The sequence below is a fragment of the Polypterus senegalus genome, chromosome 4, assembly GCF_016835505.1.
Source record: "Polypterus senegalus isolate Bchr_013 chromosome 4, ASM1683550v1, whole genome shotgun sequence".
In the NCBI taxonomy this organism is placed as follows: domain Eukaryota; kingdom Metazoa; phylum Chordata; class Cladistia; order Polypteriformes; family Polypteridae; genus Polypterus; species Polypterus senegalus.
This window is the reverse complement of record NC_053157.1, coordinates 222789879-222861967: the sequence shown is the minus strand read 5'-3', so window position 1 is coordinate 222861967 and position 72089 is coordinate 222789879. Positions and strand designations below refer to the sequence as shown.

Sequence of the window (72089 nt, the reverse complement as noted above, 5' to 3'; positions counted from 1 at the left end):
GTGATAGAAGAAATATCCGGGGGCAGTTCCTCTGAGCAGGTTGGCCCAATTATCAGAAGCCCTTTTGTTAAAGGTGGGTAATGGCACTTGCTGTGGTTTGTGCATGGACTGTCGTTAAATTAACAAGACTTTTTTTTCCCCTCCTTTTCCAGCTCCTTCACTGTCCATAGCACTTGTAGACCCGCTTCTTGCAGTTGAGTGTCTGGAGGAACATTCAAGTGATGTAAGTTTTATATTGATAAAGTGTGAAGAGCTATGGAGAAATATTTTTATGTTGTCTTGCATCTTATCACTTAAAATACCAAGTTTGCACAGCCTTAAAGTGATTGTTTTTAATGTCCAATTCTTTCTCTTAGACAGATGATGATGATGATGATGAAGATGCCTCAACCATGTCTTCACTTCCTATAGAGGTAATATCTGCAAAAAGTGTTAAATAGCCCAAACTGAAAGACCGTATTCTCTGTCATTTTTAATGGCAACTGAATTTTCAGTAATCCATGGAAGATTCAAATCCACACTGTCCTTTCCCCTAGTTTGGCTTAGGCTTAGTTTATCTCAGTTGCATTAGAATGTTTTTAGGGATGCTCCAACCAGATTTGTTTTTTTTTTTTTTTGTTTTTTCTTTTAGGGCCAATACTGATTACTAAGGTCATGTTACTGGATCAGCCAATTTCATTTTTTTTCTTTAAAAAACTTTTCACTCTAAGCTATTGTGTAACCAGGTGTGGAGAAGCTTTATTTTCTTTATTAAATAGTTAACTTTGGTATTTTTTATATATCTACTCTATAGACCACAGTGGTACCTGTTAATTTTTTATTAAACAATTAAATTCAGTAGGATCATTGTTCAGTGATCATAAAAATACTAAAATAAATACACACCTTAAAGTACATACTTTTTTAAGTGATCTAAAATATATGGAGAAAATATTTGTCCAATATTCATATGGCATTAAAGAAAATCGAAATGCTTCTCATAACTACAAGCTATCATATTGTTTAATTTCCTCTGTGGTGCACTTATCTGAAAAAAAGTTTAAGTAAAAAAACATTTTAATATATTCTGATACATTAATTCAGTGAATTGATATTGACAGTTAAACATTGCTTAAATTTAAATATACATGCACTTATAGGCTTTAATCATTAATTGCACTTTAGTTCTTTTTGCTGTTATACATTAACTATATTTATACAGGAGTTTATTTTTTCCAGTGTACTATTTGCAGTTTTGAGGTGTAATTGTAAATATGGATTACCATTTTAATTTATGCTTAGCCTGTTTCTTACAAAAGCATATACAGTATGATATAGACCAACAATGTCAAGTTATTTATAGAGGACATTTAAAACAGCCTTGGCAGTGCTGTAGCCAAAGTGCTTAACATTAAAAAAAAATAATAATAATAAAATCGGAAGTAAATTGAAAACCAAGAAATTACTAAGAGGAGGGCATCATCAGTATCACTGAAGGTCACAGAAAGCTAGAGAATTGAATTGCATCTTCAGTCTAATCAGTTCAGTTGAATGTGACTTCTGAATGTAATAAGGTAAAGAATTCTCCAGATGAGGTACAGCAACTGCAAAAGTCCTGTCCCCCCTTAAGTTTTGCACTTCGTATGAGCTAACTGGTAGATCTAAGCTCTCTGGATGGCTGGTGTATAATACACCATTCAGATAAATAGGCGTGAGCATACCTATGTAGTGATTTAAAAACCAGCAGTAAAATTTTTAAAACCAATTCTACAACTAACAGGCAGCCAGTGTGAGGCTAAAATTGGAGCTATAGAGGTAAACGTTTTTGTTCCAAAAAAAAAAAATAAGCAGCAGCATTCTGACCCAGCTGCTACCTGAGTATCAGGGATTTACTGATCCCAGAATATGAACAGTTATAGTAATCAAGCCGAGAAAAGATAAAAGCATGAGTAACTTTCTCAAGATCTGTAAGAAATAAAAAGGCTTTACCTTTGCTAAAAGATGAAGCTGGCAAAACCAACTCTTGGTTACAGAATTAATCTGTTTCTGAAAAGAGAGGTTACTGTCAAAAATAACCTGAAGATTCTGAACTTGATGTTTGCAAAAGTAAATAATAAACACAGTACAGTCCTTTAATAAAGCAACAAAGCTATCAAATGTTCATAAGATGTTTATCAAGAAGATACAAGACTAACATGCTTAACAAGTTTAAAAGTAAGCTAGATCCATTTTGCTGTTAAGCTAACAAGCCTATTGTTTACTAGGCAGCATTTTCAAACTCTTCTTTATCGCTTCTTATTCTAATTGAAAATGTAAGCCTGTCATACTTCACACAAGCTTGTTCACTGTTCCAACCCACACAAGCAGTGTACATTTTCATTAAAGGGCAAAACAAAGTACCTATACCTTAAAGTAGCTTTTCTTGCTGTTTGTCTAATTAAAACAGAACAACTCTTCTGATTCCTTTTTCTCAGTTTTTTTATTGCACTTTCCTTAATGTAAAGGCTAATATTACAACACTAGCCGAAGCCCGCCGTAGCATTACAGCGGTTTAAGAATAGGAACGGAAAACGGTGAGAAAGGAATTCAGTATAACAAAGGCTTAGGAAACCACTGTCGCAGTATAACGAAAATAGCAAGGAGCGAAACCAATGCCAATGGTCGAGAGAGTACCTTCCTTTAGAAGGCTATGGAAAACAGACATATATAGGTATACGATGCATTTACTGTGTTGCCCAGTCGACACGATAAATCAACGCGTCCACCCTATTGCAAGTGGTAAAAGTACCATTTAAACTAATACAAGTAGACGTGGAAAGTGGGTTTTCTGATGAAAAAACAATAACGTTTTAAACAGTATCATTTACATACAACAGATTTTGGCGAATCGTTTACATGCAATTATGTATATCCATTTATACACTAATAATGGCAATTATTAAATAATAATAATTCATTCCTCCCATATAAGTAACATTTCTCAGACTGCTTTCTTCCATCTCCAAAGCATTTCTAGACTTCGTCCTGTTCTTACGCAACACAGTACTAAAGTATTGGTTAATGCCCGAGTCACCTCACGTATAGATTACTGTAATGGTATTCTATCTGTTATCCCACAAAAACGTATCCATCGCTTGCAATTTATTCAAAATTCTGCTGCCAGGATAATAACCTGCTGTTCTAAATCCACTGAACATACTACACCTATTCTCTCTCAACTTCACTGGCTCACTGTTAACTGCAGAATACAATACTAAATACCGCTCTTAATATTTTAAAGCTCTCCACAACCTCACTGATCTCCTACAGACTGACGCTCGTCTCGCCCACTCTGATTCTCATCTGCAGCTGTATTTTCTGTACCACACATCAAACTCTATTCTGTGGGAGCTCGAGTGTCTCTCATAGTGCTCCTTGACTCGGGAATTCTCTTCTCTCTCATATACATCAGCTCGATTCAATAACACATTTTAAAACTACCCTCAAAACTTATCTTTTCAAACTGGCATACCAATTGTGAATTTTGCACTGTTACTGCCAGTTATCTTTGTTTGTTTGCTAATTATTGCTGTTTGATTTAACCTTTTCTTTAGCCTCGAGAGCGATGGTGAACGCGGAAGGAGGATTAGAGATGGCGGGCGGGGCTCTGTCGTGCGTTCCCCATGATGCAGGAGGAGGGTTAGAGTGGGCGGGCGGGGCTCTGTCGTGCGTACACCATGGTCGGGCGACTTGATCGATTTTTATATATATATATATATAATATAGAAAAGCAGCTGGAATCGAAAAGAACAATGAAAAGGCAACGTAGCTCTGAGGTTCATATGGACTGTAGCAGAGATGAAAGCGACTGAGGCTGTGTTTGGTGAGGTGTTCCGTGCGGGCACATGAGCAGGCAGTACGCATGCCTCGAGAGCGAGGGTGGATGCGGCAAGAGAGTTATAGTTGGCAGGCCGGGCTCTGTCGTGCATATCCCATGGTCTTAGAGTTGTTGGGCGGGGCTCACTGTCTTGCGTGCCCTTAGTGAATTATTATTTTTTTTATTTATATATATATATATATATATATATATATATATATATATATATATATATATATATTAGAGAGAGAGAGATACACTAGCAAAATACCCGCGCTTCGCAGCGGAGAAGTAGTGTGTTAAAGAAGTAATGAAAAAGAAAAGGACACATTTTGAAAAAACGTAACATGATTGTCAATGTAATTGTTTTGTCACTGTTGTGAGTGATGAGTGTTGCTGTCATATATATATATATATATATATATATATATATATATATATATATATATATATATATATATATATATATATATATATAGAAATAGTTTTACTGTGAAATAATGCAAAGAGTACGTGACACGTGTTTCGCCTTAATTTTGGGGTCATCAGGCGTACATACTCAGTGCAACCCCTCTTGGGAATCGGACGTCGGCGCTAGAGGCCATTGCGCCACAGCGTGTGGTTTGTCTATTTGAGAGTATGTAGATCGGGATATATATATATTTTAAAAATAACGTAACATGATTGTCAATATACAGTAATTGTTTTGTGAGTGTTATGAGTGTTGCTTTCATCAAGGATTTGATTATCATTATTTCTTTCAATCAGGTTTGTATTTTTAGGATGTGTTGTGTTCAAGTTACATTCTGTGTTTGTCAATCGTTGTAAAGATAACAGGTTTCATTCATCAATTTGTTTCTTACTGCATCAATAAACAGCTCGTCTTCCTCTTTATCTGAGACGTGACACACTGCCTGCACAGGTTTTTTTTTTTTTCTTCCTTTAGCGGGACATTGACTTTTTCCACCGTGTGCTTTGTTTCCGCAGTAGCTGCACTTATGAATATGCCTGTAGGTGTCACACGCTTCATATTTTTTTGCTGCCTTCTCAATTGTGTAATTCTGTTTTTGTTCAGCACTCTTTGGAACTGTTGCTTTTTGTCTGTGCACTGCGTCAGTTCACGTGAGCCACTCGGTGTACATGCATCGAAGGTTCCCAGCTGTGCTGGTGCCGTCTCGTGCAATGTCCATGGCTGTATTTAATGTTAGCGAAGACCCGGCACTTAAAAGTTTCTCTCGCAGTTTCGCTGAGTTTGTGCCAAACACCACCCTGACCATCTCATCTTCCTCTGCATAAGCACAGTCCTTCACCCGTGAATATTTAGCGGCAGTGTTTCTATTGGATTGCCGCTGACAGACGGCCTTATATGAGCAGGCACTAAATTACATGGGAGGCATAATTCCGCCTCCCACGGACATCTAGCAGAAGTCTATTATAGTATATGGACGAAAAAATAGGTTCCAGTTTTGACCATTACACGTAGAATTTCGAAATGAAACCTGCCCAACATTTGTAAGTAAGCTGTAAGGAATAAGCCTGCCAAATTTCAGCCTTCTACCTACACGGGAAGTTGGAGAATTAGTGATGAGTGAGTGAGTGAGGGCTTTGCCTTTTATAAGTATATATATATATATATATATATATATATATATATATATATATAGATTCTTTCTCTCGTAAAATCTGCTTTGCTGCTTTCTGTTTACGGGAGGTTCATAGCAAGAAAAGAGATGTACTAGCTCAACTATTATAATATCTTGCATAAAGGAGCGCCACAACTAAATTACTGAAAAATCCCAGGAAAGCAGATCCTGACAAAAATCAATTTTGTGAACATACATTTCGATTGTCTGATTTTTCAGTCCATAAGATTGAATATGGTTATTATTTGTTTTACTTTAGTAAATTTAAGATTCCACTTATCTGTAACTTCATGGAGACATTTAGTAAGCAAGAGATATTTTCAATTTTATCTTTCAGGGGGAAAAATGGTCAAAAAGCCCGGGTGATGGTTTTATCCAGAAAACTTATAAGCGGTACCTGGAGGAAGAAATGGAATACCGCAGATTAAAAAAGAGGTTGCTTGAAAAACAAACAAGAAAGTTAGACTTGGAAATACAACTTCTAGAAAAACAGTTAGTGGTAAGTTTTCTTTGTTCGTAGAGAGTTGTAAGTGATTCTGTTCATACCATTTATAGGACATACCATATATGGAAAAATATTTTTTCCCTTTTTTTTTTTTAAATTTCAATGGGGAAAGTTGAGATAAACTTTGAGCTGTGGCTGGTAAATTGTGGCCTGCTCTGGATTCACAGAAGTGCCTATCTGATTACTCATCTTAAGCACACTGCACAACTTTTTTGGCCATTTTCCATGGTAGCCTTTTTTATATAAACCTAGTGAGTTGTGGATATTCGCAGCACATTAATAAAACAGATTTCACTTTGTTTCCCTCGGGCAGTGTGGTGTAGTGGTTAAAGCTTTGCACTTTCTGAGGCTGTGGATTCCAATCCCACTACTGGCACTGTGTGACCATGAGCAAGTCACTTGACCTGCCAGTTGGAAAGCCAAAAGAAATGTCACCAATTGTATCAAAAATATTGTAAGTTGCCTTGGATAAAGGCATCAGCCAAATAAGTAAATGTAAGTGTTGCAAGTTGTAGGGATGGGCTGAAAGGGGTTTTCCTATTTTTACATTCCCCACTCCTTCCATATTCCAAAGACTCATTCTGTTTCCCACCTAGTCAAATACAGAACCTGCTTCTGTCCCACTCGCATGATTCAAATTTTGTTCAGACCAGTTATCCTGTGAGACTCCTGTATAAATGTATGCCTTAGTTTGTTAATCAAATGCTGTTTAAATTCAGCAGAACCAGAAACACCATTAAATGTTCAGATTTTCAGGTGAATAAAACCAACTTGTTTTTCAATTCCCTGTCACTTCTTTAGTTACTGTGAATGACAGTTCTTCATTCTTTAACAGTGGTGTGTCAGAAGTGACGGCTTGCAGTACTTGACGTGTCTATTCTGTGCTAAAGTCTTTTAACATTAATTATAGTAGGCAGATGTCATCTGTTTTACTTTTTGTATCAATTCAAATACCTAATGTTGCTGGTTATCGTTTTATTGTAATGGGTTTGAAACCGCCATTTTGAGAGCTTTCCAAAGCAGATTGTGCTCTTCAACTGGCTCACACTACCTTGCAGTTTCACGCTAATTTTGTTGTGTGGAGACCATTGGGAGGGTTTTGTTTTACTGCTGTCGGCACATACAATCTAAAACAGGCTGTAGTTTTTAGATTTTTTTATTATTTTTAAGAGACTTGAATAATTTCATTCTGTTATCTTAAATCCTTAACCACCCTCTCTGTCTTGCAGTACTTAATTCTTTGCAACGTTAAATGAAATTTTAAGTCCAATGGGAATACTAGTATCTACTGGCAAGTAGACATTTTAGTGAATGGCTCTTATTTTAATTTTTCCAGAAGGTCCTGTAGTGGAAAATCTTTAGTAACAGTTTTTGTCTGTTAAGCTTTTCAGTTATATTGCCTTTTGTCTAACTGTTCTCGATAGGAGTAGGAGTTGATCTTTAGTATGCAGCCCCTAGCTAACTTCTGACGTTCAGCATGAAGTATCCGGTATCTCTTTAAGTAACCTAATACAAGATGACCCAGTGTCCCATATATGGACTTAGTGCTGTTAGATTAACATATTATCACACGTATGCCAACGATACTATACAATACAAAGGGTTTGTCTCACAAAGGACTGCCAGCATAACCTCGATTACTGTCTAAGTTTGAAGTGTTCTACAAAGATATCTTTGTTTAAATAAATTTCCTATACTTACCTATTGCTAAAGTCTGAAGAACCTTTTATCAAGAGTGTGTTAGAGTAAGTGGTTTGCTGAACTCGGTGCTTTACTAAGTTTTGCATTTCATCCCACTCCTGGCACCAGTAAAGCACCAGCCCAGAGTGCCACAATGGATCCTTTGTTCTTTACACGACTCTTTTAGGTGGCTCGCTATCCTTTAAAGGACTGCTCACCATTGTAGGTTTGCTCTTTTCATAGGCACCTCCGCCTATCGTGATGTTACCTAACTCGTACAATGGATGCCTCTTCCTGGGCTGATACAGCTAGTCAATGCTGTTACAGTATTAGGAATTGAGAATTTTATTTCCAATACAATAAATCGAAACAGTGTTAAAGCTTGACTTGTTTAAAAACGAATCGTACAGTATGTTTGTCTATATGTTGGGGGAGCAAAGTATTTTTTGTGAATTTTCACATCCTCATGGGTCTTCTGCCCCTAACCCTCACGAATGTGAAGGGGCTACCTGTAGAAAAAGTAATTGTTTTTGTTACACCACTTGGGAAGGGAAAGTCCATTGTGGACCAAAAGTGAAGTAACAAAGAGTAAGATCTAAACAATTTTGTACAATTTTTTTCTTATAAAAATGGAATGAAATTTATTAAATAGTGAGATCATTTTAAAGACGGAGAGGAAAGACTGAATCAGTGGCATTGCTGCTGAAACCGCTGTAAGAATCAAATTTTTCTATTACTTAAATTTTACATTTTGTCTAACTTTGTATTTTATCTTTGAGCTTTAATAAATACTCTAAACACTTTTAAAAAAAAAAAGTGTGTTGGAGTAGAACCAAGTTGCCTTATTTTTGTACCATCCATACACAGTATTGCAGCATACAGTGGCACGAAATAACATTCCCCAGGACCACAGTGCAACATATACATAAACGCAGGACAAGCGCAAGATATGTAAAAAAGTATAGTATAAATAGCTTAACGTGTAAATAATAGGTAAGTGAATAGATAGTAATAAATATAACAACGGCTAATAATAAAAAAACAACAATAACAACTGTAACAAATGTACTGCATATAAATAAGCTACTAGCAGCAGGTCTGAGGGCAGTGGGGCAGCACAGAGTTCAGAGTCCAGACAGCGGGAAGCTGTTGCAGAACTGGTTTGGATGCTACATTTCCTTCTGCCTGATGAAAGTGGGACAAAGTGACTCTGGAAGCAGCCTTTGACAACGCTGCAGGCTTTGTAGATGCCTTCCTTTATAAAAATGTCTTTAATGGAGGGCAGAGAAGTCCTAATGATCTTTTCTGCTGTGTGCTCTATTCTTTCTAGGATGATGCAGTCAGAGTCACTGCAGTTCCCAAACCAGGCAGTGACTCAGCTGGTCAGAATGCTCTCGATGGTGCCCCTGTAGAATGTGGTGAGAATAGGGCCTAGTAGGCTTTCCTTCTTCAGCTGCCGAAGAAAGTGGAGATGCTGCTGTGGCTTCTTGGTCAGTTAACACCACCTCTGTATCTAAGAAAGGTCAGCTACTAGGTGCATACCAAGGAATTTGGTGCTCTTGCCCAATTCCACCACAGTGCTGTTAATGTAAGATGACTCATCCCTATAGCTGATGAGACCCACCATATTGTTGTGTCAATTGCAAACGTAATGTTAGTGGTAGAGGTGTACATAACCATACAGTTTTGAGTGAAGAGAAGTGGACTGAGTACACAGCCCTGGGAGACACCAGTGCTCAGTCTGTTGGTACTGGGAGGTGGTGTTTCTGACATGAGCTGTCAAGGGCCTCTCTATCAAGGGTTCAGTTACATGGGGAGGTGTTTTAGCCTGTCAGACACTGCTTCTTTATAGGTTTTCTGGGAGATGATGGTGTTGAAAGCTGAACTGAAGTCTATGATAAGCTTTCTAACATAAGTGTCTCTCTTGTCAAGATGGGACAAAGCCAGATTAGATGATATGGCAGCTTTGGTGGAATAGTTCAGGCAATGCACATTCTGGAGAGAGGGTCAAGTCTGGCTTTCGTGTGGCCCAAGACTAGCCTCTCAGATCACTTTTTGATGACATTTCAATGACTGGTAGGGTGATAGTAATTGAGGCAAGAGATAGGAGACTCTTTCGGCATGGGTTTGATGGTGGTGGTTGAAGCACTTGGGGACGACTGCCAACCTCAAGGAAATGTTATCCGTCATCTGGTTTGCACATTACGAGCACTCAACCAGGTATGTTTGATAGCTTTGGGTGGATTTTCGTTCATCAAAGTCCTTGTCAAACAAATTCTTTAAAGGATTAAAGAAATAGAGTTCACTTGGTACAGCGTTCAAGCTGTGTGGTGGATGGTAATTTTACCATGAAAGAGTCCCACAGTGACCCTATTTTCAGGTGGTCCTGCTGGATAGACTTTAATGTCCCAAACTTTCATCTATTGTCTTAATATGCTAAGTCACTCCAGCTTGCTGTAGCTGCAATCTGTCAAAGTTGATTTCTTCTGGGTCTAAATTATTCTTATGGGACAAGCTGGTGCACCACAACAAGCAGTAAAAGATGTTTAAATTTTATTCATGTACTGTATGACAGTCAATCTCTGATGTGATGTGGTCGTTGGATGTATTTGTTGTCTTGAGACACTAGCTTTCTGTGCAATCACCTTTTTTGGTGATCTTGTGCTTCTCTGCTACACACCTTGGACCATTGAGAAGCTCTAGTTTAGGGGCCAATTCCCCTGTCTTGTCTAGGACTCATGCCCTTGAACTGATCCTGGCTAGGCCTGTCTTTTATGCTTTGGTCAAAAATCCAGTATGTAATTCATAAGCCTCAGCCCCATGTGTGTGCACTCCTCTGATTTTTCTGGAAATATTTATTTAAAAACATTTTAGAAAAACCTCATGCAGTTTGCCTGTTCTCAAGGTGTGGTATATGCTCCACAAGTAACATGAGATTTTTTTTCATGGATGTTTGCTTATTGTTTGAGCTGGTCCTGCATTGGTCATCATTTACACCTACTCTATCAGAAAGTTTATCTCCATTTTCCATGAAAACATGAAAATATTTTTTTTTTCTCAGCCATCACTTCATATTACTTTGGAGTAAGTAACATAAATAAATACTCTACATCTAAAAACATCTAAAAAGATTGTGTGATTTTTAGTAGACAGTGTCGCATAACCAACCAGGATAGACCAGATTTCTCTTTACTCTTCAAGTAATTCCATCATCTCTTGAGGATTTCCAAGTTCTCATAGGCTAGGGTTGCCTTTTAGTGCAATCTACATAATAATCTTCTAGCGATATCTTTATTAGATGCTCAAAACCACTGGAGCTAATTTCTTTCAGTCTTTAGCAGGAAAGGCAGTACAAGGAGGTCTTCCTAGACTGCAAGGTTCCTTCCCCACAAATACTAAGCCAAGTATTTTACCGTGAAACCCATTTTCTATTACTTGTACCATTGTTACAGTACAATAATGCTGTGGAAAGGTATTTCACCTAATATATAAGTCATTTTTGTTGGAAAGTATGCAGCACTATAGGCACATTTTGGAAATGAAGGGTTATGCACATCAATATTTAATAAAAAATTCATTTTTTGTATGTGCTGGAGTGGAGACTCCTTCAGTCTCTTAAAAAAAAAAAAAACACACATTTAAACTATGGATACCTGAATATTTTCCTCACTAGCATGGGTGGAATAAAGTGCAGGTGCGGTTACTAAATAAATTTTGCAAAGCGAAAACTTTTGTCTACAAACCAAAATTTCACTGCACAAACTCGCAACTAGGAGAAAATTTACATACTGGTGCCAAGAGCCAAAATGTCTCCTGGGGCCAAGCGCAGATATGGCCAGTAAATAAAGTTTCCCCAAGGGCAAACATTTCAGAATGAAACATAATCTGTTCTCTTACACTGTACAAATATGTGGACACTGTACAGTAGAGAGGTTCCGAATTTGCATTCTGGACATGTACAAATTCATCTTAATTTGTTAGGTTTGATCCTAATTATTTTTATAACATAAAGAACAGCTTTCCAAGGAACATGTACAACTATCCCTTTATGATAGACAGGATTTTTGTTTTTTTACATTTAAAGCAGTATTATGAGGGATTATTTAAGGGTTCTGCATCTCTGTACTACTGTGTAATAATTGTTATTTTTGCACAGTTACAGGGCACACTTCCTGAAATGCAGTGGCTTGACATTAAACAGGAGCCATCTGAGTCTCCACACAGGCTTTCAGAAATGGGCAGTAGTGAAGGGGAGCCAATGTTTGAAGACAGTGCCTACCACACTGGTAAGGATGAGGAGGATGATGCTAACCTTGACTCGGATCCAACTGTAGAGGATTGTGAGGAGCAAAAATGTGTCGAAGTTAAGGAGGAAGTGTTTGAACAGTCACTTATCTCCATTAAAGAAGAGGTGTGTGATCCTCCCCAAGATGTCATTAAATAATGTATTTGTCAGTCTGGACAAATTTATTAAACGTTGTGTTTGTAAACTTCATTATGTACTCATTAAACAGGTACTTAGTGAATCTCCAGCCCATTCCTTTCCAGAAGAACCTTGTCTTCATGATCCTGTAATTAAATTGGAGGACTGTGATCTTTTACAAGAACACACGACTGGGCACATTTTACAGGAAGAAAATATTGAGGAGGACTACTTTCCAGTTCTGAATGAGACTATTAATATTAGGTACACAGAGAAGAGATGCTGCTCCACCATTATGCATAAATCAATGGATCGGGGAAACGTAAACACAGAGGAGGATTGTATTTCTACAGAGATAAGGAGGGAGAACCAATAGCGTATTTGGCCAGTCCATCTAAAAGAAGTAAGTTAATTTACTGTCCACTTGAAAAGAGCTTAATTATTTGTTTCTGGAATATTTTTAAGTTTTATATTTTTTTTCACTTTTGCACAGGTATAATATGTACTGTACAGTGGCATGCAAATGTTTGGAACCCTTGCTTAAAATGTCTGTTACTGTGAATAATTAAGTGAGCAGAAGATGTGAGCGTGGGAAAAGTGCTATATAAATGTATTATTATTATTAACCCATAGTCCTAACAAGCCAATTAAGGTCTGCAACCTTGGGAAAAGTTCTCTTTTGAATGGTGATCCTTTCAGTTTTTCATTGTTTTAATTGTACAAAACAAAAACAATACAGTAATCTTTTATAAAATGCTGAAAAGAACTGTCATTAGCTTTATTCCTTTTGGTGATCAGTGAAATGTACAATACATCGTCACATTTGATACAATAGTAGCGTGAATCCATGTAGTTTTTCTTTCCAGACTGGTCCGCACATATATGATTGACAAGAGCATCACTTTTGGAGTCATAGGAATCACTTTCGATTTCACTATCGGTTTCAGTTTGACTTCCTGAAGACAGATTCACTTTGTCATCACTGCTCGTATCACTGTCAAGAGCATGCAATACCTGGGCTGCTGAAAAACGTTTCTTACAAGATGCCATTATGAGACTAGGAGAAGATATGTTCGCATCATTGCCCAGGTAACACTTGGGCATATCGCTTAAGAATCGCCTATATAGTTTACCAAGCAATGCTTGGCACTAACACTGTTGGCACTTTTACAGCCCAAGTAATCCTCTGGCATAGCACTTGTGTGAGAAGCATCTGTACAATTGCGATGCTCAGGACTAACACTTTTAGCACTGTATTTGCTGACTGAGGGTAAAACACCAAGGAGGTTATCCTGATTTTAGAAAATTGTATTTTTTATATCCCATCCTCCACCACTAATTTAAAAGCTAAAGGAATTAAAATAATTGAATCAATAGTTTTATGATGATTTTTAGAAATAGTAATGCTTGTTTAAAAATTTGGGGAGGTAATAGTCTTGGCTGCCCTTTCTTCATAGTGACTAAACAGCAACAAACATTATTTAAAAATTTGTGGTGGTCAATCCAGGAAAACTTCCCATTAACTTTTATTTACGTAGCTGATGCTTTTCATCTAAACCACTTTGGTCTGATACAGTTCTCATGTACTTGTACTCCTATTTGGAAAAATGCATTGTGCCTATAACAAATACTATTAATATGTAACACATGTCTGCGATGTGGAAGTTTTCTTATAATTAAACCCTGGTAGACTGTGAAAGTAAACCCAAGAATTAGCACGGTGAAATTGCCTTTGGTGGTGCACAGCATCAGCCAACCTTGCGGCAGACAAGTAGAGAAAAAATGTCACATGAAAACTTGCGGGCAGCGAAAAATGACAGAAGCGCTTACCCAATATATTGTTCTTGACAGTCAACCAACCACTGTCAGTTGATAATAACCTGGGATTTCAGCTCCTTCTAAATGTATTAGAACCCAAGTACCAAATTCCAAATCGTGCCCATGTTACAGAGATCATCTTACCAAGGAGGCACAAGATTGGAAAGCGGCTGTCAGCTTGGCCACTGACATTTGGGGCAGTAGTATACATCCAATGTCTATCATCACCTTAACTGCACAGTGGATAGATGAGAATTTTGTTCTTTAGCGGGTAATGTTGCATGCAAAGGAGTTTCAAGGTACCCATCGCAGTTCACGCAATAGCAGATGTGTTTCAGTAAATGCTTGAGACTTGGGCCATTCTGAAAAGTTATGTGCACATGGTCCATAACAATGCCAAAAATATGATAAAAGGCATTGATGATGCTAGAGTCCCAAGGCTAGCAGTTGCAAAGTGTTGCAGATACTGTGACAGTTGGGTATAAAAATTTGTTGGGCATTTTTAAGCATTCTGACATAGCGTACTTCTGCTTTGCCATCCCACTCGATCCAAGGTATCGCCATTTAATACTAGAATTACGAGAGCCTACGAAAAAACTCATAGATCCATCCCACCTTAAAATGCTTTGCACCTTTCCGTCACCGTCTTTTGTCCTTTAAATGTGTTAAGCAGCAAACAGTAAGCAGCCTGCTATCACATCCCCCACTACGCACAGTTTTCTCCGCTCAAGTCTGTTTACCTGCGTGTTAGTTGTATAGAGTGAGAAGTCCAGCAAAATCACACCTTTTATAAATACTATATCGTTATTTGGCACACTTGCATTTCATGTGTGTTCCGTGTCTGCAACGATCTATGCACAGTAAACACATCGTTAAAACAAACGTTTTTTCATGTTTTAGTAATCTATACTAATAAGGCAAAGCCCTCAGTGACTCACTCACTCATCACTAATTCTCCAACTTCCCAAGTAGGTAGAAGGTTGAAATTTAGCAGGCTTGTTCCTTGCAGCTTACTTACAAAAGTTAAGCAGGTTTCATTTCGAAATTCTGTGCGTAACGGTCATAACTGAATCCTACTTACTTACATATATACGGCCATAGCCTGCAGCTCGGTCGCCGTGTGAGGCGGAGTTGCGTCCCCCATGACCACGCCTCCCACTTAGTTGGCTGCCTGCCTATATTGCGTCCTCCATCCCCACGCCTCCCACGTAATTGACTGCCTGCCCATATAAGGCCATCTGTCAGCAGCAATCCAGGCTGTTAGAAAACAGTAAAAAGGAGGCGTATCAGACGTCGTGGTACATTTTCTGATGGAGCTAGACGGAAACAACTTCGTGACGCTGTCGATTTAAATACTCGCAGTAAAATCCACAAGTTAATAGACATGCTGTCACTAAATACTCGCAGGCAAATCCACAACTTCATAGAGACTCTGTGAAAACGAAAGAATGCAAGAAAGCAGGAAAGAAAGACAGCAAGGTAAAGAAATGGAAAGAATATCTTATTTATAAATGGCGCAAATATATTCACATGTACTTAACCTATATTACAGCTATATATTGTCATTATGGGGTGTTGTGTGGAGAATTCAGAGGAAAAAAATGAATTTAATCCATTTTGGAATAAGGCTGTAACATAACAAAATGTGGAAAAAGTGATGTGCTGTTAATACTTTCCGGATGCACTGTAGATAGATAGATAAACAGATATATATACAGATACATACTGTATATAGATATAGATCGAGATATAGATTTAAATAGATATACAGTGGGCACGGAAAGTATTCAGACCCCCTTCAATTTTTCACTCTTTGTTATATTGCAGCCATTTGCTAAAATCATTTAAATTAATTTTTTCCCTCATTTATGTACACACAGCACCCCATTTTGACAGAAAAAAAGAATTTTTGAAATTGTTGCAAATGTATTAAAGAAAAACTGAAATATCACATGGTCCTAAGTATTCAGACCCTTTGCTCATTATTTAGTAGAAGCACCCTTTTGAGCTAATACAGCTATGAGTCTTCTTGGGAAAGATGCAACAAGTTTTTCACACCTGGATTTGGGGATCCTCTGCCATTCTTCCTTGCAGATCCTCTCCAGGGGCCTCATGTATAACGCAGTGCGTAGAACTCGCACTATAACATGGCGTAAGCACAAAAGCCGAAATGTGCTTACGCACAGAAAAATCCAGATGCAGGAAGCTGTGCGTACTCCAACTTTCACTTTGTTCCGCTACATAAATCCCGACCAGCGTGAAAACTAACGCTCGTGCACGCGCATTATGTAACGCCCCAAATCCTCCCAGAATTACGCCTATTTGAATATGCAAATCAATATAAATCGCCCTTAAGCGCAGCCTTCTGTGAAAAGACAATGGGAAAAGCACGGGGAAAATATAAGAATTTCAGCGAATACCAAGTGGAGGCAAAGGAAAAACATACTATTTGTTCAAATAAACCGTGGTATAATCAACAAAAGGAAGCTGATCGAGTGACATAGCGTGTTGGAGAAACTTGAAAGCTCACATTCACAAATCGCACAGTGCCGGAAATAAAAATGAAGTCACATATCAAAGTCGCCGTGAAAAGCCGAGTTGTAAGCCCACTGTCTGAGTGTCATATGAAAGCTTATTAGGGTACAGAGAAAAAAGGCACACAGTGAGGAAAAAGCACGAAATGTCAACTTCAATCTCGACATTTCCACTTTAATCGCGTAGTTTATTTTGTCATTAAAGTAGAACATCATAAACTTCATCTTAAAATCGTTTAATTAACCAGTTTCTCAAATCACATCGTAATTAAAGTAGCACGTTAAATGCTTTGTTTTGTATTTGATCTTCTATGTGCTCTATGTGTGTGAATCACTACTTGCTTTTTAAACTGGCTCTCTTCCTCCAACTGGACACAGAATCAATTACATTCGTGATATTACAGCTCTCTGAATAACTAAAATACTGAGATGTATACGTGATATCATTTTCATGATGATAGGAGTTAAAGCACGTTATTAAACATGTGTTTCACTTCGATGAAATAATTTATTGCAGCAGTACAATCAGGGGCGGCTCTAGGCTTGTCGTGGCACAGGGCAGAGGAAGAATCGGTGGTTCCTTCGCCTGCCCGTCAGTAAGGTAGCTTATGCACAGTGGATGGTTGCATAGCCGCCTCGTGCTCATGACACAAGCATTTAACTTTTGCCGAAATTTGTCGCTATATATATTGGCGTAGCCGTCACTGCAGTCAGTGCTTTTCTTTACCCAAGTAACCGATTGCCATACAATCAGCTCTGTAATAGACGTTAAGCCATCTGTAAGCTTAGCGCCGATTCTTCAAAACGTTTAAAGAACATTGAAATGTCTTCGTAGTACATGTTTAATTATTCTATCCTTAATGACACTCCCAGTGAAGAATATAGATTATTTAAATGAAGTTAAAGTTTTATCTGTATAATTTAATAAACATATTTTGCTGAATTTCACCTTATAAATGATATCGTTTCTGTTTCTGAACCGCGAGGTCCGTACAGGAAAGGCTTTAAAACATTTTGCAGTGGCTGAGACAGCGTGTCCTTGAAGCTGTATACCGATAATTCCCTTTCCGATCAGCTGCTGCGATTCACACTCAGATACAGTGATATAAATACTCTGAGTGGTGCAGTGAGAGAAATATTGAAAAAGATGATCCGAGGAGGAGGAGGAGAGTTACAAGTTAATTACAATCAGATGCATTACACTAATTAACAATATGCGGTTAGTTTCGGTGTATTTATAAAGCCGCGTCATGAAAATAAGGAGTAATCACACAAGACCAGTACCATTGCTTTGATGCTGGGTGCCGCCATTCCGCAAAACCGAGCGGAGAATTTGCGTACGACACGGTATGAGGTACCGTGGAAAAGTGTGTGGATTTACGCCAAATGTAGGTTTTATACATCGCGATTTGAACGTGGGAAAGTTCTTACGCAACATTTCTGTGCGTACGCACCGTTTATACATGAGGCCCCAGTTCTGTCAGGTTGGATGGTAAACGTTGGTGGACAGCCATTTTTAGGTCTCTCCAGAGGTGCTCAATTGGGTTTAAGTCAGAGCTCTGGCTGGGCCATTCAAGAACAGTCACAGAGTTGTTGTGAAGCCACTCCTTCGTTATTTTAGCTGTGTGCTTAGGGTCATTGTCTTGTTGGAAGGTAAACCTTCGGCCCAGTCTGAGGTCCTTAGCACTCTGGAGAAGGTTTTTGTCCAGGATATCCCTGTACTTGGCCGCATTCATCTTTCCCTCGATTACAACCAGTCATCCTGTCCCTGCAGCTGAAAAACACCCCCACAGCATGATGCTGCCACCGCCATGCTTCACTGTGGGGACTGTATTGGACAGTCTGGTGCCTGGTTGTCTCCACACATACCGCTTAGAATTAAGGCCAAAAAGGTCTATCTTGGAGTTTGCTAAAAGACACCTGAAGGACTCTGAGATGGTGAGAAATAAGATTCTCTGAGATGGTGAGAAATAAGATTCTCTGAGATGGTGAGAAATAAGATTCTCTGGTCTGATGAGACCAAGAGAGAACTTTGTGGCCTTAATTCTAAGCGGTATGTGTGGAGACAACCAGGCACTGCTCATCACTTGTCCAATACAGTCCCCACACTGAAGCATGGCAGTGGCCCCCAATTCTTCTTAAAGAGAGATCCCACAGACAGTTAATTACTGAGACATAATCTCTAAAAGGAAACACACGGCAGAAACAGTTAAAAGCACACAATAAAAAAATGTGACAATCTTTACAAGACGCTGTCGCTAAATACTTGCAAGAGATTCCACAAGTTCATACACGCTGTCGCTAAATATTCGCAGGCAAATCCACAACTTAATACTGAGAGTGCCTGTTAAACATCTTAGATTCATGGGTCAACACTTCGATGAATGAAACCTGTTATCTTTACAACGGTTGACAAACACGGAATGTAACTGGAACACAACACGTCCTCCAAATACGAACCTGATTGAAAGAAATAATGATAATCAAATCCTTGATGGCAGCAACACTCATAACAGTCACAAAACAATTACATTGACAATCATGTTATTTTTAAAATGTTTCCTTTTCTTTTTCATAACTTCTTTAACACACTACTTCTCTGCTGCGAAGCGCGGGTACAGTAATCCCTCGCTATATTGCGCTTCAACTTTCGCGGCTTCACTCTATCACAGATTTTAAATGTAAGCATATCTAAATATATATCACAGATTTTTTGCTGGTTCGCGGATTTCTGTGGACAATGGGTCATTTAATTTATGTTACATGCTTCCTCAGTTTGTTTGCCCAGTTGATTTCATACAAGGGACCCTATTGGTGGATGGCTTAGAAGCTACCCAATCAGAGCATGTATTACATATTAACTAAAACTCCTCAATGATATAAGATATGCTTCCCGCGCGCTGCTTGATTGTTTGCTTTTTTCTCTCTCTTACCCTCTCCGAAATTCTCTGCGCCTGACGGAGGGGGTGTGAGCAGAGGGGCTGTTTGCCTAGAGGATACGGACGCTCCTCTACAAAATGCCACTTTATCGCGGTGCTTCGGCATACTTAAAAGCACGTATTGATTTTTTGATTGTTTGCTTTTATCTCGCTGTCTCTCTCTGACATTCTCTGCTCCTGACGGCGCTCCTTTGAAGAGAAGATATGTTTGCATTCTTTTAATTGTGAGAAAGAACTGTCATCTCTGTCTTGTCATGGAGCACAGTTTAAACTTTTGACTAAATGGTGTTATTTCATGTCTAGAGGGCTCTAATAATGTTAACAGTATGGGAGAGTTTATAAGGGCTTAAAATATATAAAAATAACCATACAAACATATGGTTTCTACTTCGCGGATTTTCATCTATCACGGGGGGTTCTGGAACGCAACCCCTGCGATCGAGGAGGGATTACTGTATTTTGCTAGTAATTGACAAAATGTAGACATGAAGTGTGTAATGTGTGAAGCCTGGTTTTCAAATGTGAAAGAAACACTTTCATAAAAGGTACAAATATTACAGAACAAATGTGCTTTTTTCCAAGACTATAACCGAAGAAAAAGAAAGCAGGTTAGTGTTGCATGTTCTCCTGACTTCTCGAGTAGTATACTGGTTAGAGCTGCTGACTCCAATTCGGAAGGTTCTGGGTTTGAATCTTATTGTCTCCCAAAATAAACGTTTTGAGTAGTGAGCTGTTCTTATTTTACTATTATAGAATAAAAGCATACATTTGATTTGTGTCTGTCATAGCCTCTGTAAATTTATAGTACTTGTCAAAGTTAGCGTCTTTTTTTTTAGTTTTACTAGTTTTACTTTATTTACTTCCTATAGCATAAAGTCAAGTATACTGTAGAGCTTTCTCTGTTTGATCATCAAGGGCATGCTCACAAATTACATGCATAATGGCACAAAAAATACCTGCTGACACTTTAGTACGTGAGCAATGGTACAAGAATGCAGTTCGACTTTTTTTGGGCACTTAACACCACGCTAGCGTTTAGATCTGGACGGTGTAGCGTTGGCGAGCCCTGTAGGCCGTGTTGTTTCTTTGAAGGACAGGTGATTGGCAGGATGATGCCAGACTTTCACCTTTACGCTTGGTGAAGCTGCGTTGTTCTTATATGTGAGTGGACAGTTTTTAATGGGGAAACTAAATGATAAATGCTAACATGGCTTGCTTTAAAATTAACAGAATATATATTTCACTATTTATATATATACTTATTTTTTTTAATTTGGAAACATTTTTTACCTTCTAGGCTTTTTGTACTTTGTTTAGGCCATGATAAATGACCAGTTGTCATTTTGTATTTTAATCAATGAAATGCTTAAGGGTCACTTCATAACATTCACATTTTAACATCATATTACAAGAAAATGTGCGTTTTATAGATGTGAAGTGTGTTTTATTTTTCAAAACAGTATCCAGTGTATCTGATATGAGACAGAACACGACAGAGTAGAATCGATTCCATGCTTCATTATTGTTTCATAGTGTGAAGTATTATTGGTGTAGAGTATAACACTGCAAACAAGTACTGAACATAAGTTTGTTTTATTGGTTATAGTTGTCCACATCAATATTGATGACTCTGCATTCAAATTAGTTTACTGGATCAGTGCTATTTTTGTTTTTGTCCAAGTGCGATGACATTTTTCTATCCCAATTCATTATTTTAATGTTCCATATACTCACTATTAAAAATTTGTTCAATGGAATATATTTCATTGTAACTCCGATAGATACATATTCATTTGAAACTGCATGTGTTAGCAATAGATTTTCATTAATTTGTGTCCTGAACATGACTATATGTAAATAAGTTTGAAGAATTTATTATTAATTGCTTATCTAGGGTGGCTAATTTAAAAAAAAAGCCTTTTGGAACAATCTCTTCAATTGCGTAAAATGTCTAAGTTTCAAAAATTGTCTATTGATTGGACATAAAACTGACATATAATCAAGAAAAAAGTTTTCCTGTTGTAGATAGGAGTCAGTTTTTTTCAAATATCTATACAGCCAAGGAGGCTAAAGAGATGACGTCGATAGAGCTGCAGAAATTGTGTGGCCCGGAAGCAGCTGAACAGGATTACGCAACATTGCCTGCCAGTAGTCCTTAGAACGACCAGCCGAGTGGCAATTTGAAGCATAAGTTTAATGAGATTGTAAATGAACATGTAGCGGCATCAGTGAGCTGTGTCCCATAAGCTGCTGCCATACAGCTGGAAACATACATGGGACATACCACAGCTTCTCATACAGACAGACCACTTAACTACTGGTCAGTTAATGTGCGGTTCCTCACTTTGTCTCAGATGGCAAGGAAATACCTTTCAGCCCCATGTAGTAGTGCACAGATTAATAGATTATTTAGTTGACTGTCAGATATTGTTAATGAAACCAGGAACAAGCTTACAGCTGAACATACAGAGATTCTTCTGTTCATCAAAAGGAATATGCCATTTACTTTCCCAAACGAGTTTTTTGACCCGTACACGTGCACTGAGCTAGCCATCACAAAAAGGGAAAAACGTAAGAAAAATGTTTGTTTAGTCATATTTCTGTTAACACTGCATTGTATTACATTCCATGTTGAAGAACTTTAAAACACTGTTGGTTTGGTTTACGTGCATTAATTGCATGTGATTTTTTTTTTGCTTTTTTCTGTGAAATTTGAGCTATTTTAAAAATGGTGTTGTAATCTATTCTATATAACGTAACCTTCTTTGAGTTTCTTGTTTAATTTTGAATTATTTTATTCCAGTTATGAGTCTTATATTTGATGTTAACAGTGAAGTTGACAGTTAATGGACATAGAATTTGTTTATCTTGTAGCCTTACTACGATGGTATCAGTATCTGAAAATACTTAAAACAAGCATCAGTAGTCTTATTTGTCTGAGAAAAATGGTATGGTTGTGTTTGTCACAGTTGTCCCCATATTTCTGTCATTGAAATTCAGAGAGCACAACTTTGTAGGAACCTCAACCTAAAAAGAAGACCAATTACTGTAGTTCATGTTCAGAGATCACTAGCTTTTTACCATTGCTAACATCAAGTTTTGACTGATGTCTGAAACTGTACACCCGTGATCATATAGCATGAGTGTTCAAAAGTTGCAAAAGTTGTTGTAAATCTCAAATATCTTTTTGTTTGAAATGTAATTGTTGAAAAACAGTACTCATGACAAGAAGCAGAAAAAATGTATTAACAATCTTTTAATGTGGTGTCTGTTTAAGCTAAAGAAATAGTTATATAATATCACAAATCTCTGTTGATTTTTCTGAAGATAAACCTCCAGTGTACTGTGATGATGTGAAAGTCATGGCATAGATTAGTTAATACTGATTAATTTGGCATTTGAAAGGCAAAAAATAGGAACCCAGAATGATCAGTGTTACCAGGGACAACTTCTCCAGTGTGATCGAACTCTTGCAGTTTTACATTCCAGTTTTGACAACAAACAAAAATGCCTAATTTTATTTTATTCTTTTTTGAAAACTTAACTAAACAAATTTGGACACGAGCGTCAATAGGTTTTGTGCCCTAGGAACCAAGTTACCCAAACTATTATATAACATTTCAGTAATTATTTACTGCTCCGTTGCTGATCTTTCTGATTATAAAATGGGTCATTATGATAGCAATTGATGATAAAAATTCATAATTAATTGCAGAATTACAGTATTTGAAGGTTCCTCTAGAGTGCTTATTTCTCTTGCACAATTTGGCTCAAAAACTAATTGGCACATTGTCAGCTCATAACAGGCTTAAGTTTTGAATTTGGTATTTTTCCGTCCAGCCGTTTTAGCTCTGGAACATCCTTAAGAAACTATGACACACAGCCAGACACACACCCATCACAGAGATATCAATGTTTTTAGTATCACGGGACCCTAAAACATCGCAATCCGTCAAACTGGAGATCGAAATTTTTGACAAATCTAAAGCTTTTGCTCCTCCCCTAGACAATAGCTTATGATAAGTGAGGGCGCAAAGCAAAAAATTCTAAAATATCCAAAAAAAAAAGATCCCTTAAAACGTAAATGTGGACCAGAGAATTCAAATGATACAGTATTTACTTTAAGTTGTTAAAATTCTTCCTGTAAACTAAGCAGTTTCCTTGATAAGTGAGGGTATGTGTGTATGTTCAGTTTTGAGGAAGACATTGAAATATAGCTAAGTAGCTGTTAATAATGCTGCTTTTACATTTTTTCTACTTATACTGCATGCAATGTTCTTGAGTAATATTAGTGACTAGGTGTTTATAGAATAATTATATTTGGTAATACCCATTTAAGAGCAATTGTATTACATTGGAACATTTTAATGAACAGTACTTTATAATCTATTAATAATGTTATCCTCAAAAGTGATATAATAAGATGCTGTACTTGTAATTTTCATGTTGTAAGCAATTAATATTAATCAGTTGCACAGAGATTTAATGTTATCACTATTGTCTTAATGATTTAACAGTTGGGAATTTAATATTTCTGTTTTAAATTTCCACCATGTTCCTAAATAGTGGTGCAAAATTATATTTTGGATTTTTTATTTATACTGTACTTGTTAATTTCTATTATTTATTTTTTTTTATTTTCTTACAATGGCTAACATGAAATTTAGGCAGGTCTTCACTGGTGAACTTTATTTATATTTATTGGTAAACTATATTATTAACACAGCATACCATTTACACCAAAAGCTGATCATATCTTATACCTCATCGAAAAAGGAAGCACTGAGGCTTTCCAAAGGGTCACAAGAGCAAGTAACCATGCAAGGATAAGTGTTGGAAGAAAGTGCTTGAGGCTTTAAACAATATATTGTTGTAATTTGCATCATTATGGATGGTAATTACTGACCAGATATCACAGAATTTGTGAATATCAAACATATTGATAGTTGTTTATTTTTTCATCTTCAAAAAAAAAAAAAGACAGGTAATGCTAAAAAAATGAAACTTTTAAATTTAGTATAGGGTGGTGCAGGGAAACAGGAAATTGTGACGTTCAATGCATGAATAAACACATTACAAAACACATTTAGCGATGAAATGTGTTGTACAGGATATGCAATTAATGATGGTAATGAATATTCATTCAATATTAATTTTATGTTTTAAATAAAACATCATGAAGGTGTTGTCCATTTCTCTGTACACATTCTGACAGCCTGCTGTGGAAATCTGTTGTGGAATCTGCATTGCTTGACGTAACCTGTCAAGAGGAATGCCAGCAGTTTCCTCTTCAATCCTCCTTTTTAGTTCAGCATGTTTACGGTACACTTGGCTTTTAAGATGTCCCCACAGAAAATAAATCACAAACCTGTGATCTAGGATCTCGGAGGCCATGGAATGTCACCGTTGCGTGAAATGATACGCTTTCCAAACAATCGGCGAATAGCTGCCATCAATTATCAGGCAGTATGTGAAGTGGCGCCTTTTTTTTTTAAGGCTGAACCCATTTCTTCGAATTTACACATCCATGTTGTAATCGCATGAACAGATGGGACACGATCATGACGTCCTAACTGGTAAATGACTCCAGAATTCCCTTTGTGCAGCACTCACACTATCACCATTCTTATAAAAGGCTTTCACAGCAAACGCTCATTGTACACCACTCCACTGCTCCAATATAACTAATAGCAAGAGGTTCTAAACAAGGTCACATTGGTCCTAGACAACTGCTGATGCCCAGGGTTGCCAACACCTAGTTCCAAAATTTCCCATTTCCCAGTGCCTTCCTGTTTACAGGAGTTACTCAAAAAATGTTTTTTAATCCTTTCAATGTTTTTGGGCCAAATTTGGCCTGTTTTTGTGTTTGAAATCAGTAAAAATACACTAAATCAACTACATTTGAAGAAAGGTAGAAAATGTTACAAATTATCACCCTGAACAAACATGAAAAAAAAGTAAGTTTTTTTTTTTTTGTCTGTTTGTTGTTCCTTATTGCAGTACTGTTTAAGTATAATACAAGTTGTTAATCAAGTGGGGCTCCATGTTGAAGTTTTGTCACGGTGTTGTAAATTTATTGTGACAATGTTTGTTTTGGCAAAGCAGTTTTTGCAGCACTTATAAATTGTATTAGATGAGCAGACTGTTAAAATTGTGGCATTCTGACATTCTTTAGTTATTTATCGGGACAGTCCCCGTCACCAGGATGTGTGGTCACCCTGGTAAATTATACTGTCAGTAAAATAGTCCTGCCACAGGATACTTTGTTTATGTCTAGATAGTGTTTGTTTTCCTTGATTGTATTTTATCATTTTATGGTTAGGAAACATCAAGTATGATAAGTATGAGATATTTTCAACATTTTTGAGAAGTAGACTACTTTTAGTTAAAAGAATCTCTTTATGGACGTGGATTTTTGAGCAGCTCGATCAATTAACAATACATAGAAGAGCAGGTTGCTACTTCTATTCCATTTTGTGGTCTAGCCTCTGGGAAGACTTCCTAAAGCAGAAACTATGCGCTGATGGAAAGGTGTCCACTTTCATCCAGCTGGACGTGTAGATGCTGGATTGACTGCCCAACTACCCACACGAACATCCAGTGACCGCAAGTAAATTTCTACCTGCGCACCCAGTCTGCTGGTGTTTTATTAACTTATATTAACTGTAACTTATATTAACTTTAGTGGTTGCTATCAGAGGTGGAAAACAATCTCTTTTGTAGTTTATGACAAAATATAGAGGTAGAGTTTGCAGATTTTCCAGTGTTTTCCAATAAGACATGAGTACAATCTGTTCGAGATATTTCAATGAAAATTGTACAGCTTTGACAAATTTCCTTGAAATAAGTGTGCCATATTTCAACACAATTGGTCCCCTGGGGGCTGAGTTATTTCATGCAGGCAGACAGAAAGACATGGGCTACCGCAATAGGTGCTTTACACATTAAATGCAAATGACTGAAAACCACGAAAATGCCTTCCTTTCAGCTCAGAGAATTCAGGATGTTTAATAAAATAACAAATCTACTAAAAGCAAAAAAAAAATCCAAATGTCACATTTCTGTACAGCTCTTACACATTTAGAATTCTGCCATGCCCTTCAAGTCAATTTTTACCCAGTTTCGCGAGCTTCTGTAAAAGTTAAAATAAGGTACTGTCTATGCATTGTATGCATCTACTTTAGTGGATTTTTCTTTCCACTGAGGTTACCGTCTGTGCATATCCTATAAAAACATTGTAAATATCTTCTGCCCTAAAAATTCAGATCAGTGCTACTACAGGTGGTGGTCAGTCAGTGTAAAATAGCTTTAGGGTGAAAAATCTGATGTCCAGTGCACCTAGAAAGGGGTGCCAGAACTGGGTCAAAAAAGACACAACATTGAGTCAGTATTTGAAGACATTAGGGTTAAAGAGACATGCATTTTTCTTAGGTATCATATTTATTGATGTTCCTAAATATAATCTTGCAACAGCAATGAAAATTCTTTTTTATTACTAGTCTCAGTTCATAAGTTTTCACCTTCCAAAGCTTGTAGTTTTCCCTGTGAATAGGTAGATGCCACATGCATAAACCATTTACTGTTTAGCTCTTTTTGATAAAGTAAAGAACTTGTCTAATACCTAACGTAAATAAATATTAAATTTTTTAACGAGGGTAATTAATACAAGAAAATGAGCATCACAACTCGGCATATCTCTTCTCATTTTAGGGCTACCTGTTAAGAAGATCACTACAACAGTGACCATCGTATCTGATGAAGGATGCAAGCATATTGTGTCTGTGTATACAATGTGGAAGATGGCGAAAGATACAGACGCCGTAGGCCTCAGTTGATGAACTGATCAAATTGGTTGTATCTTTGGATCATTAGGTCATCAAATCTACTACTTGCAGGCCTGAACTGTCAATCAAAGAAAAAAAATAAAAACTTTACTGAAGCAACAAACTAATGTAAGCACCCAGCCTTTTTTCAGTGATGTTGGTATTTGGACAAGAAATCTCATTCCTGTTGTTAAAGGTGGTAATGGAAGTTTGGTACAGTGGAGCTGTTTTGATTTAGACAAAGGGTAAGTTCATCAGTATTATGAATTCAGCCAAGTGTTAGGACAACTTTTCCAAAAAAAATCTATTCCAAAAATTCCCATGTGTTACATTAAAATCCACTAAGACTCGGTTAATTGGTCGCAAAGTTACACATTTGTAGGCCACACCAGTGTTATGACTTGAGGCACTTTAAAAACAGTTTAAATTTGACTGGACAATATTAAAACAACATACAGTGTGATATCCAGGATCTGGGATTATGCTGTATGGAAAATGGTGTAAGATGCCTCTTAATGTATTTTTGAATCTAATTCAAAAGAGTTTTGTGCTGAAAGCAGAGAGGCAAATACATGTGATTTAATGTTTTGTAAACAAATATATAATTTGAGACTTGTGTAATTATCTTGATTACTTTTAAGTAAATGTGAAATAAATTCCACATGTTGGAAAAGTCCAATAAATCTTAGAACAAGCATTTTAATTGGACTTTTTTTAGAAAGAGTGTCAGGTTTTTGTACTAAATTTGGTGTAAGTAACATAGATAACCACCTTGTATTTATATATGTATCTTTGTATTTTATGTTGTATTTTATATTTATAATTATTATATTATGTTCCTTATTTAAAAAAAAAAAAAAAACATTTCTGCCTGTGTTTCTTGTTGGCATTGTACAGAGCCCCTGAAACATATTTGCCTTTTGGAAGTTTTCACAATTTATTTTTTGGACAACGTTGACTCTCAGATTTAATTTGACTTTTTTGACAACAGAAAAACTCTTTAATGTCAAAGTGAAAACAGGTCTCTGCAAAGTGGTGTACTGTATATTAATTATAAATAGGAAACAAAATTATAGATTGCATAAATATTCAGTCCCTTTAGTTTGATACTCCTAATGCATCACTGCTGCAGCCCATTTGCAGAATTAGTTCAGTGGAGTTTCAGTTAACTGCAGTCTAAATGCACCTGACTGTATGTGGAAAGACCAACTTGTGGTGAGTCAGTATGGTAGTCTAACCTACACAATGAAGACAAAAGAGCACTCCAATAAAAACTATGAAATGCAACAGTCAGGGGGATGGAAAGAAAATATCCAAGAGACGGAATATCCCTTGGTGTCCTGTTAAATCAGTTATTAAGAAATGGAAGGAGTGTGGCACAGCTGTAAATCTGCTTATCTCTGGTTCTCCACAAAAATTGAGTTATCACGTAAGAGGGTGACTTGTGAGAGAGGCCACCAAGATGACGTGTGAGAACTCTAAAGGAGTTACAAGCCACAGTAGTTGAGATTAGAGAGATTGTGTAACTCAGTTGCTGTCCGGGTTCTTTAGCATTTGCAGATTTATAGAAGAGTGGCAAAAAAAAAAAAAAATTGCACAGGGTATCTTGGTAAGAGTTTGCCAGAAGGCACATGAGTAGTCTGATGGCCAAAAGCTTCCAGCTGGCTTCAGAATCAAAACCATGTTTTTCTACACGTTATCAAAAACACATCATCCCTACAATGAGGCATGGTCGTGGCAGCATCAGGCTGTGGTGATGCATGTCTGCAGGCCCTGGTACGCTTGTGACGGTACAGGACAAAGTGAGTGCAGTTAAATACAGGGTAATCCTGATGCAGTCCACAAGAAGCCTGCACACTTGGGAGATTTGTTTTCCAGCAAGACAACAATAAGAAGCATAAAGCCAAAGCTACACAGGAATAGCTTGACAACAACAATGTTCATGTCCTGAAGTGGCTAAATCGGACTTAACAGACCTCAACCTGGTGGAAAATTTGTGGCTGGACTTAAAAATGCTGTTCAATCATGACCAACATGGCAACCGCCAGAGCTGGAACAGTTAAGCAAAGATAAGATGGTGAAACAAAGCAGATTGAGAAAAAGAGAGACAGGCCTACATACAGACACTTGAGGCTTTCACATGGCTTCACAATAAAATGTAAAAAAACTTCCAAGATAGTGAATACTTCTAAGGCGCTGTTTTCTTTTTTTTTTTTTTTTTTTTTTCCCCCCGATTGGTGAAGTTGCCTTGAACAGGGATATTTTTTTATACAAATTTCTTAAAAATTTGAAAACCATACCCGTGCTTGTATTTTCATTAGGTATAAGTATAGTATTAAGTATAATAGGATACAAAGTGGAGAAAAAAAACAAGAATGAACACCAGTCCATCACAAAGTAAACATACCTGTGGATTCAGAAAGTATTCAGACCCTTTCACACTTTTAAATTGATAAATTTGCCATTTTTGCCATCAGTCTACACTTAAAACCCATAATAGTTAACTAAGTGAAAGCAAGTTCTCAGAACAGTTTGCAAAGTTATAAAAAAAATAATAATCATAAACTGAACTCTCTTGTTCCTTTAAATTTTCAGACCCTTAATAAAGTACTCTGTAGAAGCCTACTTGACTGCAAATCCAGCATTCCGTCATCTTGGTTTATCTTTGCATTCCTGGATTTGGGCGGTTTATCCCATTCTTCTTAGCAGATCCCCTCAAACTCCATTAGATTGGATGGAATGCATCTGCCATCTTCAGATCTCTCCACAGATAGTCTACGGGGTTTAAATGTGGACCACTTAAGAACAGTCAGAGAAATGCCCTAAAGCCATTCCAGCTTTGTCTTGGCATATGTTTCAGGTCATTGCCATACTGAAAGGTGAACCATTGCCCCAGTCTGAGGTGACACGCAGTCTGCAGCAGGTTTTCTTCAAGGATCTCTCTGTTTGGCTGCATTCACCCTCCCTTGGTCTCCCTGTCCCTGCCACCAAGAAGCACCCCGCCTAAGCCACCATCATGTTTCACCATAGGGATGGTATTAGGCAAGTGATGAGCAGTGTCTGATCTTCACCACAAACAGTGTTTGGATTTCTGACCAGAGATTTTAATTTTTGTCTGATCAGACCAGAGAATATTTTTCTCCATGCTCTCACGATCCTTTAAACTGCCATATGCCTTTTGCTGAAAAGTGGCATCTATCTAACCCCTGTACTATAAATGCCTGACTGGTGAAGTGCTGCTGAGACATTCATCCTTACAACAGGTACAGTAATTCCCATCTCAGCAGAGGATTTCTGAAGCTCTGTTAATGTCCAGTGGATTCTTGGTTACCTCCCTGACCAAATCCTTTCCTCTTCCTGTTATTCATGTAGGCAGGATAGCCAACTCATGAAGAGTCTTGGTGGTTCCAAACTTCTTCCATTTCACAATTATTGAGGCCACTGTGCTCTTGGGCACACTCAAAGCTTTAGAAATGGTTTTATCCCCTTGTTCTGATCTATGCCTCACCACAAATTGATTGTGGAGGTGTACAGAGAATTCCTAGGCCTTCATGACTTGTTTTTTGTCTTGACATGCAGTTTGAATTGTGGACCTTTTATACAGAGGTAGATGTCTGCCTTTCTAAATGATGTCTAGTCAATTCAGTTTGTCATAGGTGGACCCAAGTCAAGTTCTAAAAACATCTCGAGGAGAATTAAAAGAAACAAGATGACAATTTGTAGTTCTACCAGCAAAGGGTCTGAGTACTTCCATGGAGGAGAGATTTCATTTACATTTTTAATAAATTTACAAAACTTTCTGAAAACATGTTTTCACTTTACATTGTGGGTTATGGAGTATCAATTGATGGGCTACAATGGGAAATGAAAATTAAATCTACAACATAAAGTGTGCAGAAAGTGAAAGGGCCTTTGTGCTTTCTAAATTCACTGAACACATCAAGGGAAGATGCATCGTCTCAAGTCTACATTAGATGCAACTCTTTCAGATTTGGGAAGACATCAACACAAATGTAAGGACATTGTGTGGAATCCAGCCAAACAGGGTCTTCCAGCTGTGAGACTGCAGTGCATTCAGAAAGTATTCGACCCATTCACCTTTTTAACATTTTTTTATGTTGCAGCCTTGAGCTAAAATCCTTCTAATCTCCCCCCAACCCCTACCAAACAACACTTATTACTCCAAAATGACCATTTGAAAATAACGTTTTAGAAGTGTTCTCAAATTTGCAAAAAAAAAAAAAACCTCACATCAACACAAGTATTCAAACCCTTTACTGGGTGATTCCAGCCTGGAGTAGTATTGGATATGAGCTGACAATCTTTGCACACCTGGATAAACTCTAGTCATTGGTGGACAGTCATTTTCAGGTCTCTCCAGAGATGTTTGATTTAGTTCAAGTCTGGGCCCGGACTGCACCACTCGGTGACATTCCCAGAGTTGTCCCTAAGCCTCTCCTGTGTTGTCTTTGCGTTGTGTCCTATTAGAAAGTAAACCTTTGGCGCACTCTGGAGCAGGTTTTGTTTATGGATATCTCGGTACTTTGCTTCATTTAGCTTTCCTCCAACCCTGACTAGTCTCTCAGTCCCTATGCCTGAAAAACAAGTCCACATGATGCTGCCACCTCCATGCTTCACTGCTGGAATGATATTGCATGGGTTATAAGCGGTGCCTGGTTTCTTTCCAGTCTTGAGGCTAAACATTTTGGCAAGACAGTTCAGTCCTGATTTCATCAGTCCATAGAATCATGTTTTTCACGGTCTGAGAGTTCTTTAGAAGCCTTTTTACAAACTCTAAGTGGGCTGTCATTTGGTCACTCTGCCATGGAGCCCAGGTTGGTGGAGTGGTGCAATGGTCATTGTTCTTCTGAAAGTTCTTACCATATTTACAAAACTTTTGTGGAGCTCAGCTGGAGTTATCATCGAGTTCTTGGTCACCTCTGTCACCAAGAACCTTCACTGGCTATTACTCAGTTTAGTTGAGTGGACTGCTACAAGAAGAGCTGTGGTTGTTCCAAACTTCTTCCATTTAAAAATTATGAAGGCCACTGTGTTCATGCGAACCTTTAGTGCTACAAAAATTTAGCTTTCACCAGATGTACCTTAACACAATCCTGTGTCTAAGCACTGCAGGGAATTCCTTGGACCTCATAGCTTGGCTTTTGTTCAACTCTTCTTCTATAAACAGCTGTGTGCCTTTCCTGAGCAGGTGTAACCAACTGAAGTGACCACAGTTGAACTCCAAACAAGGGGTAGAAACGTTTCAATGATGACCAATAGAATGGGGTGCACCTCAGCAAAATTTCAAGTGTCCTAGCAAAGAGTCTGAATATTTGTGCCAGTGTGATATTTTAATTTTTTATTTTAAATATGTTTACAAAAATGTTAGAAAATCCAGTTTCCGATTTTGTCATTCTTGGATATTGAGTGTTGTTTGATTAGGCGAAAAATTTATTTTAATGATTTTATCACAAGGATGCAACACAAAATGTGGATAAAGTGAAGGTGTCCGCACGTTTTCTCTGAAGGCCCTGTATGTCTTGTAAATGTAGTTTGCCAGTCAATAAGAACTCCTTCTCTACAGGTCAGTGCTTTCAGCATGCAGGATTTCATTTTCTTGCTGGACTCTGATGGCATATTGTCTGGTGGGTTGGATGTAAATTAGAAATGTTTCAATGTCATAACAACAGAAGAATAAATTAATTTTGTTTTATTTTATTAATTCCAGAACAGCATAAGTTGTAAAATGCAATGATAACTAAAATGGTTTAGATGCTCTCTGTGTCTTCTGTGATAAACAAATGTAGATAAAGGGGAATAACAGAACGGGTAGTCGAGAATCTCTCAGAAATCCAGCTGCCCTATGCTATGGCCGATCACTGCTTAACATGTAAAGAATTTGAATGAACTCCTGAGCTAACCGCTTCAATGCTCTTGACATTTTTGCTGGGATAAATAATACATAAAAATGATGGTTCTTTAATGGGTTGTGTGGTTCCTCGTAGCTCCATTGCTTGACAGAGCACTTACTTTATTCTTAGACCGTTTCTTTGCATATGAAGTTGGTTCTTTGTGCTTTGAAAAACTCCCTAGTATATAAAAAAAATAAAGATTTCTGTGCATTTTGTATGTATGGTAAGCTGCAGGACACTAACAGATTCGGAAATCCTGGAATTAGCCTGTTATTATATGCAGCAAGTGTCCTTTTAAAATCAGGAACTCGTTGATATTTCACAAATCTGTTTCCATATGGTTATTCACTCTGTGGAACCTGTTACAGATCTGGAACTTTCATGAGGATGGGTCTTTTAGGAACCCCTATAGGCATTGCTTTGAAGAACCACTCTTTATTTTTAAGAGAGCAGATCTGTTTCCTCCACTATTTATGGTCTTGGGCATCCCTGGAGGCAAGACTCGTTTTTTTGTATCACCTGAAGCCCCCTTCAACCACATCTTTAGGATTCACCTTCTCCACCTCTTCATCCAGTTATCCTCTTTTCCCAATCCACACATCCAAATAACCCTTTGGTCTGTTTCTCCTCAGCACCCTGCCTGTCTACTCCACAGGAAGTCATTGGCATTCATCTTCCCCTCACTCTATTACACTCCACACACCCAACCTGATCATTCTGTTCTGTCCAGCTTTGCTTCTTGTTCTGCCTTTCATCAGCTACTTCTCACTCCCATAGCGTTTACCACTCCTCACACAGCTTTATCTCCTTCCGTGCCAGAGGAGTATTCAGAAGTGAAAATGGTGGATAGTTCCTGGAATTTCTTCCATACCTTTTTCACAGGGTATCACTACTGTGCTTATGACCCTGTCTGCACTTAACATGTCACTTCAGTACTAGAACCTCCCTAATGGTCTCATTGCTGATATCTACATTTACACTTACTGTTTCAGAATTTGGTACCCTTCTCTTGCATTAGGCCGTGAAGCCTGCTGGTTGACTTTGGGGCTGACTGACTAAAGTGACATCTTTTTCTAGGCAGACCGTGAAGGTCTGGGGCCTCATGTATAAATGGTGTGTAAGCACAAAAATGTTGCATGCGAACATTGCCATGCTCAAATCGCTGTGTATAAAACCTTAACTTGGTGTAAAGCCACACACATTTTCATGGTAGATCCAACCCTGGCATACTGAAGTTCTCCTCTCAGTTTTGCAAATGGGCAGCCCCCAGCGTCAAAGCAGTGCTACTGTTCCTGTGTGGTTACCCTTTCTTTTTTAGATCCACATCCCTGACGCGGCTTTATACATATACACTGAAACTAACTGCATATTGTTTATTAGTTTAAGGCATCTGATTGTAATTAACCTGTAACAACATAATGGTCCAGGGAAAAGCCAAAGTATTCTAAAATACCATTGCTGCTTTAGCGTTGTTACTCTCACTGCACCTTCTTCTTCATTCAGCTGCTCCCGTTAGGGGTTGCCACAGCGGATCATCTTTTTCCATATTACTCTCACTGCACAACTCAGAGTATTTATATCACTGTATCTGAGTGTGAATCACAGCTCTACAGCAGCTGATCGGAAAGAGAATTATCAGTATACAGCATCAAGCACACGCTGCCTCAGCCATGCTGCCTATTGAACTGCACTCATACGGCAAACGCTTCAGAGCCTTTCCTCACGGTTCAGAAACAGTTTCACCCCAAGAATAATAAACACACTCAATCAGTCCATCAAGTGCTCCTTGTAGAACTGTTTGTACTTATTAGTACACTCACCTCACTGTAAACTTGCGATACAGTTATAATTGAGCCACTTTATAAAGCGTGTATTTACATATGATGACAATATAATTTTAAAGATGAAATGCAGCAAAATATGTTTATTATATTATACAGTTAAAACTTTAACTTCATTTAAATAATCTATATTGTTAATAATTAAACATGTGAGGACACGGTGTCGCAGCGCTATAGCGAGCCGCTGGTGCTCCGTTCACGGATTGTTCCTGCCTCATGCTGTATTCTTGCTGTGGCTGGCATGACACTGGAAGGCTAGATGGATAGAATAATTAAACACGTATTCCTTACAGTGTTCCTTAAAACTTTTAAAGAATCGGCGTTCTAAGCTTACAGAGGGCTTAACGTCTATTACAGAGCTGATTATGTGGTGATTGGGTATTTGGAGAATGAAAAGTAAGGACAGAAATTGGTGGTTAGTACATTTGAAAAAGACAGTACTGCTGCAATAAATTATTTCATTGAAGGTCGTGCACAGCAAAGCAGGCATCTTGGGTGAGACATGAACGATCACAGCGCCACCATGTTCCCATGTTTAATAACGTGCTTTAACTCCTATCATCATGAAAATGATATCATGTATACATCTCAGTATTTTAATTATTCAGAGAGCTGTAATATTACTAATGTAATGGATTCTGTGTCCTGTCGGAGGAAGAGAAAGCCCGTAACGTAGTGATTCACACACTTAGAGCACATCGAAGATCAAATACAAAACAAAGCATTTAACGTGCTACTTTAGTTATGATGGGATTTGAGAAACTAGTAAATTAAACGATTTTCAGATGAAGTTTATGATGTTCTACTTTAATCTCGAAATTTCCACTTTAATCACGTCATTTATTTTGACATTAAAGTTGACATTTCGTGCTTTTTTCCTCACTGTGTGCCTATTTTTTTTTTTTTCTCTGTACCCTAATAAGCTTTCATATGACACTCAGACAGTGGGCTACGACTCGCCTTTTCACGCTGACTTTGATATCTGACAACTTCTTTTTTATTTTGTGCACTGTGCAACTTGAGCTTTTGAGTTTCTCCGACACTTTGTCACTCGATCAACTTCCTTTTGTTGTTTATACCACTTTTTAAACCAACAAATAGTAAGTTTTTCCTTGCCTCCACTTGGTATTCGCTGAAATTCTTCTATTTTCCCACATGCTTTTGCTATTGTCTTTTCACAGAAGGCTGAGCTTAAGGGCTATTTATATTGATTTGCATATTCAAAGAGGCGTAATTCTGGGAGGAGTTGGGGCGGGACAGCAGGCCCATGCACGTGCGTTACTTTTCACGCTGACCAGGATTTATGTAGCAGAACAACGCAGAAGTTGGCGTTCGCACAGATTTATGCATCTGGATTTTTTTGTGCGTAAGCACATTTCCTCTTTTGTCTTATGCCATGTTATAGTGTGAATTCTACGCACAGCGTTATGCATGAGGCCCCTGGTCTGGTCTGTTTTGTGATATTTTGAGGACTTTACACCTTTTTAACTCTTTTATGTGCTGCTTATCTCAACATCTACAGGTATTATTCCTTCTTTGTGCCAAATGCTTACTAGGAAAATCCCCAGTTTCCCAGCGACCCTGCTTGAGTTAAAGCAGGTTAGGGAATGGATGGATATAGCATCAAGCCCATTTTTTGGTAATGTAAGAAATTCCACAAGGTCTTTTATGTTGGCACAAACATGTACAAAGGTACAAGTAGGTATGTATGTTTACAAACATATATCGACATCCAGAAAATCATACACATGTAAAACAATATTTAACTGCACTGAAAAGTGCAACATATTATATTGTTTGAAGAAAACTGACAGGTATACAGTTTAGAAAGCAGCTATTTATTGATTGATTTGCTCCATCAAAATTTTCATAACATGGCAGCACTTGAAGCTGTGCAGAAGAGAGCAACCAAGTGCATGGACATGGCCTACTATAACAGACTCGGAGAATTAAACCAGTTTAGTCTGAGCAGAGGAGACCGTGTGGGGACCTAATTCTGGCATTTAAAATCCACAAAGACAATGAAAAAGTAAATCCAACAATGTTCTTTCACATAAGGGTGAATCACACACTTGAGGCCATCGGTAGAAATTAAGGGGACGTGAGTTGCGAAGAGATGTGAGTATCTGGAACAAACTACAGAGACGTGGAGTTGAAGCAGAAACATTTAAGAAGAATCTGCCTGAGGTAATGGGACAGCTTAGCTATTAGCTAACAGATGGGCTTCATGGACTGAGTGGCCTCCACTCATTTGTCAAATTTCTTATGTGAAATATGCCATGCCCACAACAATTAACTAGTATGTGGCAGCTATGAGATTTACATAATTCATTACACAACATTTTTTTAATAACTTTTGTGTTAAAGTCAGTCATGATTCATCTTAATCCAGATTGATTCAGATAAAAATAAACTAGCTTGTAAAAGCAGGTTTGTGAACAAATTCAGATGAACACAAATTACCTTTGTTTTAAAATACGTAAATATCACATAATTAAAAAAAGGAATAGGTCAGTTGCTGTGTGAAGAAGACCGCAGAGCATTAGCCCCATCTGTCATGAGACAATTTCTGTGGCATTCCCAATATTTAATACCAACGTTTCTCCTTTGGAGTTTGCAGCATCACAATTAAAGAGCTGCATTGGTCGATTTTCAACGCATCGACCGTTAGCTGGAGGTCAACAGAGTAGAAGAGATAATAACCAAGATGAGTTCTGTCACTCATCAGAGGTCCAGTAACCATTGATATTTGCAGCTTCCTTGGGTTTCGCTTAACTTTCTTTTTCACAATATGATCATGTCTCTGTTTTTATTCTGTCCTGGACTGCTCCCCGACTTTAGTCGTTCGTCCACCTTATTGGTCAGTAGTGCTATTTGTGTGTCCTATCAAACACTTCTGCTGTGTCCGTCATTTGCATAAGGTATATTTCCAGTGCAGCACAAAACATCCATCCATCCATCCTCTTCCGCTTATCCGAGGTCGGGTCGCGGGGGTAGCAGCTTAAGCAGAGAAGCCCAGACTTCCCTCTTCCGGCCACTTCTTCCAGCTCTTCGGGAGAATCCCAAAGGCGTTCCCAGGCCAGCCGGAGACATAGTCCCTCCAGCGTGTCCTGGGTCTTCCCCGGGGCCTCCTCCCGGTTGGGCGTGCCCGGAACACCTCACCAGGGAGGTGTCCAGGAGGCATCCTGATCAGATGCCGAGCCACCTCATCTGACTCCTCTCGATGCGGAGGAGTAGCGACTCTACTCTGAGCCCCTCCCGGATGACTGAGCTTCTCACCCTATCTTTAAGGGAAAGCCCTGACACCCTGTGGAGGAAACTCATTTCAGCCGCTTGTATTCGCAATCTCGTTCTTTCGGTCACTACCCATAGCTCATGACCATATGTGAGGGTAGGAGCGTAGATCGACTGGTAAATTGAGAGCTTTGCCTTACGGCTCAGCTCCTTTTCACCACGACAGACCGATGCAGAGCCGCATCACTGCGGATGCCGCACCGATCCGCCTGTCATCTCACGCTCCATTCTTCCCTCACTCGTGAACAAGACCCGAGATACTTGAACTCCTCCACTTGGGGCAGGATCTCTCCCCAACCCTGAGAGGGCACTCCACCCTTTTCCGCTGAGGACCATGCTCTCGGATTTGGAGGTGCTGATTCTCATCCCAGCCGCTTCACACTCAGCTGCGAACCGATCCAGAGAGCTGAAGATCACGGCCTGATGAAGCAAACAGGACAACATCATCTGCAAAAGCAGTGACCCAATCCTGAGTCCACCAAACCGGACCCCTTCAACACCCTGGCTGCGCCTAGAAATTCTGTCCATAAAAGTTATGAACAGAATGGTGACAAAGGGCAGCCCTGGCGGAGTCCAACTCTCACTGGAAACGGGCTCGACTTACTGCGGCAATGCGGACCAAGCTCTGACACGGTTGTACAGAGACCGAACAGCTCTTATCAGGGGTCCGGTACCCCATACTCCCGAGCACCCCCACAGGATTCCCGAGGGACACGGTCGAATGCCTTTTCCAAGTCCACAAAACACATGTAGACCGGTCGGGCAAACTCCCATGCACCCTCAGGACTCTGCTAAGGGTGAAGAGCTGGTCCACTGTTCAGCGACCAGGGCGAAAACCACACTGTTCCTCCTGAATCCGAGGTTGACTATCCGGACCCTCCTCTCCAGAACCCCGAATAGACTTTTCCAGGGAGGCTGAGGAGTGTGATCCCTCTATAGTTGGAACACACCCTCCGGTCCCCTTTTAAAGAGGGGACCACCACCCGGTCTGCCAATCCAGAGGCACTGTCCCGATGTCCATGCGATGTTGCAGAGGCGTGTCAACCAAGACAGTCCTACAACATCCAGAGCCTTAAGGAACTCGGTATCTCATCCACCCGGGGCCCTGCCACCAAGGAGTTTTTGACCACCTCGGTGACTTCAGTCCCAGAGATGGGAGAGCCCACCTCAGAGTCCCCAGGCTCTGCTTCCTCATGGAAGGCATGTTAGTGGGATTGAGGAGGTCTTGAAGTACTCCCCCACCGACCCACGTCAGTCGAGGTCAGCAGCGCACCATCCCCACCATATACGGTGTTGACACTGCACTGCTTCCCCTCCTGAGGCGCCGGACGGTGGACCAGAATCTCCTCAAGCCGTCCAAAGTCGTTCTCCATGGCCTCTCCAAACTCCTCCCATGCCCGAGTTTTGCCTCAGCAACAACGAAGCCGTTCGCTTGGCCTGCGGTACCTATCAGCTGCCTCCAGAGACCCACAGGACAAAAAGTCCTATAGGACTCCTTCTTCAGCTTGACGGCATCCCTCACGCGGTGTCCACCAGCGGGTTGGGATTGCCGCCGACAGGCACCGACCACCTTGCGGCCACAGCTCCGGTCAGCCCCTCAACAATAGAGGCACGGAACATGGCCCATTCGGACTCAATGTCCCCACCTCCCTCGGGGCGTGGTTGAAGTTCTGCGGAGGTGGGAGTTGAAGCTACTTCTGACAGGGGACTCTGCCAGCCGTTCCCAGCAGACCCTCACAACACGTTTGGGCCTACCAGGTCTGACCGGCATCTTCCCCCACCATCGAAGCCAACTCACCACCAGGTGGTGATCAGTTGACAGCTCCGCCCCTCTCTTTACCCGAGTGTCCAAGACATATGGCGCAAGTCCACGACACACCACAAAGTCGATCATCGACCTGAGGCCTAGGGTGTCCTGGTGCCAAGTGCACATATGAACACCCTTATGCTTGAACATGGTGTTGTTATGGACAATCCGTGGTGAGCACAGAAGTCCAATAACAAAACACCGCTCGGGTTCAGATCGGGGGGGCCATTCCTCCCAATCACGCCCTTCCAGGTCTCACTGTCATTGCCCACGTGAGCATTGAAGTCTCCCAGCAAAACGAGGGAATCCCAGAAGGTATGCCCTCTAGCACCCCTCAGAGACTCCAAAAGGGTGGATACTCCAAACTGCTGTTGGCGCATACGCACAAACAACAGTCAGGACCCTTCCCCACCCGAAGGAGGGAGGCCACCCTCTCCCACGGGGTAAACCCCAATGCACAGGCTCCAAGTCATAATAAGTATGCCCACACCTGCTCGGCGCCTCTCACTGGGGGCAACTCCAGAGTGGTAGAGAGTCCAGCCCCTCTCAAGGAGATTGGTTCCCGAGTCCAAGCTGTGCGTCGAGGTGAGTCCGACTATATCTAGCGGAACCTCTCGACCTCGCGCACTAGCTCAGGCTCCTTCCCTTCAGAGGTGACATTCCACGTCCCAAGAGCCAGTTTCTGTAGCCGCGGATCAGACCGCCAAGGTCCCCGCCTCCGGCCACCACCCAACTCACACTGCACCCAACCTCCTTGGCCCCTCCCATAGGTGGTGAGCCCATGGGAAGGAGGACCCACGTTACCTCTTCGGGCTGTGCCCGGCAGAGCCCCATGGGTGCAGGCCCAGCCACCAGGCGCTCGCCATCGTGCCCCATCCCCAGGCCTGGCTCCAGAGGGGCCCGGTGACCAGCGTCGGGCAAGGGAAAACGTCGTCCAGTTTTATTCTTCATTGGAGGTGTTGAACCGTTCTTTGTCTCATCCCTCACCTAGGACCAGTTTGCCTTGGGTGGCCCTACCAGGGGCATAAAGCCCCGGACAACATAGCTCCTAGGATCATTGGGACACGCAAACCCCTCCACCATGATAAGGTGACGGCTCAAGGAGGGACAGCACAAAATAAAGTTAGCATAATAGTAATTAACATTGACAAATGAGAAATAAAAATATTTATCAAGTGTAAAGAAAACAAACAAGTGTGAGCTAATTTTCTTTTTTCTATAACATCGCCACATTTCAATCAAATCCATAAGAGCATAAGTGAGCTAATCGGCTGTATAGAGCTCTGTGATCATCCCGTCATGGAAGATGGAGAAGGAAGAGTTGAGTAAATAGCCTCTGGGGTATGTTTAATGTTCGTCATATTAAAACAGATTCCCGTGTGTTGCGATGTCGTGAAAAGCAAACGTTGAAAGATAGCATCACGGAGTTACGAAACATTAAGCCCATGGAAAAGTGCCGCAATTTTATAGTGTGGGGACAGTTCGAAGCAAGGATGTCCACTGTTGGCGCACAAAGCTGTTGCAGCGAAAGGAAACTGACTTATTTCATTTTGAAATTGAAAAAGTACATTAAGTGTGTGTTCTCTAGGAGTTAATTTAGATATTATCTGCTTTCTTTCTTTCAGTTTATTTAATTGAATCGATTGGCTCCAGCAGACCCCTGTGACCCTGCAGTTAGGATATAGCGGGTTGGATAATGGTTGGATGAATATAACAATGTTATGTGTTTAAAAAAAATGTAGGCAAGGTAGCGCACAAATGGCAACGTGATTAACAGATAGTGCTGTCGTGTCAGTCATGACATATCGGACGTTTTGGGATGAATGAACGCCTTCAGGGCAACCATCTGCATTAGTGCCAGAGCCTACAAATTCCACGTAATCACTGTCATATTCTTCAAAATATTCATCTTGCAAGAAATCTAGTTGTTCCAAAACATTAGCAGCTTCATACCATTTTCGCGACAACAACGGACTGTCTTAACCTGTGTTCGTAGACTATTTTCCTCAAACTGTTGCGTATAAAAAAATAATTTATACGGATTTCCTGTAGATGGCAGCACTATAGTACTGTAGATAACAGACGAAGAAGCAAAGGTCGGCAACGAGCTGGCCGCGTATATAGTGACAGTATACGGAGACTATCGCACAGGGTCAGCCATTGTACATTTATGTCGGTATTTAACTAACATGTTATTTAATTTGCATTTTACTCGTTGGAGTTTTGCACAGTGGCTTTTTCATTTAATAATTTATTTTATTTTAAAGAATTAAAGTTTTTATATACCATGTACACTCACCGGGAAATTTATTAGGTACACCTTGCTAGTACCGGGTTGGACCCCCTTTTCCCTTCAGAACAGCCTTAATTCTTCATGGCATACATTTCAACAAAGTGTTGGAGATTTTATTCAGGGATTTTGGTCGATATTGGCATGATAGTATCACACAGTTGCTGTAGATTTGTCGGCTGCACATCCATGATGCAAATCTCCCATTCTACCACATCCTGAGGATGGTCTGTAAGCTTCAGAACAACATCATAGAAACGATAATCATCACAGGATATGTGGCATTGGTTGAGGGGGTTTTAATCCCTCATATTCCTCTCTCGACGGACATGCCCTTTCAATTCAAGAGATTACAGTCCCCGGTGAAGCTTTGCTTTGCAATGTCAGTTACATGTAAGGCAGGCGATGGGTTTATCGAGACTGACAACAGAGGGCATTTCGTGATGAACGTTGTCGGCTGTCTGTGACTTACGTCATAGGTATTTGGGGACTGCCGTATACCCGTCTCCTTAGCCAGGGCGCCAGCCCATTGCAGGAACAACACGTGTAGTTCAGCATCGCGGCTTCACTTAATCTGCATGTCTTGGGAATGTAGGAGGAAAATAGAACAAATCCACGTGGATCCATATGTAGTCTCCACGCAGGAAGCTCCAGGGGGCGCACCCTGGATTGCAAAGCAGGATGCTAACATTTTGTCACATTGTTTTCTTTGATTAGTAACCTGTTTACATTAATCATGGTCTTAAAAATGAAGTAAAAATACACTTTATTGTAGCATTATTTGGAGAAGCAGTGCAATGGGACAACCCTTCAAAATATGATGAAGTAAATCAAAACTGTGAAAATGCACCAACTATCAAAGCCGTTACACCAATCCCAGAATGCACCAGATTGTTACGTTACGTCACGCGTAATTTTTTCCAACTTGTTCAATAATAAGATTTCTCAAGTTTTCTTTTGCAAAAATTACACTTAAACAAATTAAAAAATAAGTAAATATCGTTAATGGTTCTTGTGTACGTCTTCGAAATTTCAACGGTTTAAATGTTTATGTGATTAATTAATTAGTTTATGTTGTAATATTGCAAACAATTTCTGTAGTTTTTTTCAAACTGTGCCAATGGACGGACAGTACAGATCAACTTAATGCAGGTAATGCTGATATTCCCGATTCAGGTGCTTAACTAACAATTCATTCATGTTGCAGTATAGCCCTTACTTATGGAGGAATATTTCGGACAAAATGAAATAAATAAATAAATGCGTAAATAAATAAAAGTACTGTGAAATGTGAGCATAAATAAATAAATGTGTCATGAAATGAGAGCCTTAATAAATAAATATGTCATGAAATGAGAGCATAAATAAATAAATGTGTCACGAAATATGTTTTTCGTTGCTTATTTATTTATTTCATTTTTTTCCGTAACATTCCTGCAAACCGTCATGAAATACGGCTTGAAATAAAACTGTCACTTTCACTCGTCAAAGTTGAGAGGGTGGGCTCTAACACGCCCTCTAGTTACTGATTGGTGAATCGATAGCACAAGAATGAATTAGAAAAATGCTTACTACTGCCGATGAAATGGATTCTGCCGAAGATATTACGTATTTCAGAGAGAGAATTGAAGATTTATCGGAAGAAATGACAATGTTGGCGGCCCTTTTAGACTCCGATATAGATTAAACTATTTTTGAAATTATCAAAGAACAGGTGGAACAGACTCTACTACACTCCAGTTCAGGTGACTCAGTTCCCTGCTCTGGACGTCCAACTTTTGACATTCCAGCTGAGTCAATAGAACACCTTCTGTTATGCGGTTTAAAAGTACGACAGATTGCAGATCTATATGGTGTATCGGAGAAGACGATCACAAGGCGAATGAGCCAGTTTGATATACGGTAAACTGCAACGGCTGTATTAGTTTAGGTACTTTGACATGGAATGCTCAAAGCAGCTCCAACTAATATTTATTGACTCAGCTGGAATGTCAAAGGATGGACGTCCAGAGCAGGGAACTGAGTCACCTGAACTGGAGTGTAGTAGAGTCCGTTCCACCTGTTCTTTGATAATTTCAAAAATAGTTTAATCTATATCGGAGTCTAAAAGGGCCGCCAACATTGTCATTTCTTCCGATAAATCTTCAATTCTCTCTCTGAAATACGTAGTATCTTCGGCAGAATCCATTTCATCGGCAGTAGTAAGCATTTTTCTAATTCATTCTTGTGCTGTCGATTCACCAATCAGAAACTAGATGGCGTGTTAGAGCCCACCCTCTCAACTTTGACGAGTGAAGGTGACAGTTTTATTTCAAGCCGTATTTCACGACGGTTTGCAGGAATGTTACGGACAAAATGAAATAAATAAATAAGCAACGAAAAACATTTTTCGTGACACATTTATTTATTTATGCTATCATTTCACGATACATTTATTTATTAAGGCTTCATTTCATGATACATTTATTTATTTATGCTCACATTTCACAGTACTTTTATTTATTTACGCATTTATTTATTTATTTCATTTTGTCCGAAATATTCCTCCACGACTAACAACTGTTTGTCAGATGGACTTACTCTTTGAGTGTTCTTATCCTAAAACAAGACTCCAATGCTAAGATATTTTAAGAAAAGATCTGATTCACAGAAAATATATCTGGTACTAACTTCACTGCTTAAGAAATTAAATAAAATTAGAAGAGTTAATAACTAAAAACTGATGCTAGAAAGAAAGCCTTATGATTTATACTTCCTACTTACCTAACAGTTCTCAACCCGTTTTTTTTTTTTTTTACAAAGCATCTCTTTATGAATAGCTGTCACCTAGCTGTCTTCTTCTCCTCTTTAACGTCTAATGATTTCCTTCACTACATTATCAGACAGATCGAGGCCCTTGATTTGGACCTTTGTTTGGACGTGTCAATCTCATCCTGTCAGGCGCTGATTGTGGTTGCAGATACAACAGTGAAAGTATTTATTGCATAATCTGTATTGAAGTTTATAGATAGAAGAGAAAATTAAACGAGAATTATACATTATGCTAACCACCAGCAGAATTCATTTTACTCATTAAAAATATATTAGCCAAGATACAAGCAGAAACTGAATTAAAAGAACCTCCTGCTTTATCGCTCGCATTATTGTTAATAAGGAGTACTCACAATGAAACAAGCCTAACACTTCAAGAGGTGTTAATAAGAGAACCACTACAACAGTTCGCATCTTCTCCTTCCTTATGGGATCGAGTAACTTTCCACAGTTGAAGATGAAATGTTAAAAGTGCTGACTAATAAGGAGCAAAGCTCTTAGGTCTTTATACATGTAGGTAAAAGCTGCTATTCCTGGTCAATTGGAAATAACTGTACTTGAACTCAGAAACTGGACTGCAATGAAACTCTGCAAATAAAGGAACTGACTGACTTCAAGGAGAAACAAGCCATACCAGGTACTTTCTAACACCAAACAAAAACTTGAAGAGAAACCAAACTGGGTCCACGCATCTCACTGCGAAACGGTTCTATCTCCAGAAGGGCGAAGCAAGCCCAGGATCAGGCCATGAACAGATTCACTACTGACCTTACGGTTGTTACAACATTTAAAGGGGCCAACAAGCCAAATACAAGTTTAAGGTATTATGTGCCGGTAACCTCTGGTACCAAAAAGGGAAAATAATCTTTGTGGGTCCTTAATCATAGAAGGCGTCTGTCAGCATCAGACGAAGAGTTTTTGATATTATGGATTTCTTTGGGGCATTGGACTGTAAATATTATGTAAATAAGGTTTTTGATTTTTAGCAATAGAACGTTTGGTATACGGTTTAATATTAAGGGAAAATTGGTAACTAAGGGAAATGATAGTAAAGTTATGAAATTGTATTTTGATGATGGGGAAACTTGAGAGCAAAATGTCTAATTCTATATACATAGAGTATTCCATGCTCCTTCGTTCCTATTCAGGCCTTCTGATGAATGATGTCTGGAGATGCCACCTTTATATGGTATCAGATCTCAGCCAAATCAACGAGCATCCCACATCCATTTGAAATTCTGACACCCTCGACGTGTTTAAGAAGTGTTTGAAGACTCACTGGTTTGGTAAATTTCTGTCTAATTTAAGTTTTGAAACCAAAAAATTGTAAGTCACTTGCCTTTTTTTCTGAGCGCTTCAGTTATGATGATCAATTTAGCAACCTTGTCCAGTATCGCTTTTTCCCCAAAATCTCAGACTTATGTTTACTTGATTATGTTGACCTCTTTTGTAAGTCGATTTGAATAAAAGCATTTTCTAAACAAATAAATGTAAATGTAATTATCTAATTAAAAACTGAAATGTTATCGCTAAAAGTAGTATTAGATCAAAAAGTAAAAAAAAAGAATAATTTTTTGATACGAAAGAGTAAAACTGTATAGAATATGAAACAAGCGATTTTGCAAGAGGGCAGTTTGTAGTTGCACATACAGAGACATATGTTGTTTTATCTTCTACGTAATGGATGTGCTGTTATGGTGATGTTTAGGCATCTTTTTTTGTGGGAGGTGGTTATGCAGTCAACTGGTATCAAGACCTCGGTTCCGTCCAAATTGGACAAACTCTGAATTCAGTAAAGAGCGTATTTCGGCCGGATAATGCAAGTAGATATTGCGCTCCATTTAACTTCCACGCAGGAGGTGGCAGTAGTACGCCTCGGGATGTTGAGGGCGGGGCGTATCTTGACCTGTCAACAATTCCCTTGAAGCGGAGTCAATGTGCGCATGCGCTATTTTTTTTATAATGGCGGCACCCTGCTTGTAGACGACTCTTGGCCAGCACGTTTCCGGTAAATTTCATCCAGATTTAAGTGCATAAAAGCGATTGTTTGACCAATAATATGGAGTGAAGTTTTACTTTGATGTTTTTGTTTATTCAGGTTTGCACCGTTTAGTCTGCGTGCATATCATAGAATGGGGGAAGGGGGTTTGCTTTGCTTTTCTAGCTGGCTCTTTGTGCTGCTAAATGCACTTATTCTTACGGTTTACGAGGAAAACTTTGGTTTTTTTAACGTGCCGTCTTTCATATAGAACATCACTTTAAAAGGTCAACGTAAGTAGAATTGATGGTGCTGCTCAGTTGCTCGTGGTCCATTACCTGCCATTGTATCAGCTTATTTCTGCTCCAACCTTCAAAGAAGTGCAAAAGTCAATGCAACAGGCAAGTTCGTTCCAGTCAGTCTTAAACCAGGTAAAGAAATTCGACTTTTCAGTGTCGAGCTGATGTGTTTTGAAAGTACGCAGCGTCTTTGAACAGATTCCGGCTCCTGGCACAGCTGGACTCCTTGTTTATTTTGACAGCTGGTCTTAGTCAGTCAAATATGTTGACGTGTGTGTGTAGTTGTCGTCAGTCTCTCTTTCAGATAAATGTCTGCATGATATATCCGTAACCTTCGTGGAAGATAAGTGAACATGTTAAAGCAAATTGACCGTTGAGTTTTCGGAAAAACGGGCGAGAATTAAGAAAAAGATGTTGTAGTCATCAGTCGCTTTTTAACCCACCGCCGAACTACTACTTCATGTTAACAAATGCCGAGTCTTGCATACAAGTACAATAAAACACCTTTGTTCAAATTTTTTTTATTAACCATTTTTTGTCTAACGTTGTTTAAAGATAAAGTTTTTAATCTGTTTCAGAGTTTGTGTACTTGGTTTATTGGAGGTTCTTTTCTAGCTACTTCTTGCAGTTTGGAAGCACCTTTTCCCCTAAAATTGTTATATGATGCATATGAAAACTATACGCTTCAGGATTTTTTTTTAAATTATCTCCAGTATTTCTGATTGAAAGGATGTATGAAACTATGAATTTTTGGAGTGATTTGTATCGATTTTTAAAGCAGCTATCTTCTCTAATTTGCTGAAGTTCAGTTCTGCATGTAATGGAAGTCTATTATAAGTTGAGATGATTTCCAACTTTTTCAACGTTGCCCACTGTCACACTTTTACTAAATTATCTACATCAGCTCTAGTAATTTTAGCTGCAAGAAATAAGGAACCATCTAACCCAGCCCTGATCTGTCAAAGTGCGAGTCTTTGCTGAAACTTTGTATTCTCACCTAATGCTGACCAACTTTTGCTGAAATACTGCTGCAAGTATTTCTTAGCAGCAAGCAAGCAATCCTGGAAAGCATTGTTTTTTAAATGTAGGAATACTTGACATGACTTTAAGGACTGCAATAATTAAAAAAAAAAAAAATCTTCCACAGTGCACAACCTGGGACTCTTCTCACAAAGGAGCTTCATGACTGTATGATACACACAAACAAGTAAACGCAGTACAGTAAAAATGTCACAAATCTATCAAATGTTCATGAGATGTTTGTCAAGAAGATAAAAGGTAACATGCTTAATTAAGTTTACAACTAAATTTGATAGATTATGCTGTTAAGCTAGCAAGCCTACTGTATTATTTGCTAAGCAGCAATTTCAAGTTCTGCTTGTATCTCTATTTCTAATTGAAAATGTAAACTGCTTTACCTAATGCAAGGCAGTGTTCATTTTAATCAAAGGACAAAATCAAAGGGCTGAATTAATTTTTTGTCTTAATTGCACAGATTCACTTCCAATTCCTTTTCCTCGGCTTATACATTAAAGAAAGTGGAGGAGTACACTAATACTCCAATCTTCTCGCTCTCTGGTGGAGTTTTCGTTGATGTTCTTTGTTTACAGCAGCAAGAAAAAGACCAGAATACTTTGCATGCTACATACTACTGCTAAATTACCATTAAGTTTAGAAAAGCAGATGGCAAAAAAATCTTTTTTTGTGACCAGCCAATTTACAGATCAAGTCTTTTTTGGTGCATATCAGGATGATTTACTTCAGTGGCTGATGGATTAAAGCGTCACTGCAAATAGTGTAAATCATAAAACGTGTGTAATATGTACATGTACACGTGTTATCTGTGATTAGTGTGGTAATGCATCAAGCGCTTAGTTTTTCCTTATGTAATTAAACAGTCAAATGAAGAGAGAAAGCGAGGGACCAGTGTTTACTGAGTGACAATGCCAGCAAGGCAGGCAAAATGTTGAATTTAATATATGCAATGAAAACTTTAAAACAAATGAGGAGACTTAAAACAAAAATATCTGAAAAAAAAACGTTATTTTCTTTGATGTGTTAAATTTTGAAGAAAAAAACAGTTCCCTTTGCTAACGTTTTATATTATTTTTGTGATAATGTACAAGATCTTGTACTCTATGTAGAAAACATGTATATACGTCTCTGTATAATGCTGCTCTCCAGTGTTTATGGTATTTTGTGAACAAATTGAGAAAAATCAGATATTGTATTTTAGATTCAAATAATCACAGTGTCAGTTTAAGTCCATATCTCCCAGTCTTACAGTATAAGCACTCACAGCACACATCCTATCCCTACTGTAATCCTTACAAATATAAACCTATATAATCACATCTAAATAAAAAGCTTTAAAAAGAAAAAAAAATATATTAATCCTGGTTGGTTAATATGGATTTGGTGTGATCAAAGCAGGCATTTAATAGTTTACTTCTATTAGATTGAATATTTAATGTGTTACCGTGCCACAAAAGAGGAAAAACCCAAATTGTGGGCTTTTCAAAAGGAGAGCCTAGATGTGCGGTGAAAGTGGGGTGGAGGTGTGTGTGCGGCGAGTGAACGCATGCTAAGGAGGTGCCGTTGGATCATCTGCTGTCTTTCTGCTGCTGTCGCACAGCTATCAGTCTTCCGTGCTGTACTCCGCCTTCCCTCAATCGGACCTAACAGTCACTTAAAACAAAAAAGGCTTCAGCTTGGCTGGGGCACTACAATACTTTCGAAGTTTACTGCTTTCATATTCTGTACCTTTCTCTGCATGTGTATCGCGCCATCATTTGATTAAGCCTTTCGAATTCCACTGCTTTCAGAATCTCTCATCTGCCTTTTTTTCTCTCCAAAGCTTTTGGGTCTCTCTTCTCCGCTGTCTTTCTTCTTTGCTTATTCGTTGACATTTCATCTAGAATGTATTGTCCTTATACGCTTTATATGTGCTGAGAGCACAAGATCTGTGTGTGCTATGTGTCTTTACAAGACTGAGTGTTATTTGATATTGTTTGCATCTCGCGGGTCTTTTAAATGTCTTCCGAGAACTTCCAAGAAGATCACGTATTGTCGCTCTGCTTTTTCTTTCCAGGATTTTTTTTTTTATATAATAAGTGTGATAAAAGGTACTTAAAAGTAATGGAAAGTATTCAAGTGAATTCCAATAATTACATATCATGAGATTGCCAACAAAACACCCATGTCTTTCATTAATATAATGCTTAAGGACCTTGAGCATCTTTTGTTGCGTCGTGTGTATGAGCGCATGCACAAATATGTATAGATAATGTTGTAACTGTTAGACTGCACATTTAATTATTTGTGTTGAGTTAGAGTTAAGTGATAAATAGCAAAATAAATTACACTTGTGTTTGTTAAATGTAACACTGTGATTTATTAAGCAATAAAAAGACCACAAAAGTGTTTGTTTAACTTGAAATGTTTGAAAAATTCACCTGCAAAGATGGGCTTCAACAAGACAAATCAAATTAGCAGTATGCCTGAGTGACGTTACTGTGTGAAGAAGTTTGACTTTGCAAATATGGGTGAATCGAGATTAAATAGTTATATGAAAGGAAGTAAACCTTGTGAAGTGAAGATGAGCAAGGAAGCCAGTAGATGTGTTAAGGATTTTTTGGACCTTTTGTGGGGCTGTCGTCACAGCCGACCTCTCCACCAGTGAGCCGTTGAAGTGCCAGTGGATTAGCTGTTAGTAGTGTTAGTGAGATGCTCTAGTCAGGCTAGTGATACTTCTACTTCTTATATCACCATCTTTGTCTTCATATGTGACTAAAAGTGATTGTCTGCCTGAAATTGTCTGGGTGTTAAATATGATGGACAGACATTATTCATACGAGACATAATGAAGATATGGGTAACATTTTTTCAGGGAATGTTTCCTGACTGTGAGATCATAGAGAGTGGTATAGTGTGGGTGGATACGCATCCCAAGGTATACGTCATACTTTTCAGCTGCGACAATTTACTATTTAATATGTGCGAAAATTATTTTTTTTATGATCATTGATTGGCCCTGAGATATCTGGTTACTCCAACACAGTAAAGTTTTGAAATTGTTATGCACGCTGTAAAGTGTTGTGTTTGTAAAACAATGCTTGGAACACATTATGCCTTTCAGAATTTATTTGTATCTTTTACTTGCACACATCAAAATATTGACATGAACCAGCTCTGTACACAACCACATGTATAATGGCACACTTGTTGTCCAGACAACGTCTGTTTTTGAAATGTAGCAGTCCTGCCCTGAACTGGTATAAATAGGTATTTTATGTAACTGCACTATTAGTGAACTTCAGTATCAGTTTTTGTAAGCAGGAAGCAATTTAAAAATAGGCCGTGTGTTTGGGTTCAGATATGTTCTTATTAGGTTTGTGTAATTTTGTTGTGGACACTCAGAACTGGAGTATACAGTCGTCCTGGATTCTTGTGCTGGCTAATACTGGAAAAGTTATAAAGTCCTGGAATTTGAAATGTACTGAAGTGTATGAACCCTGAGTTTCAGTTGGAGTGCCACCTCTCAAAGGGGTTACCTGACTTTCTATCTATAAAAGGTTTTTGCTGTACTTCTTCCATAATGTTAATTTCGGCTTCATGTTACACCAAACGTGATATGCTGTAATACCAGGGCTGTGGAGTTGGTAGATAAATCCTTAGACTCGTTAGTTTCCGGTACTTTTGACTCCGACTCCAACTGTCTGACTCCTCTGTATTTAATATGCTAATATACAGTTGTGCTTGAAAGTTTGTGAACCCTTTACAATTTTCTATATTTCTGCATAAATATGACCTAAAACATCATCAGATTTTCACTCAAATCCTAAAAGTAGATAAAGAGAAACCAGTTAAACAAATGAGACAAAAATATTATACTTGGTCATTTATTTATTGAGGGAAATGATCGAATATTACATATTTGTGAGTGGCAAAAGTATGTGAACCTTTACTTTCAGTATCTGGTGTGACCCCCCTTTGCAGCAATAACTGCAACTAAACGATTCCGGTAACTTTTGATCATTCCTGCACACCGGCTTGGAGGAATTTTAGCTCATTCCTCCGTACAGAACAGCTTCAACTCTGGGATGTTGGTGGGTTTCCTCACATGAACTGCTCGCTTCAGGTCCTTCCACAACATTTCGATTGGATTAAGGTCAGGACTTTGACTTGGCCATTCCAAAATATTAACTTTATTCTTCTTTAACCATTCTTTGGTAGAACGACTTGTGTGCTTAGGGTTGTTGTCTTGCTGCATGACCCACCTTCTCTTGAGATTCAGTTCATGGACAGATGTCCTGACATTTTCCTTTAGAATTCTCTGATATAATTCAGAATTCATTGTTCCATCAATGAAGGCAAGCCACCCTGGCCCAGATGCAGCAAAGCAGGCCCAAACCATGATACTGCCACCACCACGTTTCACAGATGGGATAAGGTTCTTATGCTGGAAATGCACAGTTTTTCTTTCTCCAAACATAACGCTTTTCATTTAAACCAAAAAGTTCTATTTTGGTCTCATCCGTCCACAAAATAGCCTTCTGGTTTGTCCACGTGATCTTTAGCAAACTGCAGACGAGCAGCAATGTTTTTTTTTTGGAGAGCAGTGGCTTTCTCCTTGCAACCCTGCCATGCACACCATTGATGTTCAGTGTTCTCCTGATGGTGGACTCATGAACATGAACAATAGCCAATGTGAGAGAGGCCTTCAGTTGCTTAGAAGTTACCCTGGAGTCCTTTGTGACCTCGCCAAGTATTACACGCCTTGCTCTTGGAGTGATCTTTGTTGGTCGACCATTCCTGGGGAGGGTAACAATGGTCTTGAATTTCCTCCATTTGTACACAGTCTGACTGTGGATTGGTGGAGTCCAAACTCTTTAGAGATGGTTTTGTAACCTTTTCCAGCCTGATGAGCATCAACAACTCTTTTTCTGAGGTCCTCAGAGATCTCCTTTGTTCGTGCCATGATACACTTCCACAAACATGTGTTGTGAAGAGCAGACTTTGATAGATCCCTGTTCTTTAAATAACACAGGGTGTCCACTCACACCTGATTGTCATTCCATTGATTGAAAACACCTGACTTGAATTTTACCTTCAAACTAACTGCTAATCCTAGAGGTTCGCATACTTTTGCCACTCACAAATATGTAATATTCGATCATTTTCCTTAATAAATAAATGACCAAGTATAATAATTTTTGTCTCATTTGTTTAACTGGTTTCTCTTTATCTACTTTTAGGACTTGAGTGAAAATCTGATGATGTTTTAGGTCATATTTATGCAGAAATATAGAAAATTCTAAAGGGTTCACAAACTTTCAAGCACAACTGTATTTTCCATGTTGATTGAAGGAAGGCAACATACACGTCATTTAACCACAGATCTACTGGCTAGGAAGCTGACTCTCTACTGTATAGGCCAGTTTAAACAAAAGACAAGAACCCCTGAACACACATCAGGCCATAGCACACATCTACACCTACATCATTACTCTTGTTTACACTCAAATGAACTTGTAAAACACATTATACCTGAAATAAAATTAAAACGCTTTTTATAATGTACCCTAATCCAGATTACAATATGTGAATGTCAGGTTGTATAATAGCTCAGCTGAACTTCACACTAGGAGTAACACAGCTAGGCACTGGGCTTTATTCTTACATCAGAGAAGTACTTAATTATGACTGTTGTTTGTGAAAAGGGACATTTGAACTTGCTGTATTTTTTTTTCAATACGATTTAAATTTATTAGGAGTTGGAGTCGGTGCATTTTTGCCGGCTCTGACCCCAACACCATGTACCCTAAATTTTCTCTGACTCCACAGCCGTGTGCAATACTTTTGTTTTTTCATTTGTTTTGCACATTACTTCCACAATCAACGTTTTTATAATTTTTAGTTCTTAGTATGTGTTGTCATTTATAAAACAGACACATTTTTCGACTGTACCACACTGGTTTTGGGTTAATTGGTATGCTAACAACAGACTTTAATCTTTTCTCCAGCCCTCTAAAAGTATTTTTTGCACCTCATCCCTTTCACTCTTGAACATGACGACCCCTGATTTGCAGTTGTTTTATATTAAAAACACCAATTATTCAGTGTAGCAAATGATTGTATCTACATTCTTTCTCATTAAACATAATGGTAAATAACTGCCATGTTTCTTCCTTTTATGGTTTTAAAATTGTCATTTTTATAGAGCATTTTCAGTCTCCGGAAATCATACTTAGCTACCTCGACCAACCTGTGTCTTTTGGAGGTTGCTGAAACACAATTCCTAAAACAAAAGTGTAATGAAAAATAGTTATTAAAGTTAAGTTCATTATGGGGGGGGGTCGTGGGGATTCCTTTTTAGTTTAATCCTGTATGTTATTCTTTGAACACTGGACCCTCAGCATTTATACTTGTGACTCAGCTGGTGACCGGCTCTGTAAACTTAGCTAATCTTGCTGCTTTGCACACTTTATCTACCTAAACTTAAAATTTTGCTGCTCATTATTTTCTACTTAGTGAAGAATTTTTAAGTTGCTGTTTATGAAAATGAAAGATTATTACAAGTAACAAAGGTAGCCCCATAATGTGCTATACAGTGAACCCTCGTTTATCACGGTTAATCCGTTCCAGACTCTACTGTGATAAATAAATTTTCGCGAAGTAGGATTCTTTATTTATAAATCGAATATTTTCGCAGTTAATAGTATAGAAAACCTGTTTACGACCTTATAAATACGTTTTTTAACATTATTAGAGCCCTCTAGATATGAAATAACACCCTTTAGTCACCATTACACTCGTATTACCCAATATATTAGACAAAATAAGAGAAAATAAGACATATTAGACGTTACAAATATCATATTACTAGGCGCACTCACGTTTTAAGGCGACCGACTTTTATCCTCAATTTTTGTGCGCTCCATGTGTACATTAGGCATGTAAGTGTAGGGAATGAGAACATCAAAGTGCCCATTCATAACATCTCACAAATGTTTTTTTTTTATCCCCTCAAGTGCCTGTCCAAAGTCGTACAATGTCAGCCCGAATCTGTACCGCTAAAGACGGAGTTTCATGCACTAAATAAGCTATAGATGAGAATAAGCAAGCACCATCTCCCCTGATATTTACTACGCGGTGAGGCGTTTGTACTCCATCAACATTAATTATTTCCAGAGACATAATTTTGTCTATTTTTCAAGCGCATCGCGCACAAAAGCAAGGGAACGATGAGAGCACCAGAACTCTGCTCACATCTCGTCGCTTCGTACCTCAAGCCGCAAGTACTAAGTCTGTGATAAGCAGAATACCGCTATGCTTTGCACTCACGGGATGGAAAAACAATCCCGAACGCTTTTATATAGTAGATTATTGTACTGTACATTTAATTGCACACAACCACTAACCTATGAAGTCACGACCTCAGTAGGAGAGTCTTCAGGTGGTGCAGTATCTTCAGCAGGTGCGTTGTTGTCTTCAGTGAAGAAGTACTAGGAGTAGGCAGTGGGTGTCTGGGTGCGCGGCTGAAGAACATCTTGATAGGCAGTTGCTGCCGCTGCCTTTTCATATTCGTGAGGAGGCTTTTGTAGGGTATTGCCATCTTTAATCATATCCAAGAGTTTCATCTTCTCCTGGATAGTAAGCATCTTCCTCCGGCGCTTAGTTTTATTGTCAGAAGGCTTAGAAAAAGCAGCACGTTTAGGAGCCATCGTAGGGCTAAGATAAAAGTTCTCAGAAAGCGCATGCGTAGTGGCGTAAGCGTGTATGAGAAAAAAATCGCGACAGAGTGAAGCCGCGAAAGTCGAAGCGTGATATAGCGAGGGATCACTGTATTGTTGTAAAATTGATAAACGAAAATTTGTACTTGTTGACAAATTTCTGCCAGTTTACCATGCAACACGAGTAGCAAGCACATTCGCAACAAGTATCATCTCTGAAATTCAAGGTTTTCTATTAAGGGTGACTGGCACAGAAGTAATAGACTCTCAAGGTAACTAGCCATGTACGCCCAACTATGTTGCGCATGTTAAAGTTGTCTGTGAAGGGCTCCCTGTTTAAACGCTGCCAGTCGTGAACTGGGCCCTTCGTCGCACAGCATTATGATTTTTTATAAGGGAAACAAAATTACAAAAGAAAACCTTGGATATTGATTCGATAGGAACGGCCTACTCGGAATCACTGTCCGAATCGTAATTATGTGGTGGTGTAGGAGCATTTCTGCTTCTGTCTGTTCACAGTCCGTCTCGTTTTGACGATGCTGTCATTTCCTCTCATGATCTCTTCTCAACCTTTCTCCAATCTCGCAGGTTGCTTTGTGGCAATCCAAAGAGTAAGGCAATATACACGGAGCAATGGTTACAAAAGGTGGACACACAGGTATCCAGGCTCTTTAAAGCATAAATAGGGATCACTTCACTGACATGTGAGCAAGCCACGGTACAACTGTGAGACGCGCAGCATTTGCTGGCTACAACGTAACAATAATAATTTCCGGAACGTGCTGTTACGTTGTCATTCATTTTACCCACTGTCTTTCTTTCATATGTTACGTAGGCACGCACCTTTTATCTTTGGCAATCTCATTCTCTAACCAGGCCTCAGGAGCTAACCAGCGTAACACTGTCCACCCCCCTTTCATTATTCCGGCACATTGTTGACATCTGTGAGTAACAACAACGTACTAAACTGGAAGGTGGTCTACGCATTCATGGAATTCGTGGACAAACAAAAATCAAGATCTAAATGAAGATCTCTTTAGTTAATTTAAAGCACAACAATTTGTTTAGTTTGAATGTCTGTGTTTTGAGGTGTGACTGGAGTACTACAGTCTTCAGTAGTATAAGCCTGGAGCAGATTCTTAATGCAATGCCTATGTTTTAGCTGTCTCTCTACTGCCATCTAGTGGTGCTTCTTCTAATTCATTTGTGGACAAACAAAGATCAAGATCCAAATGAAGAATATATATAGAGATTGCAGGTAGGGAGAAGGGAATGCAGAAATGCACTTTGATGAGACTCTCCCCTTAGTCCAAGAAATTAGGAGTAGTTTACCAAATACATGAATTCAACTGAAGAATACACACATTTCAGTAATGCAGAGAAGCTGTAAATAATCAGCCTATAATGGGTACAGCAGTTTCATGTAGGAAAGCTCCAATTGCTCGGACTCGGCTGATTTTCACTAAAAAAGAGTTAATCGGTAAAAAGGCCGATCACCAAAACCAACATTTTTCAGCCCCTGCTTTTCTAACCTTTACGCTAATTTTGTTGCAGTGCTCCTTTATATGAGGTAATACGGTAGTTGAGCACTCACACATCCTTTTTTTTTTCTTTTGCAGCAAACTTCCTGCAGTGTAGACAAACAGCAGTGAGTGGAGGCTTATTTTATCAATGAATGAAAGGTGATTGGATATGTTAGCCTTTACGATAAAAGAAAGTGGAATAATAAACTGAAAAAAAGCAATCGGAGAAGTTGCTCTGTGCAAATAGACAAAGAAAGCTACTTGTCCTTTAAATTTAAATGGACACTGCTTGAGGTTGCACAGTAAGCTTACACTTTTATTTGGAAAAAGAAAAGATAAAAACAAAGATGAATTTGAAATTGCTGCTTAGTAAACAATAGTTTTTTTTATTAAAGATTTGTACTGTGTTTATTATTTGTTGCAGTATGTCATACAACATACATTTTGGTATGAAACAAGTACTACATAATTAAAAAGATAAAACATATTTTATAATTACACCTCAAGAATTATGAATTTCTAGCGGATACTGTATAAATATGTATATTTTAACAGAAAAAAGCTGTAGTGCAATTAGTGATTTAAAACGATTAATATCTGTAATTGCATGTTTATTTTCATTAAGCAGTGTTATATAGTGTTAGGAAGGACAGGTCATAGTGGATTTTGTGAAGAGGATGGACATGACTGTGGTGAATACATATTTTAAGAAGAGGGAAGAACATAGGGTGGCGTACATGAGTGGAGGAAGATGCACACAGGTAGATTATATCCTATGAAGAAGAGTCAATCTGAAGGAGATTAAAGACTGTGGCAGTGGAAAGCATTGTTCTGCAGCATGGGATGGTGGTCTATTGGAGATCAAGAAGAAGAAGATGAGGAGAGTAAGGGCAGAGCCAAGGATCAAATGGTGAAAGTTGAAAAAGGAAGAGTGCAAGGTTGAATTCAGGGAGGAGGTGAGACAGGCACTGGGTAGCAGTGAAGAGCTACCAGATAGCTGGGCAACTGCAGCAGATGTGGTAAGGGTGACAGCAAGAAAGATGCTTGGTGTGACATCTGGACGGAGGAAAAGGAAACCTGGTAGTGGAATGAGGAAGTAGACAAGAGTACAAGGAGATAAGACGTAAGGTGAAGAGAGAGGTGACGAAGGCTAAAGAAAAGGTGTATGATGAGTTGTATGAGAGGCTGAACAATAAGGAGGGAGAAAAGGACCTGTACCAATTGGCTAGACAGAGGGACCGAGCTGGGAAAGATGTTCAGTAGGTTAGGGTGATAAAGGATAAAGATGGAAATGTACTCAGAGGCAAGGAGAGTGTTGAACAGATGGAAAGAGTATGAGAGAGAAAGAGAAGGTTGGATAATGTGGTGATAATGAATCAGGAACTGCAACGGATTAGCAAGGAGGAAGTAATTACAGCTATGAAGAGGATGAAAAATGGAAGGGCCGCTGGTCCAGATGACATACCTGTGGAAGCATGCAGATGTTTAGGAGAGATTGTTTAATGGAATATTATTTAATGGAAAGTGAGAGGATGCCTGGGAAGTGGAGAAGAAGTGTACTGGTACTGATTTTTAAGACTAAGGGAGATGTGCAGAGCTGTAGTAACTACAGGGAGATAAAATTGATGAGCCACAGCATGAAGTTATAGGAAAAAGTAGTGGAAGCTCAGTTAAGAAGAGTTTAAATATTTGGGATCAACAGTACAGAGTAACTGGGATTGTGGAAGACAGATGAAAAAGAGAGTGCAGGCAGGGTGAAATGGGTGGAGAAGAGTGTCAGGAGTGATATGTGACAGACGGTTATCAGCAAGAGTGAAAGGGAAGGTCTTCCGGATGGTAGTGAGACCAGTTATGTTATATGGGTTGGAGACAGTGGCACTGACCAGAAAGCAGGAGACAAAACTGGAGGTGGCAGAGTTAAAGATGCTAAGATTTGCATTGGGTGTGACGAGGATGGACTGGATTAGAAATGAGGACATTAGAGGGTCAGCTCAAGTTGGACGGTTGGGAGACAAAGTCAGAGAGGCGAGATTGTGTTGGTTTAGACATGTGCAGAGGAGAGATGCTGAGTATATTGGGAGAAGGATATCGCATTATCTTCATGTTCTCTATGCATGGTTAAGTAATCTTAAGACACCACTTCAAAAATATCAGTGCATGTTAATTCATTATTGGTAAAATCAATATTGGATTGAATCAGGGCATTGTGAATCAGAATCCAATTGGGAAATCAGTGCCAATACCCAGCCCAAGTAGCTTTAAAGCAACAATGGCTATGTCCAACAGAAAGCAGTAGCTTTTCAAGCAGACCATGCACAATACTGGGAACTGCACTGTGAAAAGTTTGTTCTGCTTATATAACCACCTGAAAGCCACAACTGAATAACCACATCAACACCACAAATCAATAACAACACACATAAGTTTATGTTTAGCCTGTATTAATGAATCTTTCAGTATACACATCCACAGGCAGTTTCTTTTTGGGAGACCCAGTATAAAATTGACAAAGATGAATGCAACAGTCAGCTGAGGTGCTCTTAGTGTCCAGGCTATTGTCTTTTCCAGATTCTGTAGTAAGTCTTGTTTTTGTGGCATACAGTTTAGTATGTCATTTTGGCCTAGAAAAACAGAAGTAATCATGGCATTTAAGATATTTAGTCATCCATGCATGCATTTCATTGGTTTGGTTCAGAGCAAAACAAAAAAAAAACCACTGTGAAAAGATCTAAATTTCTATTTTTTCTACAAAGTCATTCTAAAATAGTTTGGACAAAATGATTGAGCCTTTTAGAAGTTTCAAGAAATAATTGTAATTGTAGTGATACTTCAAGGAGACTAACCTCTTCTTTTAAATGGAAAAGAGTACTCACTGTGCTGTTTTGTGTCACTGAATGTACTAAACATGGAAAAGAAAAGGAAATTCAGTGTTGTCTGAGGAGGTAAGAAGAAAGGTAATAGCCAAGTATAGTGAATATAAAAGCTACAAAACCATCTTTGACCACTGTTTCTAATATCATGAAGTTTAAAGCCTATGGGACTGTAGTCAGCATCTCTGGATCTTCTTCCAATTGAGGAGTTGAAATAAAGAATGGTGGATACCAAATACTTTTGTAAGATTTTAATTATTTATTTATTGGAAAGGAGTGTGTGTGCATGTATGTACCTTGCAGTTGTGTATATCTAATTGGTTAAAAGTAGCACTTTAAATAACAACTTTACTTTGTTTTTGAAACATTTCACAAAATGGAATTGTCACTCTGTCTAAGATGGCTGCCTTATGTGTTGTGCTTTAAGGAGGAGGCTGTGGGTTAGGACTAGTTGTTTTGAATTTCTGTGAACTCTTAAGCCGTTGCAGCACAATCCCAGATCAGTGCTGATATTAGTGTTAAGAAATAGACTATTAACATTGAATATAAATCTGTATAGTCTTTTTTTCCTGTAGTAGGGACTTTATTGTAACTTTGTTGGCTTTTTTTAATTGTTAATTTTTCCCTTTGCATACACAGAAACGGCTGCATTTCAACACGGGAAGTTTGGACATTAAAAGGGTAGTATTCAGAGTTGTGTAAAGAACCTCAGAAATGAGCCCTGCTGAAAAAGGGGTCGGCATGGCGGACACTCACTCCACTGGAAAAGAGAAGGCTACTGGACTGGACTCTGTTTCGCTGTCAGAAGAGAGTTTAGAGGAGTATGTGCCTGTCACGATGAAAGAGGAAGAGTATGAACAAAGATGTTCCCGCATTAAAGAGGAAGTTTTTGACCCAGAATATGATCTGGTTGTAGAAAATGTTGTAGATACTGGGTCTGTGGGCATTAAATCAGAGGAATGTGACTCTGAATCATCTGTCTGTATCAAAGCAGAGGGATGTGAGTCTGAGGTGTATGAAACCCCAGAATATGAGACCAGTCAAGGTTCCCACAATGAATCCTTTAAAATGGAATCCGGGACAGGGCATATGGACATGGACATTTTGAGGTCTGCCCAAAAGCAGCAATCTTCTTCTCATCAACCTGAAGCAGTCAAGAGGGAGGAGGAGGAGGAGGATATGCTTTTGGAGGAACATTCTTATTGCAGAGCCTGGGAGGAAGAGACACCCACACATTCAGCCAATCAACTTAGAACAAGTAAGTTAAAGACACAATGAAAATAGGCAGCTTGGTATGAGCATGACTTTCAAAAGGAGTAGTTTCAATTTACTTAAGTATTTTACACATTTACACCATCTAGATCAGGGATCTCCAACACGTTGCTCGCAAGCTACTGGTAGCTCGCAACCATTTTACAAGTAGCCCCCTTCACAACACAAGCGGGAGAGACATGAAGTAGCAGGAGTGTAGTGTGCCTCCATGGGGGTTGTGAAGTGGGGGAGCTGAACGCTCGCTACGGAGATGTGGTCAGATCAGCTGCTGGCTTTGTGCTGCTGCTGCCATTGTGCGTGTTCTGCTTGTCATGCTGCGCATTGATCATATAAAAGCCTGTACAGCAGCTGTCCTTTTATCTCACTACCTTGTCGGGGGTGTTGAGTGAAGCGATTGAGACGTGATCATCTCGGAGAGACACTTTGACGTCACGTGAGACTAGACATTACACCCTTAGGAAGCAAAACCCTTGAGTTGGTGACTTTTGCACGTCACGCCCTACTTACAAACTATTCAAAACAAGTTCACGGACATCTAACCTAGCAGGTGTTAGAATGCTTTTGGCAGACACACTTCATGTGCTCCCAGCTCTTAAAACAACAACAAGCAGAACAAGCTCGCCAGCAACAGCAGCAAGCCAGCATATGTTCAGTACACATAAAAGTTCTTTTTGGATCCAGTAGGTTTGCAGAATTGCGGTAAATATTTAGTGGGCTCTTTGGACAGTTCTTAGTGCTTAATGTATTTAAAAGAAAAAAAAAAGCGAACAAAGCAGGAGTTGAGAAACCCATTGGTTTTTCTCTCTATCAAGCCTTAACCAGCACACCCCTAGAAAAGTGCATGATACTCCTTTTTATATTACAGTAGGTAGAAGGAGCATGTGGTGTTTTCTGGGTAAGTGAGGTTAACCTCTGGTCATTTATTTGCTAGTCTGGTTCTCTTTGTTTGGATGTTTCACTTGCTTTGAGCCAGCAGGTGGTATATATACTGTATATATACACACACACACACAGTGGAACCTCGGTTCACGACCATAATTTTTTCAAAAACTCTGGTTGTATGTAAATACAATTAATCTGTTCCAGACTGTACGAACTGTATGTAAATATATATATTTTTTTTGTTTTTAAGCACAAATATAATTAATTATACCATAGAATGCACAGGGTAATGGTAAACTAAATGTAAAAACATTGAATAACACTGAGAAAACCTTGAACAACAGAGAAAACTAACACAGCGCTATGAACCGCTCGCTAAAAACACTTTTTTAATGGGTTTTAAGCACAGGGAAAAAATTAACATTTGTAAAATCTGTAATTTAATAAACCACCAAGAAAAGTAACATTGAAACAATGCACGCTACGAACTGATCGCTGTAAACCAAAATGAAAACAAAAACAAGCCCAGTGCATTCTTTAACTGCAATCTCTACCTTATGCGTCCAGCTCTCTCTCGTGTGTGTGTGTGTGTCTTTCTCTCACGTGCCTGTGTGTGTGTGTGTTTCTCTCTCTCTGTGTGTGTGTGTGTCTCTCTCTCTCGCGCGCCTGTGTGTGTCGCACCTCTCACTCGCTCGCTGCACAGGAAATGCACAGGGAGAGACTGAACACGTACATATATACATGTATATTAGAGATATATATTTATTTTTTATGTTGTACTATACTGTTATCTTTCAGTCTATGACTTTTTGTTTATCTAACTGATATTCTTGTAACTTCTTAAATTTTTTGATAAACCGATCAGGATGCATTTCACTGCGTGTTGTCCTGTATAGCTATGCATGTGACAAATAAAGAATCTTGAGAATTTCAAAAATGGAGTTTAGCGCACATGCATTTATTGGTTACGTTGTAACAACAACATTAACTGCTGATGATGTAGATCGTTTTGTCTGTGCTGAAATTCCAAACAGATAAACCTATCCTGAATTATGGTATAAAGTCATTAAACACGTCTCGCTGACCTCATTAAAAAGATTCAGCATATTGGGACTCGCAAGATTACAAATATTGTTTTTGCAGAAGTTCAAAGAAAAAAAAATCTTAAAAGTGTGTATTTGGAAAACAAAACACGAGGGTTGGAGAGCGAAGCGAGCAGGGGGTGAAGCCCCCAAGCATGTGTGTGTATATATATATACACACACACACTATATATTACATAGTTTACTGTCAAATAATGCAAAGAGTATGCAACACGTGTTTCGCCCTTATTTGGGCTCATCAGGCGTACACACTCTACTGCTCCCCTTGCAGGGATCGAACCTCAGACGTTAGCGTCAGAGTCGAAGTCCCTTTATGCTGTGCCACGGTATGTAGTTTGTTTATTTGACAGCCTGTAGATCGGAGTAATTACATTCATAGCATCCGTGTTCTCAGTCCCGATCTGATTGTATGGATGGTTTATATAAATATAAACAATATTTGTGTGTGTGTGCTATTATATTGCAATTCCGTGATTTACTTGCTGCAGTTTGGAGCTTGACATTTAAGCTGTAACTAGTAAAAAGAACTATGAGGAAATAATCTTAACTTTCATAGACAGTGCAATCACAGGGTTTTAGCAAATTTCACAATAATGTAATTTCATGCAGACTATATAATCTTTTTTTTTTTTTAAAGCTTAAATGATTACTTGTGTGAAAACTGTTAAAAAAATGGTAATCAAACATAGACGTAATATTTTATTTTTGCAGACATTACTTAAAGCAAACGTTCTGATCTAAGTAATAGTTTTAATCTCTCTCTCTATCTGTCTTTTACTACAGTAAAGACAAAGTGGGCAGGTGCTGATGATGATGATGATGATAAAGATAAAGAGAGTATCTGCCTCCCGGACCATCCCACACTGAGCCCTGAACAGGAAAATGGGTTAAAATCGGGAATCTTGCAAAATATCCATGAACCAGCTCTTTCAAGCAATATTGGTGAAATCGGGATCATAGCTTCAGAGAGTAACATTGACACAACATTTGTGAAAAAATTCTACACCATTGAAAGGCCATTTGCATGCACTGACTGTGGGAAAAAGTTCATAAGGAAATGCCATCTTCAGCAGCATGAAAGAACTCACACTGGCGAGAAGCCACACTGCTGCACCGAATGTGGAAAAAGGTTCTTGGAGAAAGGAACACTTCAGACCCACATGAGGACTCACACTGGGGAGAAGCCATTTGGCTGTGTGGAATGTGGAAAAAAGTTCACAGAAAAGAAAACGTTGCAGAACCATGATAAAATTCATGCTGCTGCAAAACCACATCGCTGCACTGAATGTGGAATGAGATTTGTACTTTTAAGTGATCTTTTATGTCACCTTAGAATTCACATTATGGAAAAACCTTATAGTTGTAAACAGTGTGGAAAAAAGTTTTCACAGTACAGTTTGCTTCAAAGACACAAAATGATTCATCCTGAGGAGAAGCCATATGGCTGCACTGAATGCAACCTTAGCTTCAAGTTTATGGAGAATCTTTTACAGCACCAAAGAATTCATACTTCACAGAAGCCTTATTTATATTCTGAAGAAAGGGCTAAGCAGAAATCTTTTCCGCCGGAACAGAAAATACAGCAGAGTGACACGATCTATCGCTGCAATGTCTGTGGGAAGGAGTACAAAATGAAAGTATGGCTTGAGCAACATGAAAGATTCCATCGATGGATTAAATGCAAGGAAGAACTTGCAGTACAGAAAACACTTCAGGAACATCCGATTTCCAATGAAAGCAATATATTTTGTTGCTCGGAGTGTGGGGATGTTTTCACACAGAAAGGTAATCTTCAGCAGCATCTGAAAATCCACAGCTCACAGAGATTTTTAAAATAGTAGATATGGATTTTGCCTTTTATTTTTCATATACTTGGGGAATTTATGCATCACAGTAAGATGGTCAGCAACTGTGGAAAAGGCTTCTGGAACCATTGCATCTGGCTTAAATTTTGCAGCCATTTTACAATACAATTGCCATCAGTGTCAGCTTTGGAAGATGCATGTTCACCACTAAAACAATAACCGTTGTTAAGAATGCAATTAAAAGAATAGGGTGATGAATATGTTTAATTCACTCCATCATCCTCTTTTACTATTGTTGCCTTTTTAACAGTTTTCATTTTATAAATGCTGATTTCTTCTAAAACTTTTATTTTAATTTTGTAATGGGCTCACATAATTTTAGGACTTCTTGCATGATTTTGGAACTGCAATGTGTGGCCATTAATCATAGTACCATAATTATGGAATCTCATATTGAAACGCAAATAGCTACTTTATGCTGTTACAGGTGTACCACTGGTATCATGTTTCCGTGCACAGGTTTGCACACTTTTTGTACCTTTTGCCAATATGATCCTGTTGGACTTGTTTTTCTCAGCTTTTTTCAGTAAGGAAAGCATGAGTGCTGGTGAGACACCAAAACACGTAAGTACCTCTGAAATTCTGTAAAATTCAGTGCTACTGAGATTGTCCAGAAACATTGGTCAATTATCCATCCATCCATCCATTATCAAACCCACTATATCCTAACTACAGGGTCACGGGGGTCTGCTGGAGCCAATCCCAGCCAACACAGGGCGCAAGGCAGGAAACAAACCCCGGTCAGGGCACCAGCCCACCGCAGTGGTCAATTATCAAACCGACTTAATAAAGAGAAGTATCACTAAGGTCAGTTCCTGTCCCAAAGGGAGGGAGCACAAAGCTGAATCCAGATCTGAACAGGGCATATTCATGCATACACCCAAATTCACTCATATAAGAGAGAGTCGCCAAGTCATCTAACCTGCATGGCCTTGGTTTTACAAATGGATGTATTCTAGGCACATGAAGTCTGAATACTAACCAATGTAGCGCTGTTGTCAATGGGCAGTTTTTAAATTATTAAAATATTCAAATTAATTTCAAAATTAATAGAAACATTTCTTAAAGAAAATCTACACAGAGCAGAATTAAGAGAGTCTTAAAATTTCCTCATCTAATTCAAGGTTTATAATCTATCGACTTGTATAAGGTGATAATTGCCACATATACACAGTACAGTGAAATCTGTAACTTGGCAATGCTAATCAACTTATTATTGAGTCCATTCATGATTTGTACAAGTAACAACTCCTGTTCATTCTCTTAAGAATCAAAATTGACCGTATATATAGTAAGTAGGCAACAAATTAGATTAGACATCCGGGTGATAAAACAGTTGGGTTTAAGATATATGTGATCTAAATGTGACTTAACGTGCAAAAAGAGAATCCAGGCCAGACTAACATGTTCACTTCATTAAAATGACCTTTCTTATGGACATTCATGAATGAGGAACATTTTTGGCAGGATGTAATTTTTAATTGTCATTACTTTAACTATTTCCTGTTGACACATTTAAAAGTTAAAATTGTTTTTGATCATTCCTTGAAGCTAATTGTTCATCCACTTTGTCTTTCCCTAGAAGATTACGGTTTTTCACCTCTGGCTCGTGCCTGACATTGCTGAGATTAATTACAGTGGGTATAGAAAAAAATCCCCTCCTTTGAAATATTCCCATTTTTTTGCTTTACAGCCTTAAATGAAAACACACAAACCAATATTTTTTCCAGGTTTACTTCCTCAATGCAATCTATAACATCCAAATGAAAGAAATCATAGCTATAATTCAGAAGAATTTTAAAAAATAAAAAAACAAGAAATAGTGAGATTAATAAAGGATCACCTCCTCCTAAACTCAATCTGGTGTAAGTAAGCACCATTCCCATTGCAGACCATGGTTACTGGCTTCCTTCCACCTGTGATCAATTGTAATCTGTGTGATTAGTGAAGCTGTTCCTGGAGCATTCATTCCCTTGCTTGTTAGTACAACTGACAGCAAACAACTGATTATGGGTGGCAAGCCACTTTCAAAAGATCTTGGGGATAGAGTTGTGGACAGACATAAGGCAGGCAGGAGATGGATACAAAAACATCTCAAAGGCTTTATTAATCCGAAGGAGCATAGTAAAGTACATAATAAATAAGTGGCAAGTATTTGGTACTACTAGGACTCTCCCAGGATCCAGCTGTCCCACCAAACGGATGGAAGAGCAAGGAGGAAAGTGGTAAGAGAGGCTACCAAGAAGCCAATGGACACTATGAAGATGTTACAGGATTTTACGGCAAAGAGTGGTCATTAATCACAAGCGCTGCACAATTGTGGCTTGTTCGGGAGGTTCACATTTGAGCTTTGCTAGAATGCACCTTGAAGATTCTGATGCCAAATGGAAAAAGGTCTTATGGTCAGATGAGTCCAAAATCAAACTATTTGGCCTCAATACCAAATGGTACACCTGGTGGAAATCCAATGCAGCTCACCATCCACAACACACCGTACCTCCAGTGAAGCATGGAGGTGGCAGCATCCTGTTGTGGGGGTGTTTCTCTGCTGCAGGGCCTAGTTAGGGTAGAAGGACAATTGGATGGGGAAACATACCATCAAATTCTTGAGGAAAACCTGCTACCCTCTGCCAGAAAGTTGAAGATGGGCAGAATGTTCACCTTTCAACATGACGATAACGTGAAGCACACAGCAAAATTGACCACACAGTGGCTGAAGGAGAAAAGAGTAAATGTCCTGCTGTGGCCCAGTCAGAGCCCAGACCTAAATCCCACTAAAAATCTGTGGAAAGATTTGAAGATAGCAGAATACCAACGCTCACCATCCAATTTGATTGAACTTGAACAGTTCTGTAAAGAAGAGTGAGGGGCAAATATTACTCAATATAGATGTGCAAAGCTGATGGAGAAGTATCCCAACAGACTCAAGGCTGTCATTAACGCAAAAGGTGGTTCAACAGAATGACATTGACAATGGGGGCTGATTCCTTTATTAATCTCAATAAATCTTGTTTTTGATTTTTTTTATAATTTTTCTGAACTGTAGCTGTGATATCTTTCACTTAGATGTTATTAGTGCATTGTGTAAGTAAAGCTGGAAATAAATATTTTCTGTGTGTGTTTTCATTTAAGGCTGTAAAGCAAAATAAATGGAAATATTTTGAAGGGGGTGATTCTTTTCTAATACCCACTGTGTATATGGGGATACCATGTCACCCACCAAAGAGAATATCCTGTCACCAGGAGAAAATTATGATTCTCGTGTTAACGTCACAACATGTCTTTGGATTGTATGAGGAAATTCACTCATCATGATCATCATATCTTATCACGCCACTGCCATATTCAGGTAAGAGCGACGTCATTAGCATCCTTAAGATCTTCATCGGTACATGTAGGGCCTCAGGAACATTTATGGAGAATGTGGTCCATTGTTTGGGTGGGCTCGCTAAAATGTGGGTCATCTACCTAGGCTGGAATTTAACATGGTCCGGGTGTTATATGATGGTGGCACCACGCCTTGTACCACCCCTGCAGTAATGTCTCCCAAATAAACATCTTCACATTGTAGCCAGGTCTTTTCCAAGTAATATCACGTTTTCTAGGTTGGAATGAAGATCTTTAATGAAGATAAGTATCGTTCTCATGCTGAAGATATTGGCAGAGCTGTTCTTTCACATCAGTGCATTTCTGGTAGGCTCCTTCATAAAATCTCAAAACACCCACGTTCTTGAATTATTTGTTAATCTCCTAAATTGTGACACTTGCGGACCTAATAGTTTGTTGCCTGTCCTGTTTTACCTTGGCAGAAACCTGTTTTATCTCTGTGTCTTTGTTAAAGCATGTATAGTCTACTTATTTTGTAAATGTCAGTCTCTACACTTGCCACTTTCACATCCTTCAGATAGTACACTTGCAGTACAAACGCTATGGCTTCACAGTGGTCTTAAGGGTAACTTTTTAGTGTGGCACCTGTTGCTGTTGTGCGACACATATTAAACAAAATTACAATGGTCTCTGTGCTCCTGGCTATTGGACCTTACATTATTCTTTGTTACTTAGTACTGCCTAATCTTATTTTTATTTTTTCTTTCTTCATCTTGTAAAGCACTTTGAGCTATGTCATTTGTATGAAAATGTGCTATAGAAGTAAATGTTGTTGTTATTGCTGTTCAAGGGAAGACTTGGATAGAGGATAGGGTAGGATGGTTACTCACGTTTTGGTGATATCCTCAAAAAGTCGTTCACAAACCAAACATTGACACAAAGAAATGTAGTGCACGTGCACACCAGCTTTTTTACCTGAATTAGTAGTACTTCAAAGAATAACATGGACCTGAACCTAAGGCCAATCTCAGTCTCACTCGATTAATTGGATATAAAAACTGTGAAATAAAGTCCTATGTTGTTGCTGCTCTTTCCACCAGCCAGTTATGTATTCTTATTTTAATGTCACAATTATAATTTTAACATCTCTTAGAATGTACCAGTACATGTTTCAAAACTTGAAATTGATATTTCAGCAACTGTGGTGTTTTGTCTTTCATCCGATATGCTAGTTGGTCAAAGTTATATTTAACAAGTGTATTCTGTCTTCCTTGTCGTTGATGTAGTTTATTAACTGCATTTGATTGTGTTGCTTTTGCCGCAAAATTATGTAAGGGCCGTAGTCTTTGTTTCTGCCATCTGCTGTACTTTTTAAGTGAAAAAGTAAACGGGAATAAGATGTGCTTATTTATTAACAAAAAGAATATTTTTTTATGTTCTTTTCAATAGCTAAACATTTTAATCAAGGGCTACTTGTGATTCTGTCTGTGACACTAATTTGTGTCAGTAATTTAAAAAGTATTGTAACAAAAAAAAATGGTTTGATAATTACAGTCTTCCATACATAATACAAAAGTCCTAAAATGGAAAATGTTTGCAAGCTGTCACATAGTCATGGAGCAATTCAGAAAATTTCAGCTCACTTCACCGTGCCATACTGCAAGACAAGAGTTGCTCCTGAATGTTTCGTTTGGCCTTTTAAAAACAATTATATTCTGTTAAAATGTCAAAGTCTTCACACTTTTAATCTTTTGTATAGCAGCATTTCATGAACTGGGATGCATACACTGAAGAAAACTGTATTATAAGTAAGGGTTGAAAAGCACAGCTCCAAACATGGCAAAAAGCAACTGAGGTAGGATTAGAAATTGGTAAAGTATAAAAAGTTACCTAACTCCAGTATGGCCCTGTTTATTCTTCTATAGCACTATCACTGAGTAAAGGCTGAGAATGCTCACACAGATTTTTTAACTATAATATAAATACAGTAACAAGCAAAACCTTGAAATGATTTAAGTTTACAAACACACACATCAAGGTAAGGAAATTGTACAAGAGAAATCCATGTAATGTCTTGTATACTTCCCTTTAATTCCATAATCAGTACATCAATATGACAGAGATACAGTATGTCACAGAATAACCGTATTATAATATACCAGGTCTGACAATTTATATGAGAGTTCTATGAAAAATCTTTCTTTTTTTTTTTTTTAAACAAAAAAATAAATAAAAAAAAACTAGGGGGCTCTGCCCCCTGCTCAGTTCACTCACCCACCCTCTGGTTTGGTTTCCCGGATATGCAAGATACTTATGCAATATTTACACTTTTACTTTAAAACTTTTGTAAAAACAATATTTTGAATTAACTTCTTCAAGATCGCATTGAATTTTGATTCCGTGTGACAAAGCAACTTATAACTGCCTGTGAGTGAATATCGTTTCTTTCTGTCTAATAAATAGAACAACTTTCTCGACTGTTTGTCCATGCTTTTTCTTCATTTTGTCGTTGATGTGTCATCTTGAACGTATAAAATTATTGTCCTGATAAAATGTATAAGAGCTGAGAGCACAGGAAGCATGTTTGACAAAAACATTCACACGACTGAGAGGTTAGATGACCGTGGTCTTGTTTGAAAATAGTTGTAAGTAGGGCGTGACTTGAAAGAATCTCCTGTTAAATGTCTCCATCTTACGGGACTTCATACCGTGCCGTTTTTTAATCTTTTAATTCTCTCTGGCAACTGGAATTAGATGCTTTTTATGTCTCCATCTTAAAGTTTAAACCTGAACAATGTATTCTATCTCTTTTCGCTGCTCCGTTATTTCACAGAGTAATAATTTCCATTTGTTGCCGGTAATGCGATCTTTCCTATCCTTTTTTTGAGACTTTTGAATTGTAGTACTTCCATTATCTCTAACCTACTGTGCATGTGTACTGCGCCAACATTTTTGAATTCTTTACGATGTTCTGCTTTGTCATCTACTCTTTGTCCTTTATTTCCGACCCCGGGCAGCAACTGTCCTTTTGTATTGCGGGACGTCAAAGTCACGTCTTGTCTCCCTCATCTCCCTCTCAT

At 38.7% G+C, this 72089-nt stretch overlaps 2 protein-coding genes across 5 annotated transcripts in view; both read left to right on the top strand.

Annotated features, from left to right (window-relative positions):
- LOC120528057 overlaps positions 1-27913 on the top strand; it is a 29268-nt gene extending 1355 nt beyond the window's left edge. For both annotated transcript variants that reach the window (XM_039752045.1, XM_039752043.1), the window contains exons 4-10: positions 1-73; positions 153-223; positions 357-413; positions 5816-5977; positions 11820-12074; positions 12178-12489; positions 27088-27913. The exon at positions 1-73 is cut by the window's left edge and continues 104 nt beyond it. In XM_039752045.1, coding sequence (XP_039607979.1) covers positions 1-73; positions 153-223; positions 357-413; positions 5816-5977; positions 11820-12074; positions 12178-12462 — 903 coding nt within the window. In that variant the 3' untranslated portion in view covers positions 12463-12489; positions 27088-27913. The remainder of the gene's footprint in view (positions 74-152; positions 224-356; positions 414-5815; positions 5978-11819; positions 12075-12177; positions 12490-27087) is intronic.
- Positions 27914-47110: 19197 nt separating this feature from the next.
- On the top strand, positions 47111-67374 carry LOC120528054 (zinc finger protein OZF-like). Of its 3 annotated transcripts, none has more exons than XM_039752034.1 (3): positions 47111-47163; positions 61200-61818; positions 64601-67374. In XM_039752034.1, exons 2-3 carry the CDS (start codon positions 61275-61277, stop codon positions 65653-65655), a joined length of 1599 nt encoding a protein of 532 aa, XP_039607968.1. In that variant the 5' UTR covers positions 47111-47163; positions 61200-61274; the 3' UTR covers positions 65656-67374. The 3 variants fall into 3 exon arrangements, with proteins under 3 accessions (XP_039607968.1, XP_039607970.1, XP_039607967.1); XM_039752036.1 differs by having other exon boundaries at positions 47128-47564; XM_039752033.1 differs by having other exon boundaries at positions 47128-48710.
- Positions 67375-72089: the final 4715 nt, after the last annotated feature.

Coding starts and splice junctions, on each gene's coding strand:
- LOC120528054 (XM_039752034.1), top strand. CDS start 61,275: ATGAGCCCTGCTGAAAAAGGGGTCGGCATGGCGGACACTCACTCCACT. Junction 61,819..64,600: donor AGCCAATCAACTTAGAACAA/GTAAGTTAAAGA, acceptor CTTTTACTACAG/TAAAGACAAAGTGGGCAGGT.